Below are 72,089 nucleotides of genomic sequence, written 5' to 3' on the forward strand. Positions count from 1 at the left end.
CTCTTCTCCATCTACACCTCCTCCCTTGGCCAACTGATACACTCTCACGGCTTCAACTACCACCTCTATGCCGACGACACGCAAATCTATCTCTCGACCCCTCGCCTCACCCCTTCAGTCTCTGCCCGAATCACTAGCCTGCTGAACATCATATCAGATTGGATGTTGCTCCACTTCCTTAAACTGAACCTCTCCAAAACCGAGCTCCTAGTTTTCCCCCCAGCCCGCGCACCCCCACCCCACTGACTTCTCCATCACGTCCATCAATGCCACCATCAGGTCCACCCTGCAAGCCAGAGTACTTGGTGTCACTCTATCCTTCCTGCCCCAAGTCCAATTGCTAACAAACTCATGCAGACTCCACCTCCGCAACATCACCAAAATACGCCCATTCCTAACCCCATAAACCACTAAACAACTCATCCACTCCCTCATCATATCACGACTCGATTACTGCAACTCCCTCCTCACTGGCCTCCCTCACCACAGGCCATCCCCACTTCAGTCGATCCTGAATACGGCAGCCAGACTCATCCACCTTACCAACCGCTCCGTTTCCGCCACCCCCCTCTGCCAATCCCTCCACTGGCTTCCGATTGCCCAACGGATCAAATTCAAAATGCTTACACTGACATACAAAGCTGTCAATAATACCGCCCCAAACTACATCATCGACCTAATATCCAAATACCACCCAAAAGACACTCTCCACTCCTCACAAGACCTCCTTCTCTCTGGTTCCCTGGTCTCCTCCTCCCATGCCCGCCTCCAGGACTTCTCCAGGGCATCACCCATCCTCTGGAACTCCCCATTCTAATCCATCAGACTATCACCTACTCTCCACTCCTTTAGGCGCACCCTGAAATCCCACCTCTTCAGGGAAGCCTACCCTGCCCCCTGCTAATTGCTGATCTCCTTCACTCTTCTTACCACTCCATCCCCCACAGCTTTTCTTCCTGTACCACTATCCCCCCCTCCTAGATTGTAAGCTCCAAGGAGCAGGGCCCTCGAGCCCCTCGTGTATCGCATTGTATTGTTATTGTACTGTCTCATGTATTGTCTCCCATTGTAATGTACAGCGCTGAGTGAACCATTGGCGCTTTAAAAATACTGTATAATAATAATCTTGAAGTTCAGTATTCATGCTTGAATTTTGTGACACTCTATGAATCGTGCCATCCACTTTAGACTCAATGCTGTCCTAACAGTGACCCAGTTCCCAAAAATCCTGTTTCAGGTTAGAGGCCAACTTAATGGTAACCTTTTCCAATTCCCTTTGTAGTAAAACAGCAAAATGGGCAATGAGCACTGAGTCACCTGAATACTGTGGTGGTGCAGGGGGAGAAGCAGGAGAGTTCAAAGGGTTATAAAGATCAGGTTCTTGACTGTTGTTTGACTAAGGAAGATGTCCACCATTTCTTTATCTAAGGCTGAAGTGGTGCACTAATCATGAACTGGTAATGAGGCTGTGGCCTGCAAGGGAGATCTGGCAAGGCAAGAAGAGCTGGGGTGTTCAATTCGCTCACCTGCAGCCAAAGGAGCGAGAGAAGAGCCAGTGCTGTGGTCCCCTTCTCTATGGTCAAATAGATGTGGAAGCTGGTCCCGGACACCATCTTGCCTCTTTTGAAAAAAAAATGAAAAGTGTAAAAAATACAAATCTTTATATAATGATTAACAAAAAGAAAATACATAAACAGTGGGTTTGGTGGGAAAATGATGCCTGGGTCATGAACGAGAGGAAGGGGGCTGTTTTCAGCAGCTGGTATGGAAGCAGTTGAAGTGCCAAGCTGATGACAAATTGCAGTTGGGTCCCTCCTTCCTAGCTGCAATTATTTTTACCCAGTTTGCATAGCTGTCCCTGACGATGCTTTCTTGACTTGGGCAGGGTCAGTCTTATGGAAAAAAAAAAATTAATAAAAAAACATGTAAATAATCTTTAATGAAAATTAAAATAAAATTTTTAATAAAACATAACATGTGATGTGGGTAGAAATATGCTAATGTGGGACCACCCAAATAATAAAATAAATATGAAAACCAAACTCTCCAGAGCCTTTCCTCATGCCATAATCACATAGGATGAAGTGGTGCAGGGAAAGGTGAAGAAGGAAAGCTAGGAGGATAAGTTGGAGAAAAAAAAGTGAAGGAGAAAGGGGAGGAGGTGACGCAGGAGAAAGAGTAGAGGTTAAAAGAGGAAGGGGTGGGAGAGTAAAGGGAGGAGAAGATAGAGGGGGAGAAGGAAGAGGAAGAAAGATAAAGGGGAGATGGAGAAGGAAGAGGTCACAGTAGCAAAACTTAGCTACCTCCATGTGGCAGCACATCTACCTCTACTTTTAGGCTTTCATGCAATTTTTTTTTTTTTTTTACAAATTTTATATGGGGAAGGGCAGGCAACTTTGGCTGTAGGATTCGAAGTTTAATTTTTTTCTGCTGCTTATCCTTCCCTCTGGCTGTAGAATTTCCCTGATTAATTTACTGCTGCCTACCCTTCCCTCAAAGTTGTGGAAGGACAGGCAGTCTACAGCTGGAGGTTTCCCTTGCAAATTTGTCTGCAGTGGTCTGAATATAATGAAATAAACACTTAAGAGTTCCTTCACACAGAACTGCATGATAAAATGCTCAGTATTAGCATGCAGGCTGCTGTCAGGTCAGGGACAGTAAACTGCAGTGCGATGTGCATTTCAGCATACCAAACTGTTTATTTTTATTATTTATTTGAAGTTACACAAAGTGATACTTCATTAGTGTCTCTGCACAGCAGCATTATGCTCTGAGCTGCAGTGTGGTGACATGCGGTGCCTTCCAGTATGCTACATATCTGAAATTTACTGCAGCCCACCACACCGCACCTCCAGCTGCCCTAGCAGTGCTCTGCTTTGATTCAGTGCATAAAATGTAGGCCACTTTACTATGTGCAAATGAGCCTTTTAAAAGAAAACTGGCTGTAACGTTCCTGTATACAGTCCAACCACTGCATCAATACCAAACAATACGGGAAAAAAAAATTATATAGAACAATAAAAAAAATAAAAAAATTACATAAGTAAGAATAATACAAAAAATTGCAACTTGAAATCTGCCATTCTGGGGACCCAGGCCAGCAACATTTCCGCTGGATTATAGAGGGGTTGAAGCACAAAGAGCTTAGACAAAGCGGGCCTTAGGCTAGGGTGGTTATAAAGTAGTTTTTTTTTTTTTTTTTAATTTGCAGCTCCAGTTGGCAGCTGATCCCTATCTGGAACTGCATTTTCCAGCCACTGTACAATATTATATAATATAATATGTTCCTCAAATAATATACTATAGTTTCTGTTTCAGAATAACACACCTAGTCTCCTATATATAGCAGCCTTACCAAGCTGCTTACATACTGTCCAGCCACTAAACACTATTTGTGGCTATTATCTCTCAGATATTACACGCTAATTTTTTTTGCAAAATAAAACCTGTCTTGTTTCTTTCTATTTGCTGCCTGTTCAAGTACTTACGTACTGCCCTGACATAAGCCAATTTCTACTAAACACATATACAAAAAGAGAGTGCAGCGCTAATGTGTATACCATAAGTAACTAGTAAAACACTAAATGGTTAAAACATAAAGATTGGTGACCGTGGATGGGTTTTTACCCTTTGGAGGATTTGCTGCTTGATTGCTCATTTATCCTTTGCTTCTGGTGAGTGCATTAGGAAGAAGACTTGTCACAGATTCACTTATCACTTGATGTCACTCCATTATTATTATTCAGCCCTTTTGGACACTATATATTTGTGATTTGTTTGGACCTTTTTGCTATTTATATATGCACTCATTATATGATTCTTAGCACGCATGTCACCAATCTTCATGTTTTAATAATTTAGTGTTTTACTAGTTACTTATGGTATACACATTAGCGCTGCACACTCTTTTTTGTATATGTTTTTGTGGATGAAGCAGGTTGTCCTTTTTGTGCCAGCAGCTTGTGAATTTTTTTCTTCTTTTTGCGCTCACTACATATTTTCCACATTCTACTAAACACATATTTGAAGTCTATATTTTAAGAATACGTATGAATAATTAGGAATACACGGATGGGAGGGGATTCAGGGATTGTAGAGGGAAGGCTTTCAAGAGTTTTTCAACTTTTAAGACAATGCAGTTTGATACTGTGAAAAAAGAAGTTTACAAACTATACTATTAAACCGTTGTGTCTGCTACTTCCACCAGTCCATTCAGGTCTTTTACCTGAAAAGACAATCAGGGGTTTCATCCTCTTATAGTATGTTGAAATAAATAATATTTGAGTGCTTCTGTATTTAGGTCAAGCTAAATGTAAAAGATTAAAAATCAATTACACGTTTTAAAATATATAATGGCAGAAAACAGTGTTGCTAATGTTGTCTGTGAAAATATTGTTCTTTCACACAACATACAGCCTAGAGACATCTCCTAAGCATGTCATTGAAAGGATTGGTGTTTTTTCCATGTCACCCTCAAAGTCGCATTAAAAGCACCCTCTTCCTGCTATACAATTTTTTTAATTCATTTTTTGCTTTGTTAAATGTCACCCTATGGCACTGTCCAGATCCTTATGCCCTTTTTATGTTAGGTTGCCTATTAGCCTTGAAAAGATGCTTAAATGATCGGCTGCTTCTGTTAGGGAAGATCCAGCCATTATCAGTCATAATAATCCCCACTACCATAACATGCTGTTATAAAGAAAGTGACAACTTGCTCCAAATAATCCCGCATCTTCAACCTCCCTTTTTCTCTACTGGGAAGTTTATCCTGTCTAAAATTATATAACTACTGATAATATTCATGACGGTCTAAGAGATTTGCACAATCTGATCCCCTGAGGATATAGTTTATTTATAAGTGTACATTATGTTTCTAAGAGCTCTTGCAAGCAATCTACCACTTTTATTCCCATGTTTGACCATCAATCACAGTTTCTTGTTTGTCTGTGGGGAGCTAAATACACAGCTGAAACAACTGCTGTCTCTCCAGTACCTTATTTTATTTGTGTTCTACTTCATCCAAGCTTTAAATACATTTAAGGACGTGAGCCTACCTCTCCTTCTTAATCCTTGCCCCTTGGGTTACTAATTTGCATCTAATCACAGCTTTTTGAGCCTTCCAGAGAGTCCCCCTTGACACTTCCTCCAAGGTACTTTCTTCTAAAAGATATGCATATAATCTCAAAGTCCACTCCCTTGAACATACATCTGCATATTCCAGTTAATTAAGAAGGATGCATGGTCCAAAATAGTAATCGGGTCAATTCCCACTGACCTCAGCATGTGCAATGATTTATAATCTAGGAACGTCAAATCAATTCTAGAGTAAGACTGGAGGACAGTGTCAGTAACGCACTGGCCATAGCGCAGCTAAAGTTTCTAGGCACATACAAATGCACATACACAATCCTGCTGGTACCCTTCCAGGCATGTGCGAATTTACCATTGATGCTGGCACCAAGTGGCCTATTTAAGTGCAGCAGCCGCACTAGCACATTGCTGTCTGATCTGCAGCTCCCCCTGTACTCATGTGCCTGTTCCTGTGTTTGATACCTGTGATTGACCTAGCTTGTCCTGACCTCGCTTGAACGCTACCTGCACTGACCTTGGCTTGTCTCCTGCATTCTGCCCCTGCTTCCTGTCTCTGTTTTATCTGCCTCTTCCACTGCTAACATTGGCCTGTGACCGGACTTCGCTTCTGCCTGCTGTCTATGCCTGATCTGCCCATCTATTCCTGACCAGGCTCAACTGACTCTGCATCCTGCTCTGCTGTGCCACCTGACTGCAACCAGCCTGCTCTGCTGTGCCACGGTGGAAAACACATTTTTATAGCATATCAAAACAAAGAACAGAAAAGTAAATATTCATTCTGCATCACCTATCACAACTGGCAACACTGGGGGGTGCAAAATCCACTGTTACAGAAAAGATCCAGGTAAAAAAAGACCACCAAACTTTTTCAAACTGAAAGTAATGGTCCTCCCTGCAGAGGTTGCAAGGTCTCCCATGTGAAAGTCTGTTAGTCCACTTGCAACAGAAACCTTTTTTTTAAATAGCATATTATTTATTTATTACAGGCACTTATATAGCGCCATCAGTTTACGCAGCGATTTACATATATATTGTACATTCACATTAGTCCCTAAGCCTCAAGGGGTGTACAATCTAAAGTATTAAAATGAGGAACAGAAAAGAAAATGTTCATGCCACACCAAGTCTACCTATCACCTCTGGCAACACTGGGGGCACAACGTCCATGTTACAGGAAAGATCTGGGAGACAAAAGACCATGAAGCCCAAACTCCCAGAAGTAAAAGACCCTCCCTGCAGAGGACAAATGGCTTTTCATGTAAAAGTCTGCTAATATCGGGATCAAAATGGTAGGGGAAAGGCAAGTCTAGGCCCACAAAGTGAACAAAATGAGCACTTAGGCAGTTGTGGGGATTGTGTACATCCCTGGCTCCATCCTCAGCTCTCTGTCTTACTGTTTTAGGTTTCTTTCTCACCACCTCCCATGAGTCCTCTAGTCATGGCAGCAGAATGTTCTTGATTTTCCTCCAATCTCATTTCTCAACACCAAGCAGATCACACAGCGTTGTAGTGCTACCTTCTCTGCCTGCAGTAACTTCAGATATATACAGTATGCATCATCTGTCCTGGACAATACCATCATACCATTGTAGATTATCAATTACGCACATGGTTGTTTAAGCTCACAGATGGTTTTACATCCTGGATGGATCAATACTGATATGAGATATGGAACAATGTGGTATTCAGCTGAAATAAACATTTAATTATATGTTATACAATAACATTATCATTATGCCATGCAGGGATAGATTTTAGATGTTTGTGCGGTAGGTTTAATCTGTGCAATAAACATTTTACATTTTGTATATTTCATAAGGGTTATTTATTTATTTTATATACTGCATGTTCCTCTATATGGATTACCTCCTTCTTGAAAAAATTAAAACTTTATTTGTTTAAAAAAATAAAAAATGTGAATGGGTGGGGGTGAGTAATAGAAGGTGGGGGTTACAATACACTAGAGATAGGATTTCAATTGTGCATTTTTGTAGGAAATTATGTTAAATTTAACTTTTATTTTATTTTTATTTATTTACTACAGGTACTTAAATATAGCACCATCAGTTTACGCAGCGCTTTACATACAGTCACGGCCCAAAATAGTGGCACCCCTGCATTTCTGTCATATAATGCGCCATGTAGCCCAGAAAACTGATGCAATTACAAATGTTTGGGCATTCTCATGTTTAATTCTTACAGTATCTCACAGAAGTGAGTACACCCCTCACATTTTTGTAAATATTTTATTATATCTTTTCATATGACAACACCGAAGAAATGACACTTTGCTAAAATGTGACGTAGTGAGTGTACAGCTTGTATAACAGTGTAAATTTGCTGTCCCCTCAAAATAACTCAACACACAGCCATTAATGTCTAAACCGCTGGCAACAAAAGTGAGTACCATTCACACCTGAGACCTTGTAACACTAAGGAGTCACATGACACCAGGGAAGGAAAATGGCTAATTGGGCCCAATTTGGACATTTTTACTTAGGGGTGTACTCTCTTTTGTTGTCAGCGGTTTAGACATTAATGGCTGTGTAAGTTATTTTGAGGGGACAGCAAATTTACACTGTTATACAAGCTGTACACTCACTACTTTACATTGTAGCAAAGTGTCATTTCTTCAGTGTTGTCACATGAAAATACTGTATGTAATAAAATATTTACAAAAATGTGAGGGGTGTACTCACATCTGTGAGATACTGTATGTGTGTATTGGTATGAAACAAAAAAGTGGAGAAACAAAAAGCCAAATCTGACACATTACACGCAAAACTCCAAAAATGGACTTGCCAAATATATTGGCACCCTCAATTTAATAGTTGGTAGCACACCCCTTAGATAAAATAACAAATCCATAGCTTCCTGTAACCATCAATGAGTTTCTTCCATCTGTCTACTGGAATTTTGCCTACGTTTGCACGGGCACGGCAGCCCATTCACTTGAATGGGGTCTCTTGCTGGCATTTCACGCAAAAAAAGGTGCATGCATCTTTTCCAAATCCGCAAGAAAACCTCATGGTCTTTTTGATCATACTTTTTCCCTGTGGTTCCCTCACCCGCGATTGCACTGTGGGCTGAGATGCGTGGAGGTGCCATTCAGAGTCAATGGCAGCCCCTAACGTCTCACTGCGAGGAGTTGCAGGTGTGGGAACAGGTGCAATTCCTGCACCCCAACCAGCCCATAGCCTGTGGGCTAGTGTGCATCAGGGCTAATGGTCTAAATCTCCCTTATCTCTGAAGCCCAAGACTACTCCAGAGGCTACTGGCAGGCAGTGATGCGATGCTTCCTCACCACCTGTTTTGACCCCATTTTTACAGACAAATGCATCACAACTGCATGCATTGCATGTGTTTGCAAGGTGCATTCCCGTCCCCCAAGAGTTTTGTTTTTTTTTGTGTGAAAATAGCGATTTGCCAAACATTTGCGCAACTATTGCTGTGCCTTAACAATCAGTAGCAACTTTTTTTTTTAATCTACAGGTCATGTGCATTCAGAAAATATATGGTTTGGTGAGTTTTTTAAAAAATCTGAAAGCTGTAAGTAAAAAACGAAAACCTCCAGATTTGTAGAAAAATTTGGTTATTTATATTTTTGCATACATTTGATTTTCACCATTTTGCAAAAAGGCGCAATTTTAAATTTACAAATATTTGTTATTTATTAACTTAATACAGGTTAAGCTTTTATATTTAATAGGAATGTTGTAAAGTTTGCTATGTTTGTATCTGTTAATAATGATTTTAGTATATTTTTTGTGAAAATATTGTTTTGATAAATATTTGCTCAAATATTGCGGGGCCTTAAAATTCAGTAGCACTTTCTTTTTATTAGGTCATGTGCTTTCAGAAAATATATGGTTTGGTGAGTCATTTACAAACTCTAAAGTGGGACTGGCAGCGAAAGGGTTAAAGGCCTCATTGCTTTTTCTGAAAACAGTAGAATGATGTGCTTTACCAAAAAACTGTAATTTTTTTCATCTGTCCACAGCACATTCTCCCAAAAGATTTTTAGCTCCTCAGGTAAGTTTTGGCAAACTCCAATCTGGCTTTTTTATGTTTCTGTGTCAGGAGTGGGGTCCTCCTGTGTCTCCCACCATATCGTCCCTTTTCATTCAGATGGCGACGTATAGTGCAAGCCTGAAGGTCCGCTTGACTTTGTCTGTAAGTTGATCGAGATTCTTTAGCCACCATTCGAACAATCCTTTGTTTCATTATAGGATCAGTTTTTCTCTTTCATCCATGTTCAGGGAGATTAGCTACAGTGCCATGGGCTGTAAACATCTTGACAATGTTTCACACAGTGGACACAGGAACATTAAGATCTCTGGAGATGAAGTTGTAATCTTGAGATTGTCCATGCTTTTTCACAATGTTTGTTCTCAAATTCTCAGGCAAATCTTTGCTGTTCTTTCTCTTTTTCCATGCTCCACGTGAGACACAGAGACACACAACAGAAAGGCACCTGTTAATTGATACAGGTGAGTTTAATCACAAATTACAAGAGCATCACAAACTTGGAATGCAATTATTTTTACAATTTTGAAAAGGTGCCAATAATTTTGCCCAGTCCATTTTTGAATGTTTGCGTTGAATGTGTCAGATTTGGCTTTTTGTTTCTCCACTGTTTTGTGTCATATCAATACAAACAAAAGAAATAAACATGAGAATGCTGAAACATTTGTAATTGCAACAATTTTCTAGGCGAATTGGTGCATTATCTACAGAAATGCAGGGGTGCCAATATTTTTGGCCATGACTGTATATATTATACATTCACATCAGTCGCTGACCTCAAGAAGCATACAATTTAAGGTCCTTAACTCACATTCATAAATAGGGTCAATTAACAGTAGCCAATTAACTTACCAGCATGTCTTTGGAGTGTGGGAGGAAACTGGAGTACCTGGAGGAAACCCACACAGGCACGGGGAGAACATGCAAACTCCAAATAAGGTTGGGATTTGAACCGATGACCCTCGTGCTGCTAGGCGGAAGTGCTAACCACTCAGTCAATGTGCTGCAGAACTTTCAGTTTTACTCATGGTACCAGATGAAAAATGAAAGTTAAGATTAATTAAGAGAAATAAAATTTCTCATAATATAAATGTATATAAAATTCATCCAAAGATGACGGGGGAGGTATACAATATACAGCAAAGCAGCATCAATGGCATTACTATATACAATTTATTTGTATGTCCTTCTGAGTATTATGGTTCTGTGGTCTGGGACCACTGCCAGCAAACAACCAAAGCACAAAAAACAGGAAATGTGACAAATAGGAATAAAAAGCAGAACCAGGAGCAAAGTGAAGAGAAAGGATAGGGGAGAGCCCTCCATCAGTCAAATCGATGCACCCAGGGGTTCCCCAGGTCTTTTAGATCTCTAACAACTGGACTACAATATCTATCTGTTCTCCCAACATAAAAATATCAACACCTGTTTTGCACCAGTAGCAGCTCCCTCCCCTCCCTAAAAATTCCAGCATATGGATGTGCCAATAACTTGTCATAAAAACACATTTAACTGGGAGGTCCAGAAATGGATTCTAAACACAGACCAAACCTGTTTCCGAATTTAAAGCCAAGAAGAAAGCACTCTTGTGTTTCTTAAAAACACATGCTAACCTGCCAAGAATATCTCAAAGGAAACATTCTGATACGCTATTGCCTCATATGACACATAAATCATTGTTACAGGGTCATGCAAAATAAAGAACCTTGACCTACAGTATATACAGAAGAAAGGATTTTAAAAAATGTGGCTGCCTGATATGTGATATGAAACAATCAGACTTTAAAAGTGTTAGTCCACCCAAATTTTTGCTGTTATTTTAGATCAGGGGTTTCCAAACTTTTCAGTATGAGGGTCACTTGGTACAAAAAAATTAGTTTTATAAATAAAAATAAACACGGATCAAAATTAATAAATAAGTCATCCCTTGTATCCATGAGTGCTTAGCAGAATCCCTCCACATCAAAGAGTACCTAGCAGAGCCCCCATATTCAGGATTGCCCAGCAAAGTCCCACCCTTGCATCCAGAAGTGCCCATTAGAGTCCCCCCTACATTCAGGAGTGCCCATCATAGTGTCTGGGCAGGGCTGTGGAACGGACAGGTAGGCCTAGTGGCAGGGTAACGCACTGGCTGACGACAACCACCACCAACAGACTGAAGTCCCAGGCTGCCCTTCACCAGGGCCCCTGATGGTGGGGATGGACTTGACGCAACCAGGGACCAGGTTGCGGCCCCCGAGACACCCCAGCTGCGGTAATGGCCACCGCCAATGGCGTGTAGCTGGTGAGAATGACAATAGCGTAGTCAGACAAGCCGGGTCAATAACAACGGGACAAAACAGTACAGAACAGTAGACAGAGAATCACAGGTCACGGGCCGGGTTCAGCAACGGAAGGTCAGATCAAAGGGAAACACAGAGAATGGTCTTAGTCACAAGCCGAGTCAGAATACCAGAAGAGTCACGAGCGTATACACAGAGCTGTAGCAAGACAAAGACACAAGACACAAGTGCAAAGAGCATGTGCAGATCCCAGGCTTATATGTACTCAGCCACACCCCTCTGGGGGATGGACCTCAGAGACCTGAAGGCATAAAAGATTCCCATCATGCTCAGCAGAAATCCAAGATGGATGCCAGCACATGGAGTAACATAACCTCTGGGAAAAGGTAGGACCTTGACACATAGTCCTTGCTATATCTAGGAGTGCCTGTTACAGTCCCCTCTTATGTCCATGTGTATCTAGCCAAGTCCCCCTTACCTTTCAGTGGGAAAAGCAGCGGGGTGGAATCTGGTAAGTAGAACAGGTCAGGATGGAGAAAGTCCTGTTCACCTATAAATGCTTGGTCATTGGTTGCTTGGACATCTGCAGTCCTACCAATGAACCAGGGCATATGAGAATTTGCATTTGGGACTGATAGAGAGTCAGGGCTGGCTGGCAATGGATGAAATGGTCACCATATTACACAGACAGGGTTGCTGGATAAGATCTTGTAATGGGCCAGATATGTTGTGGCTGTAGTTTGGAGACCCCTGTTTTAGTTCATGGAACAGCACGAGGAATGTAACTCCATGGTTGAATAAGGCCACATAGTGTTAGTTAACACTGACAATATAGATTATAAACAGTAAATCAGTCTTAAGACCCAATACTCACTGCAAGCTTGCAATGCAATGGACACATACTCATTGAAACACTCACTTATGTTATATCACACACCGTGAATGAACAACCAGACTAGTGTCCAGATCTGCAATCCATCTTTTCCTAGCTGCAAAACGTTTGTTGGATAGGGAGTCAGAGCATACCAAAAGGATATCATGGTAATTTTCAACTTCACCTGCAGTATACTTTACAGGCCTCATTGACACAGAAGTTGAGGTCCATACATTGTGAAATGATCCATTTGTTTACACATTTAGAGACACCTGGAGCTGCATGCAGGCAGCCTATATTAGTGAATGGTCAATTAGTGGCTAGTGCATGGACTTGAACGCACACTTTCTGTCTTCAAGACTGTATACCCATCTCGGCGTACTTCTCAAACTCAGCTGTGTGGCTGTATCCATTTACTAATAAAGACTGCATGCCCATGGCTTTAGGTGCCTCTAATTGTGTAATCAAATGGCTAATTTATGCTGTACAAGTCTCAGCCCTGTCGCAAACAACCAGCGCTCCTACCACCTCCACTCCACAATACGCCTAATCGCACACACTGGTGCTCTGGCTGATGGCCGCTGTAAGAACACCACATGAATTATCCTAAGAAAAAGCTAGCACCTTGGTGCAGTCCACAAACAGATTTCCTTTATTCAATCAGATAAAACATATAAAAAGGAGCAGCTAGCATGAAAAGGTAAAAACCTCAAACCCTCTCATTAATAATAAAATAAAACTTATGCAGGGCTAAAAGTATGATAAAACACATAAAATCATAAATTATATGATACCAATATAACAAAATTAAAAAATATGAAAGCGACCAAGTTCAATTACCTTATCTGTTATAGTGACATAAATAGATAATAATATAAGATGACAAGCTATAATAGCCGCAAAGGTTTAAAAATATGAAAGTGACCAAGTTCAATGACCTTATCTATTATAGTGACATAGATAGATCACAAGATATAATATCCACAAAAATTTAAGGTGCCAGAAATCAATACACGCACTATGGCGTATGGTGAAGTGCAAACATACGTACTATAAACTTATGGTGAAGTATAGATGTGATAAGAACGTCCCCAATTGGTGTTTCCAGGTGCATATGTGATTAGTCTCTGATTAGTGTAGATCCGTGATGGTGAAAGATAAAATAAAATAAATGGCCGTAGATTGCACTCACCAGAGAGCGCAAATGAATGCGCATTTGAGTATTAAGGACCAACTCCTGGTCATCAGCATCAGGTTACTTAAAACATCAGGTCATTTGGTGGGCATCAGGGTGGCAGACAGCACACCGTCAGGTAGTATTCGGTAGAGATGAGCGAATCGAACATGACGAAGTGGAATTCGTTTCGAAGATTAGGAAAAATTCGATTCGCGCCGAATCCGAAAATTAGCAAACTTCGGATGCACGAATCGAATTTTCCCAAAAATGGCGGCGACATGTGTGGCGACGGAGCGGGGATCTCTGGGAAGGCGCGCAGACAAGGCGCGCTGACCCATAATGCATTCATTCATGACATGTGATCGCATTAGCCAATCAGCAGCCAGCCAGCCAGCACTGTGTAATGGTGGAGCTATAAATCGCGGCCATCTTAGAATTCTCCATTAGCCTCCGGTCATTCAAGAGAGACAGACCTGTCTGTATTAGGGACAGAGTTAGGGCCACAGAGACTTTAGGGCCACAGAATCGTTACTCAGGGACACAGAATCGTTACTCAGGGACACAGAATTGTTACTCAGGGACACAGAATCGTTACTCAGGGACACAGAATCGTTACTCAGGGACACAGAATCGTTACTCAGGGACACAGAATCGTTACTCAGGGACACAGAATCGTTACTGAGGGACACAGAATCGTTACTGAGGGACACAGAATCGTTACTGAGGGACACAGAATCGTTATTCAGGGACACAGAATCGTTACTGAGGGACACAAAATCGTTACTCAGGGACACAGAATCGTTACTCAGGGACACAGAATCGTTACTCAGGGACACAGAATTGTTACTCAGGGACACAGAATCGTTACTCAGGGACACAGAATCGTTACTCAGGGACACAGAATCGTTACTCAGGGACACAGAATTGTTACTCAGGGACACAGAATCGTTACTTTCTGCTTCACAACCACTATTGAATTAAAGAGTATGTCAGACAACACTCAGAGGAGTGGCAGAGGAGGCAATGTTTCAGGAGCGAGCAGACGTGGCAGCAGAGGAAGGGGTCGAGGCAGCACTAGTCGCAGCCAGAGGCCAGTGCTCCCGGTGTCATCCAGCAGTCGTGTCTCCACCGACAACCCTGCCGTCATCGATTGGTTGACTCGGTCATCTTCCTCTTCCCAGGTCACCTCTGACACCTACAGCCAACGGTCGGTGGGTACGTCAGACACAACCGTTAGTTGGCATGGCCCGGGAGCAAGCCCACTGAAATCACGTGTCCTCTACCTGCCCCTGTCCTTTAGTGTTCCCTCACCAAGCGAAGTATCGCATGCTGTGGGCTCAGCCCCACTGTACAGTGAGGAAGAGCTAACAGAGGGCGGTCAGGAACGGGGGGAGACATCCGCCTCTTCAGCAGCCAGGCGAAGAAGTACTGGGGAGGAGAGTGGCTCGGTAGCCGGTCTAGAGACAGGTCTGTCTCCTGACCCACACGCAGCCGAGGGGGCTAGTAGTGACGCGGAGACCCTAATTGATGATGATGAGGCTGATCGCACTTGGCAGCCTCGTCGTCATCAGGCTATTGCTTCCGCATCATCAGGAGAAGAGGGTGCCAGCTTGCCAGCGAGCAAAACAGTCGGTGGGTTGCCCAGGAGGCAGCAGGGTCGCAGCAGTGTCAGTGGAGGCAAACGGCCACGGAGTAGAGCACCAGCTCCACTGCAGCCTACCACCACGGCCAGTAGTGGTGCCGGTGTGCACGGAGGAAGTAGCAGTCAGCCAGTGAGGAGTAGCGGGGGCAAAGTTTCCTACTCGGCGGTGTGGCAATTTTTCGTCAAGCCGCCCGAGGAAGTAAACGTAGCCGTATGTTGACTATGTGGCCAGAAAGTCAAGGGGGCCCATGTTGGGACTACAGCGTTGCGGCAGCATATGCAGCGTCGCCATTCGGTGGCCTGGGAAAACCGTGATAAAGATACGGAGGTTCTGCCTGCCCCAGCCCCCGCTCCATCACCCGCTCCGTTACTTGCTCCGTCACCCGACGTCAATCGCCCTCTATCAGCCAGTCAAGCCTCCAACACCTCTGCTGAGGGGAGTTGTCGCTCGTTGGCATCTTCCGCTCGTTCAGATGCTCCTTCTCCTGCTACTCCTCTTCACGGATTCCGTCAGCAGTCTTTCTTGGAATCCGTTTCCAAGAGACAACAGTTTGCGAGCACGCACCCGACGGTGCAGAAGCTGAACGTCCTCCTGTCCAAGTTGCTGGTGCTGCAGTCCCTCCCTTTCCAAGTGGTGGACTCAGCACCTTTCCGAGAAATGATGGCTTGTGCCGAGCCGCGGTGGAGAGTGCCAAGCCGGCATTTCTTCGCCAAAAAGGCAGTGCCAGCCCTGCATTCACATGTAGAAGAGATGGTGGGCCAGTCTTTGAGCATGTCGGTCTCTGCCAAAGTGCACGGCAGCGCCGACGTGTGGAGCTGTAACTACGGTCAGGGACAGTACATGTCATTTACGGCCCACTGGGTGAACGTGGTGCCGGCACAGCCGCACCAGCAACTTGGACAGGTCACGCCGCTTTTGCCTCCACGTTTGCTCGTCCTTGGTCCAGCAAAGATGTCCGCCTCTACCACCTCTTCTTCCGCCGTGTCCTCAGCCGCCACCCCCGTGCCAAGTCCCATTACCCGACCGGCATATCACATGTGCAGGGCGCAACGGTGTCACGCTGTGCTGCACCTGGTATGCCTTGGCGAACGTAGTCACACAGGGGAGGAACTTCTGAGTGTAATGAACAGAGAAATCGACAGATGGCTGTCTCCGCGCAAACTGAAAATCGGAACCATGTTGACCGACAACGGAAAGAACATGGTGTCTGCTCTGCGTCAAGGAAGGTTGTGCCATGCGCCATGCATGGCTCACGTGTTCAATCTGGTTGTCAAGCGGTTCCTAAAATCCACCATCCCACTGCAAGACATCCTTAAAATGTCACGTAAACTTTGCATGCATTTCAGCCATTCCTACACCGCAAAGCACACCCTCCTTGAGCTGCAGCGGCAGAACGGAATTCCACAGCATCGCCTGATCTGCGACGTTGCAACAAGGTGGAATTCAACCCTACATATGTTAGACCGCCTTTACGAACAGCGAAAGGCCATCACCGATTTCCTGATGTTAAAAGCGGATAAAGGTACTCCCCTGTGTAACTTAGATGTCAGCCATTGGCAGCTCATGCGTGACACCTGCCGCTTGCTCAGGCCCTTTGAGGAGGCCACGCTATTCGTGAGTCGGCAGGACTATGGGATGAACGACGTCATTCCTCTGTTGCACGTCCTGGAACAAATGCTGTTAACAATGGCTGGTCAGGGTGCGGTAGACGTGGCGCACAGATCTCAACGCCACATGACCCCTGTGGGGGCAGGACAGGAAGAAGAGGAGGAGGTAGAGGAGGACATTGGTGCTCAGGAATTATTGAGTGAAATGGGTGGTTTTTCCACTCAGTGGACAGGAGTGGAGGAGCAGGAGCATCTGGTAGAGGAGGAGGAGGAGACAGAGGACCCAGACGCACCGTGGCAGTATGCTGTGGAGATGGAGGCAGGGAGTCCCTCGCATTCCTTGGCACAAATGGCCCATAGCATGCTCGGTTGCTTGCGTAGCGACAGCCGAATAATAACCATCAGACTGAGGGATGACTTTTGGCTGTCCACCTTGTTGGACCCTCGCTACCGTTCAAAAATGGTGGCCTTTTTCACACCTGCTGAGAGGGAGGCCAAAATAAAGTACTATAAAAACCACCTATGTAGTCAGTTGGTCTCTGCCTTTCTGCGCCAACGTCCATCCTCAGACACTGTGGGCCCTGTGCGCTCGCGTTCCGCTGCCATGGCAGCAGGGGAGGGGTGGGGTGGTAGGAGCAGTGGCAGCTCCACCAGCAGCGGCTGCCTCAGTCTGCAGTCGATGATGAGTAGCTTTCTTCACCAGCGCAGTGAGGAAACTACTAACCAGCCGCAGCAGCAGCAGCATCAGGTGGACCTGGAGCAGGACCTCAAACAACAGGCTCGGGCCTACTTGGACAGCACCCTGCCAACCGAGGTAGACAATCCCCTTGACTACTGGGCAACGAAACTTGACCTTTGGCCCAAACTAGCTGAATTTGCCCTTGAAAGGCTGTCATGCCCGGCCAGTAGCGTGGCATCGGAGCGCGTGTTTAGTGCGGCAGGAGGTATTGTAACTCCGCGGAGGACACGACTGTCCACCCAAAGTGTGGAGAGACTCACGTTTGTGAAAATGAATCAGGCGTGGATTAGTCTGGATTTCAAACCACCAGTTCCTGACACAACTGACTAAATCCGCCATGAATCATGCCCCAAACATGTTATTATTTTTAACATAGGCCTCTGTATGGCCTTCAATTTAAGCTGCTTACGCTTCGCCACTCTGCCATGGGCCCCTGTACCGCCTCCTCTTGCTGCTGCCAGGTCCAGAGTGTGTCATGGGTCCCTGTTCGGCCTCCCATTGCTGCTGACTTCATCGCCAGACTCTGCCATGTGCCACTTTCAGGTCTCCTTACACTGTTGGTGGGTTTCATTTTGTGATAGGGTGCTGTATGGCCTTCCATTGCTGCTGCCTCCACCGCCACCCTGCGCCATGTGCCTCTGTCGTCTGCTCACGCTGCTGACGGCTTCCGCTTTTTAACCGAGGCCTGTGTTTGGCTTCCAAATACTGCTGCATCCACCGCCACCCTGCGCCATGTGTCTCTGTCGTCTGCTCACGCTGCTGACGGCTTCCGCTTTTTAACCTAGGCCTGTGTATGGCTTCAGAATAATGCTGCCTACACCGCCACCCTGCGCCATGTGCCTCTGTCGTCTGCTCACGCTGCTGCCAGGTCCATACTGATTCATGGCCCCCTGTACCGGCTCCTCATGAACGTGGTTCAGCGGGTTTGCATCACTTAACGGCAAATCGTTGACAAACGCTGGGACGTTCAGTGTTGTGCGCATTAAGCCAGACACCAAAGGGCAGCACAGACCTGTTATTACTCGCTCAAGCATGGCTGAACAAAACCAGTCTCTACCACAAATTGGACCCAGACTTGCCCAGGGTCTCGTAAGTAGATTGCACGGAGGAGTAGAGTTCGTTATTGGAATTACAGTTGTGTCCAAAATTATTCAACCCCCAATGCTGTAAAGGGGTTTAGGGACTATAGTGTACATTTGGAATTGTATTCAGAATCAAATCCTACAAGGACGTTGTAACTACCCAAATGCAACTAAAATGACATCAATTGTTTATGTAATACAGTAGTAAATGGTTCTTATGTGGTTTCTTCATTGCCACAATTATTCAACCCCTTAAAGACTACCACTCTGAAGAACAGAGGTTCATACAGGTGCTTTCCATCAGGTATTGAAAACACCTGTGGATGTCACCGAGCAGCAATCAAGCATAATAAGCACCAATTAGGCAGCTTTAAAATGACTGTGATACTCAGCTCCTTCTAGACATTTACTGGTGTGGTTACAAACATGGTGAAGGCAAGAGAATGGTCCAGGAAGACAAGAGAAGAGGTGATTTCTCTTCACAGGAAGGGCAATGGCTATAAGAAGATTGCAAAGATGTTAAACATACCAAGAGACACCTTAGGAAGCATCATTCGCAAATTCAAGGCAAAGGGCACTGTTGAAACGCTACCTGGTCGTGGCAGAAAGAAGATGCTGACTTCGACTGCTGTGCGCTACCTGAAGCGTAGAGTGGAGAGAAGTCCCCGTGTGACTGCTGAGGAACTGAGAAAAGATTTGTCAGATGTGGGTACAGAAGTTTCAGCCCAGACAATAAGACGCACACTGCGTAATGAAGGCCTCCGTGCCAGAACTCCCAGGCGTACCCCCTTGCTGTCTCCAAAGAATAAGAAGAGTCGACTGCAGTATGCCAAAAGCCATGTGGACAAACCACAAAAGTTGTGGGATAGTGTTCTGTGGACTGATGAAACAAAATTAGAACTGTTTGGGCCCATGGATCAACGCTATGTTTGGAGGAGGAAGAACAAGGCCTATGATGAAAAGAACACCTTGCCTACTGTGAAGCATGGTGGAGGGTCAATCATGCTTTGGGGCTGTTTTGCTTCTGCAGGTACAGGGAAGCTTCAGCGTGTGCAAGGTACCATGAATTCTCTTCAGTACCAGGAGATATTGGATGGAAACGTGATGCAGTCCGTCACACACCTGAGGCTTGGGAGACGTTGGACCTTTCAACAGGACAATGATCCCAAGCATACCTCCAAGTCCACTAGAGCATGGTTGCAGAGGAAAGGCTGGAACATTTTGGAGTGGCCATCGCAGTCACCAGACTTAAATCCGATTGAGAACCTCTGGTGGGACTTAAAGAAAGCAGTTGCAGTGCGCAAGCCTAAGAATGTGACTGAACTGGAGGCCTTTGCCCATGAAGAATGGGCGAAGATACCCGTAGATCGCTGCAAGACACTTGTGTCAAGCTATGCTTCACGTTTAAAAGCTGTTATAACTGTAAAAGGATGCTGTACTAAGTACTAAGATTGAATGTCACTTGGGGGTTGAATAAAACTGATAATGCTGTGAGCACAGAAAAGACATTTGTGGTTATTTCATTATAACTGTTATGTTATATTTGTCTGACCTACAAGTGCCTCTTTAATGTAAATGTAAGCAAGATGACTGAATGATCAAAAGCAATGTCAAACTGGCCAAAACACTCAATTTCAGTGGGGGTTGAATAATTTTGGACACAACTGTAACTGTGAGGGACTTTTAAACCTAGGCCTGTGTATGGCCTTCAATTGAAGCTGCTTCTGCTCCGCCACTCTGCCATTGGACTCTTGATAGTCGTCGACTATCAAGATGGACCTGGCAGCAGCGTGAGCAGACGACAGAGGCACATGGCGCAGGGTGGCGGTGTAGGCAGCATTATTCTGAAGCCATACACAGGCCTAGGTTAAAAAGCGGAAGCCGTCAGCAGCGTGAGCAGACGACAGAGGCACATGGCGCAGGGTGGCGGTGGATGCAGCAGTATTCGGAAGCCAAACACAGGCCTCGGTTAAAAAGCGGAAGCCGTCAGCAGCGTGAGCAGACGACAGAGGCACATGGCGCAGGGTGGCGGTGGAGGCAGCAGCAATGGAAGGCCATACAGCACCCTATCACAAAATGGAACCCACCAACAGTGTAAGGAGACCTGAAAGTGGCACATGGCAGAGTCTGGCGATGAAGTCAGCAGCAATGGGAGGCCGTACAGGGACCCATGACACACTCTGGACCTGGCAGCAGCAAGAGGAGGCGGTACATGGGCCCATGGCAGAGTGGCGAAGCGTAAGCAGCTTAAATTGAAGGCCATACAGAGGCCTATGTTAAAAAGTTTCCCCAGCAGCAGCGTGGGGAAACGACTATTAGTCGTCTCCCCACGCTGCTGCTGGGGGGACTTTTTAACATAGGCCTCTGTATGGCCTTTAATTTTAGCTGCTTACGCTCCGCCACTCTGCCATGGGCCCCTGTACCGCCTCCTCATGCTGCTGCCAGGCCCGTAATCTGCCATGGGCCCCCGTACCGACTCCTTATGCTGCTGCCAGGCCCGTAATCTGTCATGGGCCCCTGTACCGCCTCCTCATGCTGCTGCCAGGTCCAGAGTGTGTCATGGGTCCCTGTACGGCCTCCCATTGCTGCTGTCTCCATCGCCACACTCTGCCATGTGCCACTTTCAGGTCTCCTCACACTGCTGGTGGGTTCCATTTTGTCATAGGGTGCTGTATGGCCACCCATTGCTGCTGCCAGGCCCGTAATCTGCCATGGGCCCCCGTACCGACTCCTCATGCTGCTGCCAGGCCCGTAATCTGTCATGGGCCCCTGTACCGCCTCCTCATGCTGCTGCCAGGTCCAGAGTGTGTCATGGGTCCCTGTACGGCCTCCCATTGCTGCTGTCTCTATCGCCACACTCTGCCATGTGCCACTTTCAGGTCTCCTCACACTGCTGGTGGGTTCCATTTTGTCATAGGGTGCTGTATGGCCTCCCATTGCTGCTGCCTCCACCGCCACACTGTGGCTCCACACTCTGGTTTTGGCCCCGTGACTGCCCAAATGAGTGAAGTGTGCGGTGATTCTAAGATCGACGGCACTCATCTGCATGTCATACTGACTGACAGTATTATTTCTCTTCCCCAGCAGACTCCAAGGGCATTTAAATTAAACGTACAGTGTTCTGCACTAATATAAAGGCTCTCTGAAGCCTAGAAACACCCTTTTTATACGTTAAATTCGCAGCGAATATATTCGCCTCGAATCGAATTTATTCCGCGAATTTCGGCGAATTAGCCGAATCGAATTTTTGAATAATTCGCTCATCTCTAGTATTCGGCACCGAGGATGGATTAGCCACCAGGGGAATCACACTAGTAACTTCAGTCAGGTCACAATGGGTATCCTTGTGGAAAAGACTCACCAGAAGTGAGCCAAAACAAAAAGACTTCCCACAGTGTAGTAACTTTTAATTTATTGAAGGTTAAAATGAAAAGATGAAATAAACTCACAATGGATAAATGATGTCCAAATAGTAACAATCTGGTAGTCTGATGTCCATAAGAAAGTGTACCAAGCATACTGTGTCAATGAGGCAGACTTCCTGACATGTTTCGTGCACAAGCACTTTTTCCAAATAGTAAACAGTACAAAAAAGATACACAGAAATCCAATACATTTCGGCCACAAGCCATGGCCATGATTAAGGCCTAGTGGCCAAAACGCATTGGAATTGACTCAAGGATTGAACATGTATTGTGTACCTTTATGAGAGTTGCAGGATATTAGACTTCTCTAGGGCAGGATTTGAGATGAATGTATATATATATATATATATATATATATATATATATATATACAGTTGCAAGAAAAAGTATGTGAACCCCTTGGGATTACGTGGAGTTTTGCATGAATTGGGCATAAAATGTGCTCTGAACGTCATCTAAGTCACAACAATAGAAGAACACAGTCTGCTGAACATAATACTACACAAACATTAGATGTTGCCATGGTTTAATTGCACATAACATGTAAACATTCACAGTGCAGGAAGGAAAAAGTATGTGAACCTTTGGACTTAATAACTGGTGACCCTCCTTTGGCAGCAATAACCTCAACCAAACGTTTCCTGTAGTTGCAGATCAGACCTGCACAACGATCTGAAGTAATTTTGGACCACTCCTCTTCACAAAACTGTTTCAGTGTAGCAATATTCTTGGGATGTCTGCTGTGAATCGCTCTCTTCAGGTCATGCCACAGCATTTCAATCGGGTTGAGGTCAGGACTCTGACTGGGCCACTCCAGAAGGCGTATTCTGTGCTGTTGCAGCCATTGTTTTGTTGAATTACTTGTATGCTTTGGGTCATTGTCCTGTTGCATCACCCATCCTCTGCGGAGCTTCAGTTGGCGGACAGATGGTCGTACGTTTTCCTGCAAAATGTCTTGATAAACTCTGGAATTCATTTTCCCATCAATGACAGCAATCCGTCCAGGCCCTGAGGCAGAAAAGCAGCCCCAAACCATGATGCTCCCTCCGCCATGTTTTACAGTGGGGATGAGGTTTTGATGTTGGTGTGCTGTGCCTTTTTTTCTCCACACATAGTGTTGTGTGTTCTTCCCAAACAACTCAATCTTGGTTTCATCTGTCCACAGTATATTCTGCCAGTAGTGCTGTGGAACATCCAGGTGCTCTTTTGCAAACTTCAAACGTGCTGCAATATTCTTTTTGGACAGCAATGGCTTCCTCCGTGGTGTCCTCCCATGTACTCCATTCTTGTTTAATGTTTTCCTTACTGTAGATGTGTCAACAAAAATGTTAGCATGTGCCAGGGATTTCTGTAGGTCTTTAGCTGACACTCTGGGATTCTTCTTTACCTCATGCAGCATTCTGCGCTGTGCTCTTGCAGTCATTTTTACAGGACGACCACGCCTAGGGAGAGTAGCAACAGTGCTAAACTTTCTCCATTTGTAGACAGTCTGTCTTACCGTGGACACATGAACATCAAGGCTTTTGGAGATACTTTTGTAACCCTTTCCAGCTTCATGCAAGTCAACAATTCTTGATCGTAGGTTTTCTGAGAGCTCTTTTCTGCGAGGCATGATTCACATCAGACAGTGCTTCTTGAAACCAGTAAACCCAAAACAGGTGTGTGTTTTTTAAGGGCAGGACAGCTGTCAGCAACACATCCAATATCATCACACTGATTGGAGTCAAGGTTGGCTCACTCCTGGCTCCAATTAGCTCTGGGAGAAGTTATTAAACTAGGGCCTCACATACTTTTTCCTCCCTGCACTGTGAATGTTTACATGTTATGTGTAATTAAACCATGGCAACATCTAATGTTTGTGTAGTATTATGTTCAGCAGACTGTGTTCTTCTATTGTTGTGACTTAGATGACGTTCAGAGCACATTTTATGCCCAATTCATGCAAAACTCCACGTAATCTCAAGGGGTTCACATACTTTTTCTTGCAACTGTATATATAATTTTTTTTAAACACTGCACAACGTATTGGTGCTACAAAACCAGTGCTTCATGAAAACTAGGGAAGTGTTTTTTGTTTAACCAATGTAAGAATTAAGCAACAAGAAATGTCTCAGCACAGAAATTCACTCAGTGGGTCTAGCTTGCCCATCACCAGACGGGTCAAGCATAAGGCAGGCCATAAGCAAAGTAAATTTCTTTCCTGCAACCACGGGTCAGTGTTGATGGGGGAATCCCTCCCAAAGAGACATTTTGTTTTCCTAGCGGGGAGCCCCTCCGCTGGGAGAACACAGTGATTATTGCTAGCGGCTATAAAAGCCGCTGCCAATAATTTCATGTAAAATCCGGCAGATTGGTTTCAGCCAAGTTGATCAATTGATCAACTTGGATACATTCAGCCTGCCCATACATGGTTTGAAGCTCAGCCGGTTTCTGATGATATTTGAACCGTCTATGGCCAGCTTAAGCTGACCTTACATAAAACTGGTGGCCATACTCAATGACTCTATCAACACACTCAAGAAGATTTGGCCCCATATATAACACATTAACTACCAAAAGATTTTGATGAAAAATGACTATCTGATAAATGTACAGATAAGCGAGGCCTGGCCCAGGATTTTGTGTGGAGATGGACAGACTAGCCTTCTCCCCTCCCCCTCCCTTTACCGCATCTACTTTGGGGCCTTCAAGGTTTTTGCCAGATGCTACAGAGGCCTCAAACACATGTCATCAAGATATTAGCAACTGTGCCATGTACATGACCTTATTGTAAATTGATGCTTTCCGATCTGTTATAGCTATGTCTAAAACTCTATAACAAATGTAACACGTAATATTTTGGTTATTTTGTTTGACTGATTTACTGAAATCGTAAAAAAATTATTTAAGTATAATTATATTTTTATGTTTATAGTATATTTAGTAATGTACACAGGCAGCTAAAGTGACACTAAGCGATATCCTTAATCTCTAACTACTACTTATTGGTCCTGTAGTAAATTTTTAATGAAATTGTTTCTTACTGTGCTTTTCTGCCTTCTTATAATGTCCGTGTTAAATGCCCAAGTCTCTCTTTAACTACTAATTTCCTTTGTGCTTGAAACAAGCAGTGTACATTAGTTGTGGATCATGTGCATTGACCTATGCACACTACAAATCTCATTGTTCATAGTCCATTTTGGGAGTCAGTATAAAAAGGTGGCTATGTTCCTACATACAGGTAGATCATGTAGAGAACGAACGTAGCCACCCTCTAACATTAGGTTGGATCATCACAGCAGGAGGCTAAGAATAACAGAAGAGATTTTTTAAAGTTAAGAATACATACTTAAACAGAATTTTATTTTCATGTTTTAAACTAGAGATTAGTGTCATTTAACTGTCTAAAATGCCAGCATGATTGTTATAATTTTTCAAATTTCAAATATTTCATCTGAGGAGTTATCTAATTACATACTGTAAGAAAGTGTTGCATGCACCACAGCAAGAAAATATGTTCCCAGTAGTGTGAAATCGATAATTACTGTATATGGTTAGATTAGTCTGTTTACTTTAGTGATACATCTTTTGATTACATATTAGATATGTTGCAAATCAGACAACAATAACACAGATATACTGTGTATATACAGTGTACTGAATATAATGATATGGACACAATTTAGCCTACAGTTTTCCCGCCTGTGTAATTCTTACCTCCTTGCTGCAATGCTTCTCCTAGACCTGCATCCCTTTCCCTTATGTTGTCTGGCTTCTGTGTTCACCTATAGGTGTTGCCTTCTATTCTGTGGGTTTATATTTCCTTTCACTTCCACCACTTCCTGGCCCACTTCCCAGTTTGCTTGCCTATATAAGACCTGCTTAGTGTAGCCCGTGTTGCCTAAGCAACTTCCAGTTCTCTGTGCGCCCGTTTGCCTATGATTCGTGTATTCATTGTCTGACTACCTGTGTACTGACTCCAACATTGTCTATCATCTGTTCTTGTCTGCTGCTTGCCCTTACCTTGGCTTGTTTCTAGTTTATAAGATATAGTTACTTAGTTAGGCAGGCTGAAAAAAGACAAAAGTCCATCCAGTTTAACCATAAAAAAAACAAAAAAACTTATAATCCTATACCCACAGTTGACCCAGAGGAAGGCAAAAAAAACCCAGCAAAGCATAATCCAATTTGCTCCTGCAGAGGAAAAAAATCCTGATCCCCCAAGAGGCAATCGGATATTCCCTGGATCAACTTTACCTATAAATGTTAGTATCCACTTATATACTGTGTATCCAAGAAAGAATCCAGGACTTTTTTAAAGCAATCCACTGAGCTGGCCAGAACCAACTCTTGAGAGAGTCTATTCCACATTTTCACAGCTCTTACTGTGAAGGAACCTTTCCGTGTTTGGAGATTAAATTTCTTTTCCTCCAGACGTAAAGAGTGCCCCCATGTCCTCTGTGATGACCTACACCGAGTTCACTATATGAACCACTGATGTATTTATACATGGTGATCATATCCCCCCTTAATCTCCTCTTCTCAAGAGAGAATAAATTCAGTTCCTCTAATCTTTCCTCATAGCTGAGCTCCTCCATGCCTCTTATCAGTTTGGTTGCCCTTCTCTGTACTTTCTCCAGTTCCCCAATGTTCTTTTTGTGAATTGGTGCTCATAATTGAACTGCATATTCCAGATGAGGTCTTACTAATTTGTACAGGGGATGTCCTTCTGTCTCCTGAACATGCAACTGGTCTCCACATCCTCAGCTGGGGGTACCTGGGGGCCGTGACCTGGTTCCAGCCTGCTGCACGTCCATCCCCACCATCAGGGGCTCTGGTGAAGAAGCTTGGACTCCACACCCTGGGGAATCCTGCATTGGCAATCTACAAGGGCTCACTATTACAGACATCTGACAAACATACACACAGTAGCCACACACACACACACACACACACACACACACACACACACACACACACACACACACACACACATATATTACAAAATATATACTTGTATAAACAAAGGCTTTTTCCAGCTGGAACTCTGGTTCAGGCCCTCTGCTCCCTGCTCACCACTATCACTTGTAAACACAGTAGTCCGGCTTCTGTGTTTATGAGTGACTGCTTGTCTCCCAATGGCTCCCACAGATCTGATCTCCTGAGCTGCTCACACTGAATGTAGGATGGGGACAAGAGAGATGTCGGAGCCCAGGGCGCAGTGTGAATGCCAACACCAACTGAGAGAAGCAGAGCTACCTACAGTGTGTGGGGAGGTACTAGAGCCAGCTGGGTGCTTCAGCTGTACTGTGAAAATGCTAACGCTCCTAAACACTTCTGAACGCTACTAAAAAAACGCTATTACCAGCAGTTTTTATCCAGCATTTTTCCCAGTGCTTTTGAGCTTAAAAAAACGCTAGCGTGCATGGAGCCTTAAACACTTTATGGATATCAACATTTATGATGTACAAATTTACAATACACTTAGATTACTGGAAAGCCGACACAGTAGCATTACAAAGCTCCAGTTACTTCTGAGCAAATTATGATGGCTGTGGCTAGTTGCTGCCAGGACTAGGTTACACTTTTTTTTTTTTTTTGTTAAAGCGAAGTCCAGTTGTTTTTGTGTTTATTAAAAGTCAGCAGCTACAAAAACTGTAGCTGCTGACTTTTATTAAACACACACTCATTCTGTCTTATCAATATCTTTTTGTATTTGAGGTTTCCAGAACTGGACACAGTAGTCTAAATGAGTTCTAACTAAAGATCTATATAGGGGAATCAGGACCTCCTTCCTCCTGCTGGTGACCCCTCTAGTGATGCATCCTAGAATTCTATTTGCTTTCCCCACGGCCTGGCCACACTGTGTGCTCATTTTGCAATCATTTGAAATAAGTACCCCCAAATCCTTTTTCTCCGTGGAGCTGGCCTACACTGTACACCCAATGTTGTACTCTCTCAAGGGATTCATTTTCCTTAGGTGCATTATTTTACATTTAGAAACATTGAACTGCAATTTCCACTTCATTGACCAATCTTCCGGCAATGCCAAATCATGTTCCATGTTACACACACCCCCCAGGATATCAACCCCACACCTTTGTGTCATCAGCAAAAATGCATACCTTACCCAACAAACCTTTAGTTCTATCACTTACATATAGATTAAATTGAAAAGGACCTAGTACAGAGCCTTGTGGTACCCCACTAGTGACTGGTCTCCGTTCCGAGTGAACCCCATTTACAACCACACTCTGGTATTTATTCTTTAGCCAGCTGCATATCCACTGAACCACCCAAGGGCTAAGTCCTAGCTTGTACAACTTATGTATTAGATCATTATGTGGAACTGTATCAAATGCCTTGCTGAAATCAAGATATGCTATGTTCACAGCACCACCCTGGTCAAAAACATTGGTAATATAGTCAAAATATCCAATCAGATGAGTCTGACATGATCTATAGATAATATATAAGCGAGCGCTAAATAAATAAGTATCTGAATATATAACTCTTAATATGAGAATAGCTGCTAGCACTCCGGATATCGGCAACAGTCCCAAAATCAACATAAAAGGTATAAGTGCAGCGCTAAAAAAGCATGTGATCCCATTGTATTTTTTCTTTCTGTCATTAATGTGCCTAAAAAAGGTTTTATCTCCTTTCTTAATAGACTTAGCAATTTACTCCTTTTTCTGTGCGTTGGCAGCACTGATAATGTGGCCTCCTTTTGTCTATTCTTATACTCTTCTCTGTCAGCTACACCTTCCGTTCCCTTGAATATCTTATAGGCTCATTTTTTTCCTTTACTATCCTATTTACCTCTTTATTGAACCATATTGTTTTTTTTTTCTTTCTTTTATTCAAACTAAATTGCCTGACATATAATCTAGTTGCCTCCAGGATGGTAGACTTTAACAGTGCCCACTGATTACTTTTTTAGAAATTCACCCATTTCAGCAAAATATGTCCTTTTTAAATCTAAAACTTTTGTTTTTGTATATGATTTATCAGTTCTTATTTTAATACCAAACCAAAGACATTGGTGATCAGTAGAACCCACATTTTCTCCCACCTCAACTCCAGACAGTCGATCCCCATTTGTCAATACGAGGTCTAGAATATGGTCACCTCGGGTTGGATTTTTAAACGGTTTTAGAGAAACCCCATTCAGTGATTCCATTCCATCCCTGCTCCTGCTTGTAATAGCAGTTTGAGAATTCCAGTGTGGGGAATGTTGAAATCACCCATAATCAAAACCTCTCCCCTCATTGCCATTTGAGTTATCTCATCAATCAACAAGTTATCATGATCTTCAATCTGTCCTGAGGGTCTCTATACTACACCAATTCTAAAGGTAGATCCCTCTGTGGTTGGAAGGCAGACCGGGAGGGTTTTGAGTATTTAATTTTTTTAATTATTGTTAGCATTATGCTATTTTTGACATATATGGCTCTCCACCTCCCTTCTTCCCTATTCTGTCTTTCCTGTATAGTGTATACCCTGGTATAGTTATTTCCCAGTCATTTGAATCCTTAAGCCACGTCTCTGTAATTGCAACAGGGTCTAAGTTTTCCCTTGACATAACAGCTGTCACCTCACAAAGCTTGTTGGCTAAACTATGAGCATTAGTGCACATAAAATGACAAATAGTACTATCTACTGCTTTATTTTTACCATCAGAAACTTTAACTGACCCCCATCAGCCCAGTCCTTAGCAACACAAACCCTCACATTTGTTTCAAACCGCTGGAGGCAGAAATGGTCTTCAACAATTACATTTCTGCCCCCATTTCTCAGTTTAAATGTATGTCCAAAAAACTCCTAACTTCCATACTCATACCTTGTGTTAAGGATGCAGACCATCTCTTTTGCACAGCACAATGTCAGACCACCTGATAGTATCATGACTTACATAACCAAAACCTTCAGCTTTGCACCAATCCTTCTACCAAACATTGAACTCTGCTATACGAAGTACTTTCTCTTGCTGTCCGTTATGCACAGGTAAGAGCTCCGAAAATGTAACGGTACACCCTAACTATAATACATTAACACACCTTTATTACCAATACATTTCGATATATTATGAGTTTTTAGTATATTAGATTCTTTTGACATCCTTAACATACCGCATAAGCGCACGAATGCACATACTCTTTTACCTATATAAATGAAATACCTCTAGCAAAATGGCGCATCAGCGCACGAGAGTAAGCAATGTACTTAGGCTTCAGCAAAATGGCGCCGGCTTAACGCGCATGCGGCATTCTGCCTACATAAAGCCCTATGTCACGTCATGGCGTCTATGGTGTCTTCCTCTGATGAAGTGCGTGTGCACGTAACCCATAAGGAGGAGCCTACTCACACCGTGACATCACCCCGTCTGCGCTCCATCTTTATTTGGGGACGGTTAGTCCAAACCACTGTTTATTGTGTTTTATTCGGATGCATCCTGTTTTAACCCTCAATAAATGTTTTTCCTAATATACTACACTATGGGCATTCTTCCGTTTTGATCCCTTTTGGGGAGTATTGATTTTATAGAAGCCCAGTACCAGTCCTTTGTATCCAGAGAGGGAGCCTCCAGTTAACCCTTGTGAGCTGCACCCACCTATTCCTTAAGGGGAACTCTGGACACCCCTGGATCATCAACAGTTAGAGCCCCGGACCCATCCACCTTGAGAGGGAGCCCTTTCTTCAACTGGCCCAGATGACTACCTTGATGACACCAGAATATATTATATAACGTGCACTAATATTGCGCATCTGGTCAGTGCGCATTTCTTCTGTTTCCACAAGCACAAATTGAAACTTTTGGACTTTATGGGCACTATTTAGTCACTGACATGAATTATTTGCCCTATATAGACTTTCATATGAATTTTGCACATATTTATTATTTGTGAGCACTGCACTTATATACTTTATGCTTATTTATAGATTTTATCTAGTTATCTGCACAGCTGCTAACTAGTCTTCATTTGAATTTTTAGTGTGCTCACATATACTGTTTATTTATTTACATCAAATTTTATTACCTTTTTATTGCCTGATACCTTCTTTTCATCTGAATCATTATTTTTAGCTCTGCACTATTTATTTATTCTATCGTAAGGTCATTTTTTGGTTGCCTTGCATGCTTAGCTGCTGACTGGATAGCGCTCGCTTTTTATATTTTATTATTGTCCAGTACACCCTAACTGTTGAAGATCCTGTCGAAAATTCTTTTTGCAGAGCATAGACAGCCTCCTGTTCTCAAACTGCAGGGCACCAACCAATGAATTTAGACAAGCAATGCCATTACGTAGACTAGAAATCTGCATACAAATGGGACAGCATCCAAGCTTCAAAAAAGCATCATGAAAAACAAATAGCAAACAAGTACTGCACTGAACTAAACCAGACATTTAAAAAAAAGATTTACTTAAATTCAAACACAAGTACTAACTAAAGATAGTTGGCTGTTTTCAAACTACTCTACTAAACTTTACAGTTGTGAAATTAAGTGAATACTTATAATGTCCAAAGAAGAAATGGAGCTTCTAAATCTAATGGGGCCCATACACTAGACGAAAAATCTTTTAGCCAGTTAATGGGCACAAATAGAAAATTGGTTTTGAGTTTGATGTTTTTGAGCCCAAAAAGTTTGGAAAATTTAAGGTTAATGTGTTTCTTGCTCTTTAAAAATCAAACTGTTTGTACTGTGCATATGTGACAAAATAAACAAAAAACGGATTTATTTATGTCCATTGATCGTTTGATCTGATGACCAAGTGTTTCTTATTTGAAAACAAGTTTTAATGATTTTTTGACTAGTGTATGGCCAGCATAAAATGTTGAGTGCGCCAAACTGTAGTGGTCTGTCCAGATATAATTTATATATATAAAGATATATAAAGATATAGATATATAATTTTATTTGTCAAATTGAAGAGTATCAGGAGCTGACAACGAATGCATTTTGGGGGTTACATATGAATATTTCTTCATCAGACCTTCTTTCTTAGTCATACAAATGCGTTAATCTACATATTCTTTAAGGATAATGAAAAATAGGCTATATTATGGAAAAAGAAAAATGTTTATGACTGGGATGACTTACAAATATATATTGGGGACAAACTGTAAAATCCTCTTTAAAACCAGTTTACGACCACCCTATACCAGATGTACTGCTACAGGGCGGCTGCTCTGTATAGTATAAAAAAATAAATAAAAGTTCCAGTACATATACAATAGTTTGTAGACACTATAACTTTTGCACAAACCAATTAATATGCGATTTTTGGGATTTTGTTTTACCAAAAATATGTAGCAGAAAGCACATTGGCCTAAATTTATGAAGACATTAGATTTAAGAAAACATTTTTATTGGATATGTTTTATAGCAAAAAGTAAAAAATATTGTGGGTTTTTTTTCAAAATTGTTGGTCTTTTTTTGTTTACAGCCCAAAAAAACCCCCAAAAGTGATCAAATACCACCAAAAGAAAGCTGTTTGTGAGGAAAAGATGACATGAATTTCATTCATTTACAGTGTTGCATGATCGGGCAATTGCCAGTTGAAGTAATGCAGTGCCGTATAGCAAAAAATTGCATGGTCAGTAAGGGGGGGGGGGGGGGAATCCTCTGGAGGGTAAGTTTGTTTACATCCTCCCCCCTCCACTGAACGTTTGGCACTTTTTGGGGAGGGGGAGGGACCAGGTTCCTGGTTTTGACAGGTACCTGCTCCCACTTCTGGTCAGATGCACGCAGCCAACATTGCGTGGTCATGCAATGCTGTACCCAAATGAAATTTATGTCCTTTTTTCCCTACGAATTGAGCTTTCTTTCAGTGGCATTTGGTCACCTGTGCGTTTATTTTTTTGCGCTATAAAAAAAAAGACCAACAATTTTGACAAAAAACAATATTTGTGACTTTTTGGTATTAAACATGTCCAGTAAAAAAATTTTAATCAAATTTCGTAATAGATTTAGGCCAAAATGTATTCTGTGACATGCCTTTGCTAAAAAAAAAAAATCACAATATGTGTAAATGTTGTAGCGTTTACAAATGACAGTATATATACTGGGATTTTTTAAATATTTTTTATTTTTTACTAGTAATGGCGGCAATCAGCAACTTATAGCAGGACTGCGGCGGACATTCTGACACTGGGGGGAACTGACTTGGTGTCACTGACATCCTCAGTGACACCAATACAGTGATCAGTGCTAAAAAAAAAAGCATTGACACTGTACTAATGGCACTGGGCAGGAAGGGGTTCACATGGGGGGTGGTCAAAGGGTTACTTGTGTGCTGTGTGCTGTTTTACTAACTACTGTGTCTGTGTGCTTCACTGTAACCACACTGCTTTAAACGGCCCTGCTCTGCACAGCCATCGAAATCAGTGTGCACGAGCTGACAAGGAGAAAGACTGTTTTGTTTACAAACAGCTCTCCTTCCCATCGGAGATGCTCGGCGATCACTGGGCACCTGCGAGTAATCACCGGCAGTGATTGACATATATATATACAGTTGCAAGAAAAAGTATGTGAACCCCTTGGGATTACGTGGAGTTTTGCATGAATTGGGCATAAAGTGTGCTCTGAACGTCATCTATGTCACAACAATAGAAGAACACACTCTGCTGAACATAATACTACAAAAACATTAGATGGTGCCATAGTTTAATTGCACATAACATTTAAACATTCACAGTGCAGGGAGGAAAAAGTATGTGAGGCCCTAGCCTAATGACTTCTCCCAGACCCAATTGGAGCCAGGAGTGAGCCAACCTTGACTCCAATCAGTGTGATGATATTGGATTTGTTGCTGACAGCTGTCCTGCCCTTAAAAACACACACCTGTTTTGGGTTTACTGGTTTCAAGAAGCACTGTCTGATGTGAACCATGCCTCGCAGAAAAGAGCTCTCAGAAGACCTACGATCAAGAATTGTTGACTTGCATGAAGCTGGAAAGGGTTACAAAAGTATCTCCAAAAGCCTTGATGTTCATGTGTCCATGGTAAGACAGACTGTCTACAAATGGAGAAAGTTTAGCACTGTTGCTTCTCTCCCTAGGCGTGGTTGTCCTGTAAAAATGACTGCAAGAGCACAGCGCAGAATGCTGCATGAGGTAAAGAAGAATCCCAGAGTGTCAGCTACAGACCTACAGAAATCTCTGGCACATGCTAACATTTTTGTTGACACATCTACAATAAGGAAAACATTAAACAAGAATGGAGTACATGGGAGGACACCACGAAGGAAGCCATTGCTGTCCAAAAAGAATATTGCAGCACGTTTGAAGTTTGCAAAAGAGCAACTGGATGTTCCACAGCACTACTGGCAAAATATACTGTGGACAGATGAAACCAAGATTGAGTTGTTTAGGAAGAACACACAACACTATGTGTGGAGAAAAAAAGGCACAGCACACCAACATCAAAACCTCATCCCCACTGTAAAACATGGCGGAGGGAGCATCATGGTTTGGGGCTGCTTTGCTGCCTCAGGGCCTGGACGGATTGTTGTCATTGATGGGAAAATGAATTCCAGAGTTTATCAAGACATTTTGCAGGAAAACGTACGACCATCTGTCCGCCAACTGAAGCTCCGCAGAGGATGGGTGATGCAACAGGACAATGACCCAAAGCATACAAGTAATTCAATAAAACAATGGCTGCAACAGCACAGAATACGCCTTCTGGAGTGGCCCAGTCAGAGTCCTGACCTCAACCCGATTGAAATGCTGTGGCATGACCTTAAAAGAGAGATTCACACCAGACATCCCAAGAATATTGCTACACTGAAACAGTTTTGTGAAGAGGAGTGGTCCAAAATGACTCCAGATCGCTGTGCAGGTCTGATCTGCAACTACAGGAAACGTTTGGTTGAGGTTATTGCTGCCAAAGGAGGGTCAACCGGTTATTAAGTCGAAAGGTTCACATACATTTTCCTCCCTGCGCTGTGAATGTTTACATGTTATGTGCAATTAAACCATGGCAACATCTAATGTTTGTGTAGTATTATGTTCAGCAGAGTGTGTTCTTCTATTGTTGTGACTTAGATGACATTCAGAGCACATTTTATGCCCAATTCATGCAAAACTCCACGTAATCCCAAGGGGTTCACATACTTTTTCTTGCAACTGTATATACACACACACACTCACACGTGATTTTCTGCACCCATGCCGTTCTGTAGCAGTATTTCTGTTATAGGGCAGATGGGAAGCAGGAAGCAAATCTTTTATTAGGTATTGGTAGAGTGGACAGAAATTAGAACCACCATCAGGTTTTTATTGTTGTCTGTGTCCCCATTAGGGAGATTTACCCCCTCTATTTCTCCTGTTTACGGTTATCACCTAGGATGGACATGAAAGAAAATCACACACTTTGCGTTGTCACTAGAACAGGCCCAATCTTCAAATGGGGTGACCAGTCCTAGAGACCCTGATGACAATCATGGATTCCCTCAATTTGGAAGGATTTCCTTTTTTCGCTATGAGACAGGAAGTGAAGGGAAATCTCCACAATGGGACACAGACAGCAAATAAGAAACTGACAGGTTATTATACTTCTTTAATATATTCAAAATGGTAAAAAAAAAAGTTTTGCAATTAGTTATTTTAAAGTTAACAAGCTTACAATGTACAACTGTAGGATATACAGTATATACCTTTTGTATAACACTTATGTATAAAAGATAACAGGATCTAAAAAGGCAAAGAGGTTTTATATATATATACAGTCATGGCCGAAATTGTTGGCACCCTTGATATTTCTCCAGGAAATCATGTATTTCTCACGAAACGTATTGCATTAACACATGTTTTGCTATACACATGTTTATTCCCTTTGTGTGTATTGGGACAAAACAAAAAAAGGGAGGAAAGAAAGCAAATTCGACATAATGTCACACAAACCTCCAAAAATGGGCTGGACAAAAGTATTGGCACCCTTTCACAACTGCGGATAAATAAGAATGTTACAAGCATGTGATGCTCCTGTAAACTCACCTGGGGCAAGTAACAGGTGTGGGCAATATAGAAATCACACCTGAAAGCAGATAAAAAGGAGAGACGTTCACTTAACCTTTGCATTGTGTGTCTGTCTGTGCCACACTAAGCATGGACAACAGAAAGAGGAGACGAGAACTGTCTGAGGACCTGAGAACCAAAATTGTGGCAAAATATCAACAATCTCAAGGTTACAAGTCCATCTCCAGAGAACTAGATTTGCCTTTGTCCACAGTGCGCAACATTATCAAGAAGTTTGCAACCCATGGCACTGTAGCTAATCTCCCTGGTCGTGGACGGATGAGGAAAATTGATGAAAGATTGCAACGCAGAATAGTCCGGATGGTGGATAAGCAGCCCCAAACATGTTCCAAAGACATTCAAGCTGTCCTGCAGGCTCAGGGAGCATCAGTGTCAGCGCGAACTATCCGTCGACATTTAAATGAAATGAAACGCTATGGCAGGAGACCCAGGAGGACCCCACTGCTGACACAGAGACATAAAAAAGCAAGACTACAGTTTGCCAAAATGTACTTGAGTAAGCCAAAAGCCTTCTGGGAAAACGTCTTGTGGACAGATGAGACCAAGATAGAGCTTTTCGGTAAAGCACATCATTCTACTGTTTACCGAAAACGGAATGAGGCCTACAAAGAACAAAACACAGTACCTACGGTAAAATATGGTGGAGGTTCAATGATGTTTTGGGGTTGTTTTGCTGCCTCTGGCACTGGGTGCCTTGACTGTGTGCAAGGCATCATGAAATCTGAGGATTACCAAAGGATTTTGGGTCGCACTGTAGGGCCCAGTGTCAGAAAGCTGGGTTTGCGTCCAAGATCCTGGGTCTTCCAGCAGGACAATGACCCCAAACATACGTCAAAAAGCACTCAGAAATGGATGGCAAAGAAGCGCTGGAGAGTTCTGAAGTGGCCAGCAATGAGCCCAGATCTAAATCCCATTGAACACCTGTGGAGAGATCTTAAAATTGCTGTTGGGAAAAGGTGTCCTTCCAATAAGAGAGACCTGGAGCTGTTTGCAAAGGAAGAGTGGTCCAAAATTCCGGGTGAGAGGTGTCAGAAGCTTATTGATGGTTATAGGAAGCGACTGATTTCAGTTATGTTTTCCAAAGGGTGTGCAACCAAATATTAAGTTAAGGGTGCCAATACTTTTGTCCAGCCCATTTTTGGGGTTTTGTGTGACATTATGTCATATTTGCTTTTCTGCCTCTGTTTTATATTTGTTCCAATACATACAAAGGGAATAAACATGTGTATAGCAAAACATGTGTTAATGCAATACCTTTTTTGTGTGAAATACTTGATTTTCAGGAAAAATATCAAGGGTGCCAACAATTTCGGCCATGACTGTATATATATATATATATATATATATACAGTATATACAGAGAACAAACAAAACTGTGCTAGTTTCATACAACAATGCAAATCCTAATAAATAAATGAATACAATTCAAAATTGCTGCCACTTCCAATAAATCAATATGACAAAAACAACCCCTCAAAAGTGATTCAGTAGCACAAATAACATGTGAATAAATGTGCATATAATAAATCAAAAAAAGTGAAAAAATAAAGTCCAAAGAAAGTTCTTATCCACCAAATAATTCTTCAGTTTCTCCAGAATAAATCACCATGTGCAAAAGAAACTAGAGTCCCCCCTTTTGGCTACTGAATCACTTATGAGGGTTCGTTTGTGAGTCATATATTAGTATATAGTCTTATAGTATAACTGTTTAAAACATTGTGTAGAAAGGCTAATTTGTGAGTCTAATGTATCTCATTTTCTAATTTATCAAATAATCGATATGTTCGGGTGATAAAAATGAGAGACATCTATACAGAGAAAAACAGCCATGTCTTTTCCAGCAATATCATTAATATAAGCAAAATAGCATCATTAACAGCAAGGTAATAACGATGTTACAAAAAACAAAGGCACAATACAAAAAAAAATGTACTAACAAAAAAGGAAAAAGAAATAATAAACATACATATACAGGTGAAACTCGAAAAATTAGAATATCGTGCAAAAGTTAATTTATTTCAGTAATGCAACTTAAAAGGTGAAACGAATCTATGAGATAGACTCATTACATGCAAAGCAAGATAGTTCAAGCCGTGATTTGTCATAATTGTGATGATTATGGCTTACAGCTCATGAAAACCCCAAATCCACAATCTCAGAAAATTAGAATATTGTGAAAAGGTGCAATATTCTAGGCTCAAAGTGTCCCACTCTAATCATCTAATTAAGCCAAAACACCTGCAAAGGGTTCCTGATCCTTTAAATGGTCTCTCAGTCTGGTTCGGTAGGAATCACAATCATGGGAAAGACTGCTGAACTGACAGTTGTGCAGAAAACCATAATTGACAGCCTCCATAAGGAGGGAAAGCCTCAAAAGGTAATTGCAAAAGAAGTTGGATGTTCTCAAAGTGCTGTATCAAAGCACATTAATAGAAAGTTATGTGGAATGGAAAAGTGTGGAAGAAAAAAGGTGCACAAGCAGCAGGGATGACTGCAGCCTTGAGAGGATTGTCAGGAAAAGGCCATTCAAAAGTGTTGGGGACTTTCACAAGGAGTGGACTGAGGCTGGAGTCAGTGCATCAAGAGCCACCACACACAGACGGATCCTGGACATGGGCTTCAAATGTCATATTCCTCTTGTCAAGCCGCTCCTGAACAACAAACAATGTCAGAAGCGTCTTACCTGGGCTAAAGAAAAACAGACCTGGTCTGTTGCTCAGAGGTCCAAAGTCCCCTTTTCTGATGAGAGCAAGTTTTGCATCTCATTTGGAAACCAAGGACCCAGAGTATGGAGGAAGAATGGAGAGGCACACACTGCAAGATGCTTGAAGTCCAGTGTGCAGTTTCCACAGTCTGTGTTGATTTGGGGAGCCATGTCATCTGCTGGTGTTGGTCCACAGGGTTCAGGGTCAACGCAGTCGTCTACCAGGAGATTTTGGAGCACTTCATGCTTCCTTCCATGGATGAGCTTTATGGGGATGCTGACCTAATTTTCCAGCAGGACTTGGCACCTGCCCACACTGCCAAAAGCACCAAACCCTGGTTCAATGATCGTGGGATTACTGTGCTTGATTGGCCAGCAAACTCGCCTGACCTGAACCTATGATTCTATGGGGCATTGCCAAGAGAAAGATGAGAGACATGAGACCGAACAATGCTGAAGGCAGCTATTGAAGCATCCTGGTCTTCCATAACACCTCAGCAGTGCCACAGGCTGATGGCTTCCATGCCACGCCGCATTGAGGCAGTAATTGCTGCAAAAGGGGTCCAAACCAAGTACTGAGTACATATGCATGCTTATACTTTTCAGAGGTCCGATATTGTTCTATGTACAATCCTTGTTTTATTGATTGCATGTAATATTCTAATTTTCTGAGATTGTGGATTTGGGGTTTTCATGAGCTGTAAGCCATAATCATCACAATTATGACAAATCACGGCTTGAACTACCTTGCTTTGCATGTAATGAGTCTATCTCATATATTAGTTTCACCTTTTAAGTTGCATTACTGAAATAAATGAACTTTTGCATGATATTCTAATTTTTCGAGTTTCACCTGTAGAGTACACACTTATAAATGAAAGAATGAATCAATACAGTACATAAACAGTGATTTGGGGGGCAACTAAATCAACAAGCCATTCCCTCTCATCCAGGGCTGGTGCAAGACTATTTTGCACCCTAGGCAAGACTACTTGTGCTCCCCTTTCCCCAAAAGAAAAACAAAAAACTTCAAAAACGTATTGGGAAAGGAAATGAGGAGAAATCAATGGGGACACCAATTCTGTCTACTCTGATTTGCTGCAGATTTCCTTTTACATCCTGTTGTGTTATCAGGACAGTTAATGTGGGGAAATCTGGCAATGGGGAAGCTGGGTCTGTCTAACTTGAATTTCTGAAAATTTCCTTTTACTTCCTGTTGTGTTATCAGGACAGGAAATGAGAGGCTATCTGCCAATGGGGACGCTGGGTCTAACCTGTTTCTGAATATTTCCTTTTACTTCCTGTTGTGTTATCAGGACAGGAAATGTGGGGAAATCTGGCAATGGGGAAGCTGGGTCTGTCTAACTTGAATTTCTGAAAATTTCCTTTTACTTCCTGTTGTGTTATCAGGACAGGAAATGAGAGGCTATCTGCCAATGGGGACGCTGGGTCTAACCTGTTTCTGAATATTTCCTTTTACTTCCTGTTGTGTTATCAGGACAGGAAATGTGGGGAAATCTGGCAATGGGGAAGCTGGGTCTGTCTAACCTGAATTTCTGAAAATGTCCTTTTACTTCCTGTTGTGTTATCAGGACAGGAAATGAGTGGCTACCTGCCAATGGGGACGCTGGGTCTAACCTGATTTTCTGCATATTTCCTTTTACTTCCTGTTATGTCACCATGACAAAAAATGAAGGGGAATCTTCTGACGGGGACACCTGTGACAATTAGGAGAGATTTGCTCTAATTTCCTGTTGTGACAGGAAGCAAAAAGAAATCTCCCCAATGACACACAGAATAACCTGGCCATTTTCTACTGTATCCAAAACTAAAATACACTGTGGTAAGCGGTGTAATACCTCACTCTGCGCTTCAGGGGTCGCCCTCCTCACATCTTCCTTCCACCACAGGAGTGCAGGAATTTACTTCAGTCCTGTGTCTAGCCAATCACGTTCACCTACAGGAACGCTTTGACGCACAACAGCAAATACATGTTAAGAGGAGGCGTGGCTTTTCCAAATGACTGGCATCCGGTGAGTGTGCTGCAGCTAATGGGTGGGCGGCTCTGGCTCAATGAGCCAGAAATTGTTTGGTGCAAGCAAAACAGCGGCCACGAGGTGACGTGAACATGCTGTATGAGTGACACAGTTTGAGCCACTCAGCAGCCTATAAGACCTGGGCAGGTGTTGAGCCTGCCAACCAATGAAAAGCAAAGAAGGGTCGATCGTGGCTGCGCCCTAGGCAGTAGCACTGGCCCTGCTCTCATCAAGCATTGGAGAGCTAACCATTTAATTACTTCAAAATTTTACAGTACCTAAACTTGCAGGCCAGCACTCCACAACAGTGAAGTATAGAAACAGATACAGTAAAGTTATTCTTTTGCCTGAATGTTGTATATTTAATCATGCCAGCAAACAAAAATGCAAGAATTAACTTCATTTGTTCAGTAATGGTACTTGTAATGAGCCGAGACGAAACATTAGGATAATATCAGCATGGTGACAGGCCTGCAGGGAAAATTAAAGCAAAACTAAACTGTATCTGAAACCACGCACTATTTCATTCATGTTTAATATGTAACCACTTTCCCTCCAGATGATTTACCCCCCTTCCTGACCAGGCCAATTTCTTGCGTTACGGTGCTGCATTATTTTAACTGACAATTGCACGGACATACAACGCTGCACCCAAATGAAATTTACATCTTTTTCTCCACAAATTGAGCTTTCTCTTGGTGGTATTTGATTGCCTCTGCATTTTTTAGTTTTTTGCGCTATAAACAAAAAAACAACAATTTTTTAACAAAAAACTATATTTTTGACTTTTTGTTATTAAACATGTCCAGTAAAAAATAATACATTTAGGCCAAAATGTATTCTGCGACATGTCTTTGCTAAAAAAAAATCCCAATACGTGTAAATTAATTGGTTTACGTGAAAGTTATAGCGTTTACAAACGGCGGTATATATACTGGAATTTGTTTTTTTTCACTAATAATGGCAGCAATCAGCGACTTATAGCAGGACTGTGGCAGACATTTTGACACTGGGGGGAACGGACTTCATGTCATTGACAATACAGTGATCAGTGCCAAAAAAAAGCACTGACACTGTACTAATGGCACTAGGCAGAAAGGGGTTAACACGAGGGGCGATCAAAGGGTTAACTGTGTGCAGGGAGTGTTTTACTAGGGGGCGGTGTAAGTGTGCTTCACTGTAATCACACTGCTCTGGATGGCTGTCGAGAGTCTGGAGGATCCACTGCGAGAGAAGGCCGGTCCACTTCCCCAGCCTTGGTCATCTCCCCAGAACCCTGAAGATAACACCTAAGAAAGGTGTAGGGATGGCACAACTATCTTGTACATCTTAAAAAGACTTGGGGTTCACCCTGAAGAGAACAACTTCTGGCACCTGCCTCTGTTGGATGTAGCAACTACACTGACTATACTTTGCAGCGGACAGCACATAGCCTGGTTAGGACTTAGGAAAATGGACTGTTCTGTTGGACTTTGTATTGTTTTACTTTAATCAGTAAAGCGTTGAAACTGTGCCTTTTGTCTGGTCTGAAGTTACTTAAAAGGGTTCTAAAACAAGTAACTGGCCCATCTTTATTTAGTCAACAGTTTGTGTCACTAGCACATGGGGAATGAAGAGTTAACATAGTAAAAAGTCACCTTAATTGCAAGTTACTCATGTGGTTGCCACAAACAATGAAAGTACAGTAAACGAGCAGCCTGTTACATGTAGAGTGTGCCTGTTATATGTGGAATTGCCTGTAGCCGTGAGGGAGATATTGTCGGCAATCCCTACGGCGCATTCCATCTCCCACAGCAACTAGAACTGAACTACAATGCAGGGGTCTCCATCCTGTATAGAGGTACAGAAGCTCAGGAGTTAAACTCAAGTGCACGTTTGGAGACCGCATTACGTTGCATGACGGGGTTCCATGCTGCTACTGGAACCTGTAGTGAAAATGCTGATTAACCACTTGACCACCGGGTATTTTTACCCTCTTCCTGCCCAGGCCAATTTCCAGCTTTCAGCACTGTTGCACTTTGAATGAAAATTGCACGGTCATGCAACACTGTACCCAAACAAAATTTTTATCATTTTTTGAGACAAATAGAGCTTTCTTTTTGGCGGTATTTAATCACCACTGGGTTTTTTATTGTTTGCTAAACAAAGGAAAAAAGACCATAAATTTTGAAAAAAAGTTTTTCTTAGTTTATGTTATAAAGTTTTGTAAATAAGTGATTCACTGACTGACGCACTGATGTGCGCTGATGAGGCTGCACTGATGGGCACTGATAGGCTGCATCGATATGCAGCACTGATGGGCTTGATAGGCAGCACTGATAGGTGGCACTGATGGGCACTGACAGCCAGCATTGATGGGCACTGATAGCCAGCACTGACAGCCAGCACTGAGGAGGCACTGATAGGCAGCACTGATGGGTACTGATATCCGATACTGATGGGTACTGATAGCCGGCACTGTTGAGCACTGATAGCCAACAATGAGGAGGACTGATCACCAGCACTGATGGACACTGATAGCCAGCACTGATAGGCACTATTTGCTGCTCTGATGGACTCTGATGGGGCTACACTGATCATCAGGTACTGATGATCAGTGTAAATGTCCCCCTGAGAAATTTTGCTTACCGGCTCTCCTCTCCTCACACACTGTCAATGTGAGGAGAGGATTGCCGATAACCAGCATTTCCTATGTACACTGATCAGTTGTGATTTGACACAGGCAGTCATATGGTAAAAGGCAGCTCTGATTGGCCCTTTACCTGGATACGTGATCAGCCGTGTCTGAAGGACACAACGATCACAAATCGCACACGGTACGTGCCCCAGGGGGCGCATGGGGTATGTGGTTCTGGGTTCCATGGATGCCCTCCCAGAATGAGCCGACTGCCCTGTAGCTGTCTTTTGGCTATATCGTGGTTGGGAACTGGTTAATTGGCTGAAGTCAGTGTTTTGCATGCCCCCTAATTGCAAGCTGCAGTGGGAAAATGTACTTTTACAAGGGAACCCAAGAGTGACTGGAGAGCAGTTACTTGTTATGCAAGCGTTCTTGGTGTACGTACATGTCTAAGAGTAGAGGCCTGCCTTAAGGTCATGTATTCCCTGACAGCAACCTCAGGCTTGCCCCAGGGCATTGGTGAAAATGACAGGTAAAGGTACCCCATGTGTGTGAAGAGAGAGAGAGAGAGACCCTCTACAGGGTGCGTAGCATAATCCAGAAGAACCCACCCCGGAGGTAGGCCTCTCATGTTTCCCAAACTTGGCGCCCAAGGAGTTGATTGGAAAACATGGAGGATGTGACAAACAACACCACCCTGCCCCTGCTATAAGCATGGTGTAACACAATCTAACACATTGCACACACACTAATAGATATTACTTTGATTACTTTGTGAAATTGCAATAAGGATAGCACAGAAAAACAAAGTGAACAATTCATTGCACTGTTTTCAGTGCTTTGGCACCACTGCTTTCCAGTGTACAGTAGTGCATGCTGCTGGTGTTAACACACCCTCAAAGCTGAAATCAGGTAAGCCAAGGGTTAACTGGTAATTTATTCAAGGTATCTCCTAGACTAGAACTCCTAAACTAGTTCCCTCAATGTCAGCCCCCCATGCTCCGTCAGTTTAAGGTCCTGATGTCATCAAGACCGATGCAAGGTTCATAACCTTGCACTGGATGTGATGCCAAAGAACAGTCCACTGCCAGAGTATAGGGGAGCAGCATTTGCTGAGCAGAGGATCATGTAAGTAAAAGTGCTTTTACCCTGCCCTAGTATAAACGAGCACTCAACCCTTACAGCTCGAGTATTTTCATATCTTTTGCAGTTGATCTTTAAAGTAAAGCTTCTAGAAAAGATATATGGGGTAGCAATTGCTCATCTCTTCCTCTGGGAATGTTACTTGGCTGGCTGTTTTTTTGGCCCTGCACCCCACTTCTTTATTCACTTTTTGAAGTCAGAGGGTTTACGTAACAGCCAGTCAGTTAGCATTTTCAGATCAGCAACGGCAGCCACCATGTTTTCTTCATAACAGGCTTCCTTTAACTGTGTGTAGGTAATAAGTACGGTGTAATTCTGTAAGCAAACAGAAAAGTTTTTCTTTACCCTAGGTTCACACCTAAGCGATTTCCGCAGCGTTTTGCAGAAATGCACTACAGTCCATTTAACATGATTTCCTATGGGACACGTTCACATCTCTGCGTTTTCACCTGGTGTGTTTTTTGGAAAGGGTCAGGGACTTTTTTTTTTTTTTTTAACATTCTTTATTTAAACAGCTTTTTTTAGAGTAAAAACGTATACAAAAATGCCCATGAGTGGATGCCGGCAGATAAGACAACGGTCCAATTACATAGAAATTCAAATGATCAGTTTCAAAAACAGCAAAGCATAGCATAGCACACTGGTCCGAAGTTAGTACAAACAGATCAGTCTATTGTCAAACAAACAGCAATAGCATCCAAGAGAGGGGTAAAGAAAAGGTAAAGGAGAGAGAAAGAGAAAAAGAGAAAAAGAAAAAAAGTGGAGGGGGGGATGAAGAGCAGAAAGAAGAGAGGTGTAAAAGGAGAACAACAAAATGACTTCAAGCCACTGATTGCAGCAAGGCAGCATAATCACTTGAGCAAGTAAAGAGAGACCAATGAATCCATTTCTGGCAAAACTGGGCCTCCTGACCCCGGACCGCCGCCATGATACTTTCCATTGAGTGAATGTCCTCTGCCCTAGACAACCACATAGAAATAGAGGGGCTGAGCCTCCTGTTTCCAGAGAGCCGGAATACAGGCCCAAGCAGATTTGAGCAAGTGCACCAACAAAGAGTGCTTGAAACGTTTCCTAGAGAGATCAGAGTGGAGCAACAGATAGCCAGCAGGGTCATCACCCAGGTCAAACCCAGTCAGGCGCTGAATCAGAGCTCTCACCTGTGCCCAAAAGGCAGTCAGTTTCCTACAAGACCAAAAAATATGTAAGAGCAAGCCATCCTCCTCCTTACAGCGCCAACAAACCTTCAGGGCCTCAGGGAAGATCTTATGCAAGAGCAACGGAACCCTATACCATCAAGTAAGCAGTTTATACCCCAATTCCTGATATTTACTGGAGACGGAGGAACGGTGGGCAAAATACTAGATGTGGGCTCTCTGTTCAGACAAAAATGTCCTGTGCAACTCCTCCTCCCATTTGAGAAGAGATGGTGGGACAAACGTGTCATCTGGACGGCTGAGCAACTTGTAAGCCAACGAGATAGCATATGAAGTAGGCTCGGACATAACGCAAAGATCCTCTAAAGGAGTACTAGGACCGAGGTCCACTCCCTTATGAGTCAAGGAAGACAAGAAATGAACAAGTTGTTGTAACCTCCAACTATCCAAGGGAGGAACCAGGGACTTTTTTTAACGCAAAAAGTAGCATTTTTGGTTCTGTAGACTTCAATGGAAACGCTTCAGAAAAGCATGTAGTGCAATGCATTTTGATGCATTTTTGCCATGTTTTTGATGTGTTTTGCATTTTAAATCTGCTTAGCAGCAATAAAAAAACCCATCAAAATTGCAGGTGCAAAAACGCAACACGCAATGCAAAAACAGGTCTAATGCAAACTGCATAGGTGTGAACCTAGCCTAAAGTTGTTTCAGGACACTACGGTATACAATTTACTTTATAATGACTAGCTGTCATTCTTTATTTCATAGCCGTATTTTATTTTTCAAGTTTACCGGCGACAAGGATCGAACACTATGTTTATCCTCCCGTCTTTTGTTCTGAAATTTGTCACTGGTTTGCCAAATTAAAGTTACGTGGTTTTGAGAGTTTGTAGAGCACAACAAAGAACAATAAATCTTTCTTAGGTAGAACTGGAATAACAAATTACTGACAATAGGCCTAATTCATAGGCTTTGTTCACACAGGGCGTAGACAACAGTACACCCATGGAGGGCTGTGCTTACCAATACTGGGATGCACAGGTGTTCTTTGTATCCCTGAGCAGGCCGTCCCATTGCTGTCAGTTGGGATGAAGTGGCTGCCGAAACACAGCCGCCACTCCCAATGTGACATCCAGGATGCATTCACATGCACATTGGGAGCGTGGCTGTGTCTGTGCAGCCACTTCGCCCCACTTGACAGCAATCGAAATGCCTGCGCGAAAATGCATGCAACACCTATGCATCCCCGTGCCGGGAAACATGCCCCTCCACAGGCTTATGGTTATGTATGCCCCATGTGAATGAGGCCATAAAAATATATGTACAACTATCCTGATCCAGCCAGGAGAGAGCAGATCTGGATTGCATTTCCATGAACATTTTAAAGACCCCATTACAAGTTTTTAATAATCCGATCAGGGCATCAATTCTTCTGAAATACAGTGTCTAAGGAAGGCCAAATGTTTAACCTGTAAACCTTTGTCCACTTTTCTGACAATGTTTCGGGTTACACACCAATACTTAGGGTGTAACGTGAAATATGTTTGTAGTTCACAAACCCCCATCCCCAAGAAGTCTTTCCCCTTACGGAATCCAGGGATTCTTCTCACCGCAGGCTCCTGTCATTTTTGGAATGACACAAAGTTGCACCATCCATTACCATTGATCTGTATATGGATTCAGCTGCAGGGTCCAGAGCTGTCATTTGCAGTAAGCAGTCAACAGGAATGTTAGCATGTTTTTCTTTCATAAGGCATGGTTCATTGTGATTGATGTGGATCTACCTTGCTTGATGATGATGAGTGCAGATGGATTTACTTTTTTTTTTATTTTAATAAAAGGAATTGTCAAACGTGTGTGTGTTTTTATTTACATTTGTTTTGTGAATGAGAAACCATGCCTACCTGATGCGAAATGGCAAACCCCCCCCACAAAAAACAGCATGCATTTTCCCCAAAATCCCCTTATCCTTGATGAGAGTCTGATATAGATTTTAATGGGGAACCCCATGAAAGAAAAGAAAAAAGAGATATGTGAGGTTTCCCCCCTTTAACCATACCAGGCCACATGCTTTCAGCATTGGGAGAATACCTTGCCAGGGGAAACCTCTGGAAAAGGACCCTGTCCCCATGTTAACAAGGGCAAGGGCCTCTTTCCAGGGGCGTATCTGCCGCTAGGCAAACAAGGCGTTTGCCTAGGGTGGCAGTTTGCAGGGGTGCGGCACCGCCCCCAGACAGAAGGGACAAGGGACCAGGGCTTGGTAGGTCAGGTCGAGAGAGCTCGGCAGGGCTCGGGCGGGAGGCAGGGTTTAGGCAGGGGGGCGGGCTCAGCAAGTCTTGAACAGGGGAAGGTGGGCTTGGCTTATGCCACCCTAAGGTAATGGAAAGCCAGCTGTCTTACCCTCTCTGTGCTTTCCCAGAGTGCTGATTCCCTGCTGCACCAACTGACTGTTAAGATTCGTCAGGAAGCCCAGGCCTGGACTGCCCATCGCAGTTATGGTCCGCCCACATGGCCTCTCTGCAGCCAGCCGGCCGTCTATTCCATTCACTGCATAGGGCCGGAGGGCGGAGCCTAGAGGTCAGCTGACCGTGAAGAGTGGGTGCAGGAGAGGAGACCATTGCTGCATGTCAGATATCAGTGCAGATTACGTTTACAGGCGGCGGAAGGGCGTCCCTCCCCCTCCTGCCACCGACGCCTTTACCAGGCTCTACCATGCAGTCCCAAAGCAAACGATCAGACTGATCTGTGTCTGATCGTATGCATTGGGAGGCCAGTGGAGAGATTTGGGGTCCAACAGACCCTAGATCTCTCCATAAACAGGAACTGTCATGGCCCATGCTATCACAAGGGATGTTGTTCATCCCTTGTAATAGAAATAAAGTTGATCAATAAAAAAGGTGAATGGTACAGTGTACAAAATAATTTAAATAAAGAAATAAAATAGCAAAAAAAAAAATGTAAAGCACACCCATTCCCTCATGCTCACATGCACATAGGTCCCTCACGCACATGTAAATGGCGATCGTACCACATATGTGAGGTACTGCCATGAGTGTCAGAGTGAGAGTAAAAATTCTAGCACCAGACCTCCTGTGTAACTCTTAACTGGTAACTTGTAAAGTCTTTTAAAATGTTGCCTATGGAGATTTTTAGGTACCATAATTTGGCACAAAACGGTATACCATGGCTGGCGTGGGACAAATTCAGATGGTGGGGAGGCGCCCAATTTTAGTCTTGCCTAGGGCAGCACAAAACCAAATACATCACTGCCTCTTTCCCACATTCCTGGTCGATGGATGGAGGGTGATGCAGATCAAAATCTTAAAAATAAGGCAGCTCCAAGATTTTCATTCCCCCTACGTGAATGAGTAAGGGTTTGAAAACAAATAAAACACACCACACATTTGAAAAAGCTTATAATTTTTTTTGTTAATGTCTCAGAATATAAATCCATTACCACTCACCTTGTCCAGCAGATCTTTGTCAGTCGTGATGAATGATGATCCTGATGAACCATCGAAAGAAATTATTGTGTATTGCCCTCCAGGTTAGTTAGGTTACCTCAGGACAGGCTGGGAGGCTCTATCAGCTCAGGGCTTCTGGAGCCATCCCACCTCTCCTGAAAACTAAGAGCTTTCTGGAGGAGGGGAGGAGTCCCAGATCTGCATGTTTGAGGGACCTCGGTCAATCCCCTGGCATAAGGCTAGGCATGGCAGTCAGGGCAGTCCTCAAATGTGGCAGAGTTTGGGGGGAGGTGTGCAGAGCCAGGTGGAAGATGGATTGGGGAAGGCTGGAGTTGTGGAGCCTGGGAGGGGGGAAAAAAGGATCAACACTGCCTCAATGTCTTCTGGGGATAAGAGCCTGTGTAGCAGGGAAGGAGCCAGCCCAGCATAAAGCCCGAAGGCAGCCATCAACCCAACAAGCTAACTGAAGAGGACTGTGTGAGTACTCTTGCACCCCCCGGGCTGGATAAGGGGAGAGGGCAGTCAGGTGCAAGACCCAACTAACTTCTCATCTGGAACTTTTCTAAATTAACAGCTCTTGGGCCCCCTTGCCCAGGGATACGCTCAGGCAGCTGTGTGAAGAGGAGGAATCATCCAGGGTCTGAGGAGGTACATCTAAGAGCCTTCAGTGTTCTTCAAGAAAAGACTGCTGCTATCCGCATTTTTGTACATATTTCTGCAGTTCCTCCGGCATCCCATATACCCCTAGACCCCATCCAAGTTCTTAACCTCTTAATAAAATCACAAAACCAAGCTCAAGGACTGTTCTTTGACTCCAGTGTGCAAAGTGTGGAAAATGCATGTTGCCTGGCAATGCAGAGCTTAGGGGGACCCAAATCAAACCCAGCAGCCCTTACGAGGGCAGTGCTACAATTGTGACTGCGCACAACGATCTGATCTTGATTGACTACATGTTGCGACTAACAGCTGGCCTTGTCACAGAATTTGTAATAGCATACCGTGATAGTGGCTGTCATAAAATGAAGAATTTACTGAGCGCTTGTCACTATAGACCATCCCAATGGAAAATATTTATGTGTGCAAATGTATATATTGCCATCTTACAAGGTTCTTGGTTTAACACAAACTACCTATAGTCCTATAGTCAAGTCACAACCTATAGTCAAGTGAATAAATACACCTCATGGAAATAGTTGACTTTGGAATGTTGGAATGGGCAAACAATGGGCAAAAGTAGAACTGTAGGCAAAACTTTTGTTTTCATTTTCTTTTAATTTTGGATGGAGTAAAGGAGGGTTTTAACCCCTGTCAGTTTATCTTTTGCCATCTGTGTCCCATTGGGGAGATTTACCTTCACTTCCTGTCCCGCTGCCAAAATAGGAAGTCAATGAAGAGAAAGGGATTTTACAGTGAGTGCAAAAAAGTTTAGTTTTCTCTTACATTCATTGACAGACACAGTATCTTCTTCTGTATCCATACCCAAGCACGGATGTTCCCAGGCAGTGCCATAATGAGGGGTGGGCAAACTGATCAATGGAGAAAAAACCCCAGGGCAACATGCCAACAGTCCAAAAGACCCCAAAAGGGGTGCCCAGGAACCCTAAACAGCCACCTGCAACACTTAATGCCCAAAACTAGCATCGAAAGATGCCAAATCATCAACTTTTTAGAACTTAGTAGATGTGTGCACAGATGACCAGGTTGGCACTTTGCAAACTTGAGAAACAGACACCTGATGTCAGAACGCCCTGGAGATGCTAACCTCCCTAGTGAAATGCACCGTAACTGGGAAGGGAAATTCCTGCCCTTAATAGCATACGCCTGCATAATCGTCTGCTGAATCAAACAGGAAGTAGTGGCAGAAGAGGCACCAGGCCCTTCTTTGGACCATCCGTGAGTACGAAGATAGATTCGGACCTCCAAAAAGCAGCCGTTACAGAAAGGTACATGCAAATCGCATGAACCATATCCAGGGAATGCAGGGCCACCTCTTTAGGGTGTGTCAGTCGAAGGCACAGGGAGGGAAGAACAATATCTTCATTCAAAAGAAAATACAACACCACCTTTGGTAGAAAGGAAGGGGAAGGTCGAAGAACCACCCTGTCCTTGTGCAAAATCATATAAGGCGACTTACAGGACAAAGTCACCAACTCCAACACCCTCAAGTGAAAGCAGCAAGGAAGGCAACTTTTTGCGAAAGTGTAAGCAAGGGTACGTCCCAAATGTTCTCAAAGGGAGGCTTCGGAAGAGCCGACAGCACCAAATTCAAATCCCATGGTTGCAAAGGGGAGAGCAAGGGTGGGATCTCATGACAAACCCCCTGAACAAAAGTGCGAACCAAAGAATGCGCAGCTAAGGGTCACTGAAAGATAACAGCCAGAGCAGAAACCTGACCCTTGATCGTACTTAATGCAAGCTTCTGATCCACACCACCTTAGAAGAAGGTCAACACCCAAGCCACAACAAAGGAACCCCAAGGCTTCACACCAAACAATATAGGCTCTCCAGGTGTGATGATATATCTTCCAGGAGGTAAACTTACTAGCCTTTAACATAATTGGAATCAGTGGGCCAGACAACCCCCTGTCCTTCAGAACCTGGCTGTCAATAGCCATGTCATCAAAGCTAGCAATGATAAAGCAGGGTGGAAGACTGGCCCTTGAAACAGAAGTTGTTCCCAAAAGGGCAGCCTCCAGGGAGTATCTGCCACCAATTGCACCACATTGGCGCACCATGGACGATGAGGCTAGTCGGAGCCACAAGGATGACTAGGATCCCTTTGGCCTCTATCCTGTGTAGTTGACAAGGAATCAGTCGGAGGTGTGGGAAGGCGTAGATGAAAGTTATCCCCTGTCACATCTGCCAGGGGATCTAATCATTGTGCTACGAACCATGGAACCTTCTGATTGAGGCGGAATGCCAGAAGATCCATGTCCGATGTCCCCCAGTGAATGCAGAGCAGATGGAACAATTTTGGATGTAGGGACCACTTGTCCTGGTCTGACAGCTGAGATAATCCACTTGTCAGTTTTTGATGCCTGGAATATGTATGGCAGAGCTGTAACAAACCTCTCCACCAATTGTATAGTGTGAGATGCCTCCAGTGCTACTGCTGCACTTTTCATGCCATCCTGATAATTGACATACGCCACCGTAGTGGCGTTGTCTGACTTAATCCTGCTAGGCAGACCCGACAGGTGATATGTCCAATGTGCCAATGACAACCTGATCATCTGAAGCTACAGGATATTGATGGGTAAGCAAGTTCCCTCCGTAGTCCAGCTCCCCTGAGCCGAGTCCGATCCCATTACTCCTCCCCAGTCTGACAGACTGGCATCTGTCATGACCACAGTCCAGCAAACAAGGAGGAAGGACTTTCCAGTCCAATGAGCCGGACACTTTCACCTCACCAAAGAATGGAGGCCCTCATCGACTGCTCCAGGTGAATCCGAATGTTCAAGGAAGCGGAAGCCATGTTTCGTTTCAATAAGATTTCCCTCTGCAGTGTTCTGCAGCGTATGAACTGGGCATACGGAAACGCTTCAAAAGGTAGCCACCATCTACCCTCGGGGAGGGACTTGCTGACATCATGACGCCCGTAATCCTTTGATGGTGTCTGGTAACTATACACTGGAGAAAACGACATAGATGTGATCTCTGTTTGCATATTGTGTGGAACAGTGTGCGATGCTATAGCACCAATTACATGTGAGTGCAATACTGGGAGTTTTATTTTTATGGTAAATAAAGCTTTTATACGGATTAAACTCTATGTATGGCGATTTCTCTTTCTACATGTATGGCCGAGGAGGAAAGAAGTGTGGGATGGAAAAAATATGAAGAAGCAGTGTATAACCATTTGAGAAGTGGAATCATCTGATACGCTGAGGAATCATTACATTAGTCCTGTGAGAGAGTATGCAAGCGTTATATGACCTCACTTAAAAGTGAAGTGAGAGCACATCTGGTGGTGGGTTTCACTAATAACAGTACTTTTGGCACATAAAAGGTGATGATAAAGAATGAAGAAGTAAAAGGCAGTTTATAACACCATTGTGAAGCACAGAATATATATGTTAGGACTTTTTGTTGGACTGCACAATTGCGGAATTTTTTGATGGTTCATAATGACCTACTAACTGCAAAAACCAATGGCCACTATTCAATACTCCTACTACTCGACCTCTCTGCGGCTTTTGACACGGTTGACCATCCCCTCCTCCTCAAAAAACTACACTCTCTTGGCCTCAGAGACTCCGCTCTCTCCTGGTTCTCCTCCTATCTATCGCAGTGCTCCTTCAGTGTTACCTATAACGCTGCCACCTCCTCTTCACTCCCTCTCTCTGTAGGGGTCCCTCAAGGTTCTGTCCTTGAACCCCTCCTTTTCTCCATCTACACCTCCTCCCTTGGTCACTTGATAAACTCCCACAGCTTCAATTACCATCTCTATGCTGATGACATGCACATCTATCTGTCTACCCCTCACCTCACCCCTTCAGTCTCCACCCGCATCGCTAGCCTACTAAGTGACATATCGGTTTGGATGTCACTCCACTTCCTCAAACTCAACCTTTCCAAAACTGAGCTCCTAGTATTCCCCCCTGCCCGTGCCACCTCCACTGACTTCGCCATATATATCGATAATAATCATTAGTCCATCCCCTCATGCCAGGGTACTAGGTGTAATCCTAGACTTCCATCTGTCCTTCCAGCCCCAGATCCAATCGCTGACAAAATCATGTAGACTTCACCTCCGCAACATCTCCAAGATACGACCGTTCCTAACCCCGTAAACCACTAAGCAACGTATTCACTCCCTTGTCATATTATTATACAGTATTTATAAAGCGCCGATAGTTCACTCAGCGCTTTACATTACAAAGGGGGACAGAACATGTGACAGAACAATACCAATACAATGCAAAACATGAGGGGATCGAGGGCCCTGCTCTTTCGAGCTTACAATTTAGAAGGGTCGGGATAGTGGTACAGGAGGAGATAGCTGTGGGGGATGGAGTGGTAGGAAGAGTGGAGGAGGTCGGTCAAGTTAGCAGGGGGTAGGCTTCCCTGAAGAGATGGGTTTTCAGGGTGCGCCTAAAGGAGAGGAGAGTAGGTGATAATCTGATGGGTTGGGGAAGGGAGTTCCAGAGGATGGGTGACACCCTGGAGAAGTCCTGGAGGCGGGCATGGGAGGAGGAGACCAGGGAACTAGAGAGAAGGAGGTCTTGTGAGGAGCGGAGTGTGCGTGCTGGGCGGTACTTGGATATTAGGTCGGTGATGTAGTTCGGGGCAGTATGGTGGACAGCTTTGTACGTCAGTGTTAGGATTTTAAATTTGATCCGTTGCGCAATCGGAAGCCAGTGGAGGGATTGGCAGAGGGGGATGGCGGAAACGGAGCGGTTGGAAAGGTGAATGAGTCTGGCAGCCGTATTCAGGATCGACTGAAGCGGGGATAGCCAGCAGCGAGGCAGGCCAGTGAGGAGGGAGTTGCAGTAGTCGAGTCGTGATAAGATGAGGGAGTGGATGAGCTGTTTAGTGGTTTCTGGGGTTAGGAACGTGCGTATTTTGGCGATGTTGCGGAGTTGGAGTCTGCACGAGTTTGTTAAAGATTGGACTTGGGGCTGGAAGGATAGGTTGGAGTCCAGAATGACACCAAGTACTCTGGCCTGCAGGGCGGGTTTGATATTGGCGTTGTTGGATGTGATGGAGAAGTCAATGGGGGGGTGGGGTTCGGGCTGGGGGGAAGACAAGAAACTCGGTTTTGGAGAGATTCAGTTTAAGGAAGTGGAGCGACATCCAATCTGATATGTCGCTCAGTAGGTGTGTGATTCGGGCAGAGACCAAGGGGGTGAGGTGGGGGGTTGAGAGATAGATTTGTGTGTCGTCGGCATAGAGGTGGTAGTTGAAGCTGTGAGAGTGTATGAGTTGGCCAAGGGACGAGGTGTAGATGGAGAAGAGAAGGGGCCCAAGGACAGAGCCTTGAGGGACCCCAACAGAGAGGGGGAGTGAGGGGGAGGTGGTAGCATTATAGGTAACGCTGAAAGAGCATTGTGACAGATAGGATGAGAGCCAGGAGAGAGCAGAATCTCTGAGGCCGAGGGAGTGTAGTATTTTGAGGAGGAGGGGGTGGTCAACTGTGTCGGAGGCCGCAGAGAGGTCAAGGAGTAGGAGCACTGAATAGTGGCCATTAGCTTTGGCAGTTAGAAGGTTGTTGGAGAGTTTGAGTAAGGCGGTTTCGGTGGAGTGTAGGGGACGGAAGCCAGACTGTAGGGGATTGAGGAGGTTGTTGTCGTTGAGGTGAGAGCATAGGCGGGTGTAGACGAGGCGCTCGAGGAGTTTAGATGCAAGTGGGAGCAGGGAGATGGGTCTGAGGTTGTTCGGGTCATTGGGGTCCAGGGAGGGCTTTTTAAGTATGGGGGTGATGTGTGCATGCTTCAGTGGGGAGGGGAAAGTGCCGGAGGAGAGGGAGAGATTAAAGATGTGGGTGAGGGAGCGTAGGATGGAGGGGGAGGGAGGTCGTAGGAATTGTGAGGGGATAGGGTCGAGGGGGCAGGTGGTGAGGTGGGCATCAGAGAGGATCTTGGACACTACCTCGATGGTAGTAAGGTCAAAGGTGTGGAGTGTTGGGGGAGCTTCAGTATGAGGAATGTAGGGTGGGGTGGAAGTGGAGGTCAGAGCAGTGGTGGGGCCGTGGGAGAGGGGTGATGAGGGGGTAGCTGAGTGAGGGGGAACGGGGTTGGAGGGAGTTTGAGCAGTGACGAAGTCCCTGCGGGTAATGTCGAGGGGGAGGGGGGATGAGGGGGTAGCTGTTATATCACACCTCGACTATTGTAACTCCCTCCTCATTGGCCTACCTCATCGTAGGCTATCCCCCCTTCAGTCTATCATGAACGCTGCTGCCAGACTCATCCACCTCACTAACCACTCTGTATCTGCCACCCCTCTCTGCCAATCCCTCCACTAGATCCCAGTTGCCCAACAGATAAAATTCAAAACACTATGACATACAAAGCCATCCACAATACTGCCCCAATTTACATATCCGATCTTATCTCTAAATATCACCCAAACCATACACTCCGCTCCTCGCAAGACCTCCTACTCTCTAGCTCTCTTATCTCCTCCTCCCATGCTCGTCTCTAAGACTTCTCCAGGGCATCACCCATCCTCTGGAACTCCCTACCCCAATCTATCAGACTATAAATATATCTTGTGCAGCATACCTTTCCCAACTTCTCTTTTCGCACTATGGCCTTTGTCCTTCATGCCAGCTGATAGGTATTAGTTATTATGTTATTAGTGCCAAATAACAGGTATTGTTTAAAATAAAGCACCCAAAGAAAAGGCATCAAGACTCCAAACAATGTCCCAAAGTCCAAGAAACAAGAGTAACAATATGTTCAAAGAGCAAAATTAGGTTAATAATGTGGTTGTAAATCCTTACACATACCTTACACATACCCAGTGAAGTGACTGGCCTCAGATAATACACAGAGATTAAACAAACCCCCTTACATAAGTTTTATCTGTTTATCTGCAGCACTGTCTCCCTGACATCTGTTGAAAGTCCAGAATTTACACAGCATTTCTGATCCTCAGAAGGCAGAAGACAGGGATCTGATTTCACACACTGCACACCATAGAGCAGAGAGCTGACTTGATTGGAGGGCATGGACATGCGCTCCCCTCTACACTCTCTCATAGGGAGTTGGATTTGTCTGGTGTCAGCATAAACTGTAAGAATTAGCTCGCGCAGGTAGCAGTACAATGAGAAAGGAGACAAAAATCACACTAGATGCTTTAATTAGAGGAAAGTACACACTATGAAAGGAAAAGCTTTGTTCATTTTTCATCTCAGAGGTTTACAACCACTTTAACAGACATGAAGAAATTGCTTATGAGGAAAGTATGAGTGTAGCTGTATTCACCTATCTTTTATGTGAGGATTTGCAATAACTAAGTAGACTAAAGTAACTAAAGTAAATAATTTTGTTTCATCATTACTAAGAACATATAAAAAAAAAATCAATGACTAAGTTAGGCAATTGGAAATATATATGTTATTTGAATGCCCCTTCAGAGGACCCCTTTAACTCATCTCATAGTAGAAACTTGGACAGTTGTCACAGAATGACTTATTAGAACCGCTGTACAACTCCATTTATATATAAAGTATTCTGAAAAAAGGAAACAGAATATTAGTCACAGTTGTCAAGATGCAATTAAACTCTGATTGTGTTTATTTGAAGCGGCTTCCTGCACCCCCTGCTAGCTAATGAAACATAATGACAGATCTTTTAATTGCAGAAATGACAGCCTAATCTCTTCAATTCAAGTTGAATATTTGACAGAGAAACCGCAAACTTTAAATTGATGAATGTAAAAATAAAATCACATTTTAATAATTGAACACACCTAAATTGTGGCTCCCTGAGGATCTCCACTGCAGAGCCTGGATAACCCTTGTACTGCAACTCTTCTGAAACATGCACCATGCCCCCGGGACATGCACATCTTGCTCTCCATTTAGATTGATGAAAACGTGGATGAGGCTCATTAGGCTGTTCATCAGCTTTCCCGCTGAAGTGAATGGAGTGTGAACCAGCAATGGCAAGGGACGTGGTTCTAAGAATATTGAGAAGATTTTGAAGAGCTGCTCTGTGGTTTCAAGCAGGCCTTCATTGTTTGGAGGGGGGGGGATAAGTACTGTATGTTTTATGACAAAAACCCTAGAGGGGTAGAAGAGCAGAGGACAAGCAAGAAAAATATCCAAAGATATAATGTGACCTGCCAGAGGACTCTATTACTTGTTTGAAGGGATTAAAAAAAATAGGTATGTGTGGGGGAAATAGGCAGCCTCTCTGTCTCCTTTCGTTGGTTACCATGTTGTGGTCTACCCCTGGGGTTCTTTTGGGCTACACTAGGCACTGTGAACAGGGTAATTCGCCCTGCACATGGGATACCGTTACTGTGTCATACGCATCAACAACCCGAGACAAGATGAGAACAGCTTTCAGGGAAAGTCAATCTTAAGGCATTCCTCCAACTTAGAAATGGCCGTACATCGTGTACATTGAATGAATAAACTGAACTCTAGTTAACCCATGTCAATGCACACCTTGAGGGTAACTGTTGCATCTAGGAGGAACACTATGACCACTCCACCCGTCCACTGTACCTCTGTCACCTAACTCATAGTGACAGCATGGGATCCCACCGTGCACCTAATGGGAACCTCATGCATTCACTTTGTTCCTCTTACTCTTCCGTACCTAGTGGCTAGGCTAAGGACCTCCATGGTGCTAATCTGCTTCCATTACTATGGGAGATGGGCTGCTAAGGGAGGGAGCCCAGGGAGCAACCCCCCCGCTACCGGAGAATGTCTCACATAGCACACGTACCACGCTTCATGAAAGTTTGCTTGTACTGGTTACTAGACTTCCATTACTCTTGCCAACTACTTGCTTTTACTTTGTCCTATACCATAACTCTTTAACTGACCCAAGCTGCAAAGTCTACACATAATCATAATGTGCCGGTCACTTTCATACACCCCTTTGAATAACTCCAGACCTGGCAGGGCAACGTTTAAAGCAGCGGTAGGCAAGCTTTGAGTGGTGGAGATCTACTATGACAACATTGAAGACAGCAAAGATCACTAGGGTGCTGCGGCCTTTTTTTTTTATTTAACAAACCAGCCCTAAGAGGTCACTAGTGGGAAGGGCAGTATGCAAAGGTTAGTAGTATGTACAGCAGTGTACGGGGGTCAGTAGTCGGCAGGGCAGTATACAGAGGCCAGTAGGATGTAGGGCAGTGTACAGATGATAGTAGGATGTAGCAGGGATGTTAAATTTGTATCGCATGACGCCAAGGACATGTAGTTCCAGGCACCGGGCAGGTAGTTTTTTAAACCCTTAGTCCTGTTGCCGGCAAGCAGCAGGGCTCACCTGTCAGGTGGAAATATTCAGGCGGAAGCACTGCCCCCGATTGCTTCCACACAGCCCACAGTGCAAGCCTCCTCTGCCCCCCCCCCCCCCCCATCACATATGGGACTTTTTTTGGCCACGCGTGCCAGAGTAAAAGTAATAATTCTAGCACCAGACCCCCTCTGTAACACTAAATGGATGATCTATAGACGGCTGTAAAAGTGTCACCTATAGAAAATATAGGGTACTAAAGTTAGTCGCCATTTCACGAGCACACGCAAATTTAAGGTTTGAGATGTTGAATATCTATTTACTCAGCACAACATCATCTTTTATATTTTACCCAAACAAATGGGTAATTTAATACTGTTTTGTGCCCTAAAATTAAGTTGTTTGTTTTACTGACCGTTTACCTTTCTGGTAATATTGTGTAAACAGCGCAATGTTAAAAATATTAAAAGTTTAAGTTGCCATAAAGTCCCTTTCGCCTTTTATTTTTTTTTTTTATCAGGACATGTAGATTGTCATGAGGGACAAGTAGATTGGGACCCCGATTTAGTCCCTGGACCAGTAGTTTTTTAAAAAATGTCCACACCCCTGATGTAGGGCAGTGTACAGAAGTCAGTAGTATGAAGAGCAGTGTACAGAGATCAATAGAGCAGATGAGACATGTGAACAGGACAGGGGTTAACAGGTCAGAGAACACAGCAATGGACAGGGGGTTAAGCAAGGCGGTGCAAAGGGGGGTCAGGAAGGTACAGTACAGAGAGGTCAGCAGGACCTGGTCTGGAGGACATAGCATAGGAGGGTCTGGAGGATATGGAACTGGGCGGACAGGAGGGCTGGGAGATTTGGAGGGTACAGCGCAGGGGGGTCTGGAAGTTATGGGACTGGGGGGTCAGGAGGGCTGGGGGGTCTGGAAGGCACAGTACTGGAGGGTCAGGAGGGCACAGTATTGGAGGGGCAGGAGAACATGATACTGGATCGTAAGGAGGGCAGGGTACTAAGGGTTAAGAAGGCACAGTCCTGTCGGATCAGGAGGGCACACTACAGGGGGGTCTGGAGGCCATGGAACTGGGGGCTTCAAAAGAGCACACAGAAGGGTCTAGAGGACACACAGAGTGGTTAGGAGGGCACACAGAGGGCACAAAGGGGTCAGAAGGGCACACTGAGGGCACAGAAGGGTCAGGAGGGCACGCAGAGAGCACAGAGGGGTGAGGAGGGCACACAGATGTCATAAAGCACACAGAGGAGCCAGGAGTGTATGGTACTGGGGGTCAGGAGAGTACAAGTGTTTTCTTGATGCAGAGCTATTTAAGAAAGCTGCTGTGGCACAGGCACAGGTAGCTGTTCTGGTGCGCTGATACTGCCAGTCTTACTCACTCATCCCCACAAGTACACCCACTGGAGAGAACTGGAGTAAATTGGTGCACTGCAGTCAGTGGAACATGAGCCAGAATTTGCTGCTAACAGATCCTAGGCAGCAGAGGCATTCACTGCCCCTCAGCAGCACCTTAAATGGGCGTGCTGCAGGATGGGGAATGCCTCTGCTTTCCGGAATGAAAGCCCAGACAACAAGATGCCAAAACGAATGCCTTCTCTGTGCTGTTAGCTAATCAGGGATGTGGGGAGAGGAGCTCTTGTGGGTCAGCAGGACAGGGACTTGGTCTTGATCTACTTGTCACCTTCCAACAGTTGACAGGTCGATTGCAATCGACGGCTTGCTGACCCCTGGTTTAAAGCTTGTTCTCAAAATTGTATGTTAGTGCAAATATAAAAAAAGTATCACGGACAGTACTCAATTGTTTCTGAAGGCTTTGCTGTAAAACTTTAGTGCAACAAATGAACAGGCAAAAGTATTTTCCCTAACTAATTCTAACTCTGAATGTGGCTGCCCCAGCATACCTGCATAGGTAGAGTCCATAGTGGGTAAATTACATAGTGGTAGTGTTCATGATGCTGGTATCTCAACGAGTCAGAGTCTTCAGAGCAAACTGCAAGTTCCAGCAATCCCTCTACATGGCAGTGGTTGCAGAGTTCAGCAGCAGATACTCACAGCAAGAACTCAGGGCTTCGCTCTGGACTCCAGGAATCCGGACCCTTGTCCCTTTTGTAATCACACAGGACCTGTGGGTTGGAACCAGAAAAGTTCTCGAACCTAGAGCAGGAATGGCGGCAAAAGACATTAACCCCTTTCCCCTGGCTAGGGCAGTCTGTAGGCAGCCTGTAGTTTCTCTATGGTTTCCTGGGTCAATGGAGCAGAGTTCTGGTTGGCTATGCTGCAGCCATGTGACCCTTGGTGGCCATCTTGGGTCAGCAGGATCTATATCGGTCCATGCCCCAGTGTTTCAATGCACATTTTGCTAGTGGCTAGTGTAGGGAGAGAGTCCCTGCTTGTTAGGGAAAGCGACTAGCAGTAGGGCAGGGTTTCTGATGAGAAGGGATAGGCTAGGGACATGCTATCCTGGAAAGGAGCCTTCCCACTTGGCACTGGAACGGCCAGGCTGCACTTCAACCTCTGAAACAGACGCTGTCGTGACCTCTCCTCAGCCACATCCTTGATTGCATTAAACTTTGAGCTATTTCCCTGAGCGGTGGTCTCCCGTTGGGGTGTTTGTAATATTGCCATTCTGCAAACTTGAAATGCAAGTTTCAAGTTTTACTGCAAACAGACTCTGTGTGTTCATTACCATCGCAACACGCTGCATCTCCCCACAAGCCATGCTAACTAACTTATAGTAGGCAACCTGCCTACAGGTGCATGGATTGGGTACAGGCAGACATTTAAAATGAAGTCCTACGATAATAAATACTTTCAGCTTAATTATCATTTATTATAGTCTTTTAACCCTTAAAGTTGGTATGTTTCTTAACAGTTTCAAAAGGGGAAGTTCCACTTGTTCACATCCTCCCCCCCCCCCCCCACTGCAACATTTGGCACTTTTTTGGGGGGAGGGGAGAGCGGTACCTGGTTTTGACAGGTACCCACGCCCACTTCTAGTCAGATGCGCCATGGCAATCTGTGACGGAAGTTCGACCCTCCTCCCTCCCCTGCAGCCTTCTGGGAGACTTCACAGGTCCCAGAAGACTGCAGGACCATTCCCAAAGCAAAGCACGCTTCGCGCATGTGCAGTATGAAACCGGCTGTAGAGCCAAAAAGATTCACTGCCAGTTTCCCTTACTGAAGATGCTGACACCTGCACCCAGAGCTGATTGAAGAAACGGCTTGGGTGACGACATCGCTGGATCCCTGGACAGGTAAGTGTCCTTATATTAAAAGTCAGCAGCTACAGTATTTGTAGCTGATGACTTTATATTTTTTGGGGGGAGCCTGGTTCTTCCCTTTAAATGTATTACATCAGCAGGGGCTAGAAATTTTTTCTCTAACCTTTTTATATATGGAAAATTGTCTAGCAACGTGCTCCATCTGCTGTCTTTAAGCCAAGCTACCATAAGGGAAAAAGAGACTGAATGGAATCATGAAAAGTAATTCACAAAGGCCTTATCTTTGGTATGTGTCACTCACAAATCTATTGACATTAAATCAGTATAGTATTCAAGTTATAATAACTCAGCACCTGCAGGCTCCTCTGCATAGATTTATGAGAGTATAATTTTCGGATGTGCTTCTCCCAAAGGATCTAAATTTAAAAAATGTATTTCATTTCAAGGACTTGTGCCGCAAGAAAATCTGCTATATTATACTTAGGGCCTATACACAGATTATATATATATACATACACACACTATATTGGCAAAAGTATTGGGACGTCTGCCTTTACACGCACGTGAACTTTAATGGCATCCCAGTCTTAGTCCGTAGGGTTCAATATTGAGTTGGCCCACCCTTTGCAGCTATAACAGCTTCAACTCTTCTGGGAAGGCTGTCCACAAGGTTTAGGAGTGTGTCTATGGGAATGTTTGACCATTCTTTAAGAGGCGTATTTGTGAGGTAAAGGCACTGATGTCGGACGAGAAGGCCTGGCTCGCAGTCTCCACCCTTTGTGGACTCTATGCTCGCTAGTCAAGTTCCTCCACCCCAAACCCGCTCATCCATGTCTTTATGGGCCTTGCTTTGTTCACTGGTGCGCAGTCATGTTGGAACAGGAAGGAGCCATCCCCAAACTGTTCCCACAAAGTTGGGAGCATGAAATTGTCCAAAATGTCTTGGTATGCTGATGCCCTAAGAGTTCACTTCACTGGAACTAGAACTAAGGGGCTAAGCCCATCCCCTAAAAAGCCAAACTCCTCCACCAAACTTTACACTTGGCACAATGAAGTCAAGCAAGTACCATTTTCCTGGCAACTACCAATCCCAGACACGTCCATCGGATTGCCAGACAGAGAAGTGTGATTCGTCACTCCAGGGAGCACGTCTCCACTGCTCTAGAGTCCAGTGGTGGCGTACTTTACACCACTGCATCCAATGCTTTGCATTGCACTTGGTGATGTCAGGCTTGGATGCAGCTGCTCGGCCATGGAAACCCATTCCATAAATCTTTCTATGCACTGTTGTTGTGCTAATCTGAAGGCCACATGAAGTTTGGCGGTCTTTAGCTATTGACTCTGAAGACAGTTGGTGACTTCTGCGCACTGTGCGCTTCAGTATGCGCTGACCTTGCTCTGTCATTTTACGTGGCCTACCACTTCGTGGCAGAGTTGCTGTTCCCAGTTGCTTCCACTTTGTTATAATCCCACTAACAGTTGAGCGGGGAATATTTAGTAGCAAGAAAATTTCACGGATGGACTTATTGCACAGGTGGCAACCTATCACAGTACCACGCTTGAATTCACTGAGCTCCTGAGAGCGACCCATTCTTTTACAAATGTTTGTAGAAGCAGTCTGCATGCCTACGTGCTTGATTTTATACACCTGTGGCCACGGAGGTGATTGGAACACCTGAATCCAATGATTTGGAGGGCTGGCCTAATACTTTTGGCATAGTGTTCTTTATTTTGCTAAGTAAGGGTTTATCATTTTGCCCAAAAGACAATATGAATACATTTGAAGTAGAAAGATATTCTGTATGCTCCAAAACTTTTGATGGCTTTATAAAACTTCAAAAAACAATAGGGGTGTAGCACTACCCCCTTAAGGGCTGCTGTGGTTATGGGTCCCCCTATAGTCCTGCACAGCCAGGCAACACACATTTTCCACAGACTTGCATTTTGGAGACACTAAACAGTCCTTGATCCAGCTATACTGGGTGAATCTCTGGGCAAGGGGACCCAGAATTTGTATTTTTAGATCAAACAGTCCCAGATGGGGGCTAGCCAGGATTCCCACTAAATGCCGTTTCCCCTTATCCAGCTCAGGGGGTGTGAGAGCACTCACTCTTCCTCTCCTGTGAGCTTGTTGGGTTGGTGGCTGCCTTAAGGCCTTCTACTGGGCTGGCTCCTTCCCTGCTGTACAGATGGTCCTCTCTCAGGGGACTCCCAAGTAGGCAATGGATGCTGGAGGATGTTTAGAAAGGTCCTCCCGCATTGGCAGTGCTCCCTTCTGGACGTTTATTGGCATGCACCGGATAGGAGGGGGTTAAGCGGGCCTTGCGGTGCCCACACAGCTGTTTTACAGCACTATTTTATTTTAGAGGTGACAGGACACTTTAACGCTCACTCCCCTTTTGCGTAACCTAAGACTTTGGAGCTCCGCTCGCCAACCAATGTGTCTGCACAGGTCACCTCTCCCATCCACTGTACAAGGATCTCAATCTGGGAGGGCCTGTGGCGTAGCGGATGGCTGGACAGACGTAAGAGCGTGAGTGTGGCCTCATGTCTAAGTTTTTCCTAAAGCCTCACAAAGCCTAGAGCCGCCTCTGCTCTTTGAGCAATCAACCCATTTGTTGCCTTTTTTTTTTTCAGTACACAAAATCACATGGTCCATACATAATCAATGTGATTTCATGTACTGCTTGTAAAATAAAATGCGCTGGGAGCTGTTTAAGAGGCAGAAAACATGATAATTTGTATATTAGTCAAGGGAAGAAAAGGGCGCCAAGCCATTTGTATGACATTATTAAAAATAATACTACAAATGTTGCACGTCTTTTTAATAACTGTCATGGCGGTGATATTCTAATACTGATTCAGGATATTAAAAAGGTTAAGCTGCATGAAAGAGGAGTTGGTATATTCTTGCAACTTTGCAGAAGAGTTTATTGGATATTCATGTTACAAAGGAGAATCCCACAAGGTTTAAATTATGAGTGCGACATGAGATATGAATCATAAAGTACTGCTAATGAAAGGTTTATTGGTCATGTGTTTTATATTTATAAAGTTATTTTTTTAATAAGCAACAGTGCATTGTTTCATAGCCTACATATATTCAATCTTTGGTACCCTGATTTATTTGTGATCAGAAAATGGTATATATCTTTTTCAGTTGCTTACTTTTGGCTTTTGACGTTTTTTTCTACAGCCAGTAAACTCCCCAGCATCTTATCCTATGTGTCCATGCACACATAGACTGTAAGCAATGTTTTTTGGCAGGGACGTTTTTTGGGTGGAAAAAAAACCCCAGAACTAGTGAGTTTGGGCTCCATGCACACTGGGTGTTTTGATAACGCTGGCAATGTTAGTTGTGTAAAGTCACTTTAAAAACGTGAGTTTTTCAGCTTTTTTTAGCGTTTTTGCATTAGCATTTATCTGCATTTTGCTGCGTTTAGCTGCATTTTCCCACATTTTTCAGCAGTTTTTTTGACCAAAAAAAAGTTTTGTGGTAAAAAAAATGCACAAAAAAACGCCGGTTTGTAGCGTTTCACCGCGTTTTACAACGTTAGACCATTTTTACAACTAAAAACTCCTCTAGAAACCCACTCGTTCTGGGTTTTTTTTCCAGCCAAAAAAATGTCCCTGACAAAAAAACATTGATTACAGTCTATGTGTGCATGGACACATAAGAACACATGCTGGGGGGTTAACAAGCTGTAGAAAAAAACGTCAAAAGCCAAAAACAGCCACTGTTAAAACATTCAGTGTGCATGAAGAGTTTATTTTGTTGTAAAAATGCTCTAATGCTGAAAAAGACATGGTAAATCATGGTAAATCAGTGTTTTTTGGACTTTTTTTTGGCAAAAACAAATTTTGAGGGGTGTAAAAAAAAACTAGAAAAAACGCAAACGCAAAAAAAAATTCGGCAAAATGCCGCTAAGCGCTAATACAAAAACACTAAAAAACCGCTGAAAAACGCACGTGTTTAATATGACTTTACACAGCTAATGTTACCAGCGTTATTAAAATGCCCAGTGCCCATGGAGCCTTACATTGACATGAGAAGTTTGTGAACCCATTGGAATTAACAGGTTTTTTTCTGCAGTAATTTGCCATAAAATGTGATCTGATCCTCATCTAAGTCACAACAACACTCAGACTGCATTGCATCTCTTTCCAGTGTGATGCAGATTAACTACTCTTGATTGTGAATCTTCACAGAGCACCTTTATGTGAGGCATGGTTCACATCAACTGATGCTTCTTATGAAAAGCAATCTTAAAATACTTGAGTGTCTTTTATCAAAATAGCTCTAAACCACCCCTCCAAACTAATTTCATTAACCACTTGCCCTCCTGAGGATTTCCCCCCCTTCATGACCAGGCCATTTTTTGCGTTACGGCGCTGCGTTACTTTAACTGACAATTGTGTGGTCATGCAACACTGCACCCAAATTAAATTTATGCCCTTTTTTTACCACGCATTGAGCTTTCTTTCGGTGTTATTTGATCACCTGTGCATTTTTTATTTTTTGCACTATAAAAAAAAAAGACAGACAATTTTGAAAAAAACAAAACAATATTTTTGAGTTTTTGCTATTAAACATGTCCAGTAAAAAAATTTTAAAAAATCAAATTTCGTCATTAATTTAGGCCAAAATGTATTCTGCTACATGTCTTTGCTAAAAATAAAATCAATTGGTTTACATGAAAGTTATAGCATTTACAAATGGTGGTATATATACTGGGATTATTTTTTTTTTTTTTACTAGTAATGGCAGCGATCGGCGACTTATAGCGGGACTGCGGTGGACATTCTGACACTGGGGGGAACTGACTTGGTGTCACTGACGTCCCCAGTGACACCAATACAGTGATCAGTGCTAAGAAAAAAGCACTGACACTGTACTAAGGGCACTGGGCAGGAAGGGGTTAATATGAGGGGAGATCAAAGGGTTAACTGTGTGCAGGGAGTGTTTTACTAGGGGGTGGTGTCCGTGTACTTCACTGTAAGCACACTGCTTTGGATGGCTGTGCAGAAATGCAAAATCATGTATATATATATACGTGATTTTGAACACCTGTGCCGCCCTGTAGCGGTTAATTGGACTCCATGTGTGCAAACTATGGTCTCCAATTGGCCTTCGTTGAAGTATAGCCTATGGGTTCCCAGTTATTCCAGCACTGTGAAAGTTTAATGGGTGTGTTCAGGGGCAGACTGACAACTCGTGGGGCCCCTGGGCAATAGGGGATCATGGGGCGCCTGTGTCCTTGCCCAAACTCAAAAAAGCTTATGAAAAAGGTACCAGGGGCATCTCATGGGGCCCCCTACTGACCCCAGGCCCTCACGCATTGCCCGAATTTCCAAATGGTCAGTCCGCCCCTGGGTGTGTTCAATAAAGACACAAGACAATTACAATAGTTTGTGTGTTATCGGCTTAAAGTGGAGTTCCAGTCATTTTTGTGCTTATTAAAAGTCATCAGCTACAAATACTGTAGCTGCTGACTTTTAATAAACACACACTTACCTGTCCCAGGGTCCAGCAATGTACTCACCAGTGCTGTTCCTTCTCTGCCTCCTCTCTCCTTGGCACCGGCATCACAACTGGGGGCAGCAGGCTGTGACAGTTTGCGGCTTCAAAGCTGGGTGCCCACTGCGCATGCGCGAGTCACTTTGTGCACTCTGATTGGTCCGGCAGTCTTCTGGCACCTGTGAAGGTTCCCAGGAGACTGCGAGAGGAAGGAGGGGGCTGAGGCAAACTGAGCTGGAAGTGGGAGCCAGGTACCCGTTCCCCCACCCCCCCAAAAGGTGCCAAATATGGCAGTGGAGGGGGGGAGGAGGCAAACAAGCCGAGCTTCCACTTTTGAGTGGAATTACGCTTTGAGCACATTGTGTTTGTGACTTTGATGAGTATCAGATCACAGTCTATGGCAAATTACTGCAGAAAACCCAATTAATGCCAAAGGGTTCACATACTTTTGCTTGCCATTGTATATTATGCTTTCAGAAAATAGAATTCAATTTATTTATTGTTGTTGTTGTTATTATTGGTTTAAATTAGTGTTCAAGTTCTGTTGCCCCGTAGCTTGCTTTGAGGGACTCTAGAGATGAATGCATAAAGACAAATAGACTGTTCACTTTGCAAAAGAAGTTGCACTTTGAAAGAGAATTTTCCCTAAAGCTTTGTGAATGTAGTGAATATCACTTTACAAGGAAAATAAAAAAGCATTTTGTTTGCAGATGTGTGAATGATGGAGGTCAGTTGAGCTTCACCTTATTCACTAAGCTCTTGGGCACGTTCCCTTGATAAAGTGCAACTTCCATTTCAAGTAAATAGCCCATTTACCTTTAGTAAATCAACCCTTATATCTCCTGATTAATGACAGCTGAACTAATGCACCCCTCTATTAAGAAGATGGAGTTTAGAAATTGTAAATTTCCTATTGGGGAATGAGGGAGGCGTTCTATGACGTGTGTGAAATATGTTTGAAGTCTCTGCTCATCTCCTGTGAAATTGATTTAAAGGATCAATAAAGAAGCCACTTTGGAATATTTAGGTGTGCCACTATCCATTTTCCTGTAATATTAAAAACATCTGCCTGCACTCTTTTTCTCTAGTACATTTCGACCAATTCTCTCACATTAAAAATTATCTACCCACATGGAAGAAAAATATATTTGAAATATATTTTAAAAATATTCTTCCCAAATATATTGACATATATTTGAAATGCTAAAATTTTGACCATATTCAATATATTTCAAAATATATCAATAACTATATATATGCACGTTGAAATGCATTTTATATATTACAAAATATATGAAAAATATTTTTTAAATATATTCTTCAGATTTTTTTATTTTAAATAAAATAAAAAATAAAAAAAATAAAATGTATTGAAATATATTGAATATGGCCAAAATTGTAGCATTTCAAATACATGTCAATATATTTGGGAAGGATATTTTTAAAATACATTTCAAATATATTTTTCTTCCGTATGGGTACTGCCAGACAATTTATATTACAATAGTTTTTATTGAAGAATTTTCATATAACAGATAGAATAAGTGAACAATATTCATATCACAATGAGAAGCTTTCAACACAACGCAAAGAACATGGTTTATCGGACATAAGACACGCAACATGAGACTAGGGACTTTGCAGAGTAACTATTGGATAATCCAAGCAAAGGTCCACATCATTTATCTAACCATATATAGGGGATGGACACAGTGGTGGGGGAAGGGAGGAGGGAGGGAAGCTGGAAAGGGAACAGGGTGAACATAGTGGAAGGGGAAGAATCACTGTTCGTGGACCTGAGATTACACACAGTAAATGTCGTTTGAGGCGTGACAAATGTTGTACTGTCGGACAATTTAAAGGCGGAATATATCCAAAGCTATTTTGGCTGTACTTCTTCTGGGGATCACAGGAGTGCAGTTCGTTCTGCACTCCTGTGACCCATTTTCAGCTGACAGCGGGCTAAAGTCTGCTGTCGGCTGATATCACTCAGCCAGTCCAGGATCAGGAATGATCCCAACTTTAAAGTCAGGATCCACCCATATCCCTGGACCAGCAGCTGGCTCAGCGTCTCACCGAGCTGCTGAGAGCCTGAGCCAGCCAGCCCTCCACCCTCCATATCCCGGCACTCCAGTGAGTACTGGAGGGCTGGAGCAGAGAGCCGGTGACTGACAGTTACCGCTCTGTAAGGGAATTCCTGTACGGCAACTGGCTAATAGAAATGAGCATAGGCTTGCGGGTGCACCACTGTTTCTGGCGCCAGACAGACTATTTAAAGGAAGCTCTTACTCTCTGTCAGTGCTGACTGTTCTTCAGCTAACTTCCCGTTTCCCATTTCCTGCTGTATCCTGTGTGTATCAGTTACTGACTTGGCTTGCCATTGACCTGCTCTTGGATCCTGTTTATGCTTCTGCTCATTGGTTTCTGATCCTGGCTTCCTCCTGACCACGTCCCTGTCTGATGTTTCAGTACCTCATCGCCTGCTCGTTGCTGACCCTGGCTATTACTCTGACTACGCTTCCGGTTCCAGTTTGTCTCTACAATCCTGCCGAGTGCCTGTCCTGGCTATCCATTATATCAGCTCTGGTTGTCACGGTGTGTTCCGGCCTCACGCTTATCAGAAGTTCCGCCAAGCCAAGCATCCAGTTCCAGTGGAGTGCTTCCTTATCTTCAGCTTGCCATTCCAGCATCTCCTCAGTTCCTGACTGGATGCCCTGTATGATTTACCGAGGTTACATCACCAGCTGCAAGTTCCGCAATCAATATCAACTGGCACTCGTGTTCCTCCTGTCCCTCGGCACCATCTGTTTCACCTTCAGTGGGGCCTAGGTTGGAGATACAAGAGAGGCTGACCTAGTCAATTCAGACCTTTATCAAGTACGTGACACCCAGTGAGCAGGGGTGACTATCAATAACAAAGACGCTCACCGTGGGTACTCAGAACTAGATAACAAGGATTAAATGTGAAATAAAGAGAATTCTCAGTTATAATTGGCAGTGTCCCCTTTAAGAGCTCTATAATGTTTTCTGCGTGCTTGTTGGGGCCAAATTGATGTAAGGTTGAGTCAGGGGGTGGATGGTAGTTCCTTAGGGTGTTCACATCAAAAATGGTGAAGGAAAGGGAGAAGATTTAACACTTCACGGATTGAAGATTAAGAATTAGTGAAAGGTTCCCATTAAGAGCTCTAAACATAAATTGAGCTTGAAGTAGCAAACAGCAACAATTGGCATAAATGTCTATGGACAAAGACAACTCCCTCTGAATTTCAAAAGCAAAAAATGAACAGTAGTAGGAATCCTGCTCTGCAGAGAGGGAAATTGACTTGTTGATTTAGTTGACACTACTGTACCTTGGTCTGTAACTGTATGTCCTGCGGCCAGCTTGAATGGTAACTGTACTGCAGATCAGGGGCGGACTGACCATTTGGAAACTCGGGCACTGCCCGAGGGCCTGGGGTCAGTAGGGGGCCCCATGAGATGCCCCTGGTACCGTTTTTATAGGCTTTTTTGAGTTTGGGCAAGGACACGGGCCCCATGATCCCCTATTGCCCGGGGGCCCCATGAGTTGTCAGTCCGCCCCTGCTGCAGTTATATTCCAACAATGGTGCTGGTATAACTAGGCTGCAAACTGGGGTGACTATATATAATGTTCACAACTACGTGCAAGCAGATAACTGAGCTGAATAACTATGTTTACTTTGCTAGTGGATACATGGGTCTCTCTCACCTGATCAATGTAGTTTGGCGCATTGCCGCGATCCATCTTTCATGATGGATAGAGACAATCCACAGGCCCTCTGGTTCAGACTTGGTGTCCTGCTGTATCTCCTGCTGTCAGAGTGGCCTCTGACTTCTTTCCGCCCTCTCTCCCTCTCCAATTGTGGCTCTGCGGCCTAGTTCAGCGCTTCAGCCATCTGCACACCTCCTTCTCCAATCTCCCTCCAAACTCTCCTGTCCAGTCTCCCAGGCTTTGATATTTACAGTATATGCCTCTGCCCACAAGCTACCTCTCCTGGGAAATGTAGTCCCAGACACTTTGCTTATCAGCCAAGTCCTGCTATTCAGAAATACAAGTTCCAGAGGGCTGTTCTAACATGCATAGCAGGCCACCGCCATATCTTGTCCATTTGAATGTAATGCAAGTAATAACAATTCAATGGGTTATTTGTAAAAGAAAAAAAAAATTAATTCCAGAGTCAGATGTTCTACTATTGTATGCCATCACTGAGGCTGAACTTGAAAATCACACTGTTCAGTAACATCATGTTCAGGTTTATGGCATACCCTAACAGGTCTCAAAAAGGCAGCATGATGGATTGTTTTTCAGTGTAC

Source organism: Staurois parvus, unplaced genomic scaffold (genome assembly GCF_062004578.1).
Source record: "Staurois parvus isolate SC_StPar_1 unplaced genomic scaffold, SC_StPar_1.0 ptg001132l, whole genome shotgun sequence".
NCBI lineage: Eukaryota > Metazoa > Chordata > Amphibia > Anura > Ranidae > Staurois > Staurois parvus.